General features: G+C 47.7%; 1 protein-coding gene across 1 annotated transcript; it reads left to right on the top strand.

Annotated features, from left to right (window-relative positions):
* The first annotated feature begins 18,576 nt into the window (after positions 1-18,576).
* Positions 18,577-23,278, top strand: LOC124650074 (putative leucine-rich repeat receptor-like protein kinase At2g19210). The gene is made up of 11 exons (XM_047189636.1): positions 18,577-18,682; positions 18,795-19,847; positions 20,226-20,367; positions 20,440-20,511; positions 20,605-20,676; positions 20,758-20,838; positions 20,927-21,090; positions 21,176-21,447; positions 21,533-21,659; positions 22,064-22,132; positions 22,587-23,278. The coding sequence occupies exons 1-11, from the start codon at positions 18,577-18,579 to the stop codon at positions 23,276-23,278; spliced, it is 2,850 nt and encodes a 949-aa protein (XP_047045592.1).
* Positions 23,279-72,089: the final 48,811 nt, after the last annotated feature.

The raw sequence follows: 72,089 nt of genomic DNA on the forward strand, positions 1-72,089 counted from the left end.
CGATTGGCGCCGCTGCGTCGCTTCGGCAGTCTGCGCCACGGTAATGGCGATGCCTCGGCTGCCGAGCGGCCGCAGCCCACCTCCGCCAACCACGTTAATGGCGTCGCCACGCGTCCCGCGGCCACCGCATGCCCCCGGCCTATATAAAGGGGGCGCACGTTCTTCTTCCTCATCCACTCCTCCAAAGAAACCCTAGCCGCACAAAGCTCCACCGTAGCACCGCCTAGGTGCTCCTGCGACGCAGCCAGGCCCGCGAGGAAGTCCATGGTGGGTCTTGGTGGCCGGCGAGGCGGTCGAGGCCGCGGCCCTGGGCGCCCCCGGGGACGGGGCAGGGGCCGCCGTGGTGGAGCAGCTACGGCCCCACGCTCGCCGTCGCCTGCGCCCTCTTCGTCTTCGTAGTTGGACCGCTGCTTCGAGTTCCTCCTCCGCATCGACGACGACCGGCTCGGCATCAAGCGGCTCCTGGACAAGTTCGCCGAGTTCGTCGATGGCGTCGAGCCGGCACATTTGCAGCTACGGGAGGCCAACTGCAACTTCTGCCGCTGGACCGTGGAGGTCCTGTTCGACGAGCAGGGCAAGATGTACCTGCACACCGGTTGGGGCAAGTTCGCCCGTGACCTTGCGCTCGAGCCCGGCTGCCAGCTCACCTTCCTCTACGAGGGAGACGGTGAGATGGTCGTCAAGGTGTTCGACGACACGGCCTGCCGCAGGCACTACCACACCGGCGAATCCGCGTCGGACACCGATAGTTAAAACGTAGAGTGTTCTTTCTTTGCAGCGAATCTGGCTACGGGCCAGACGAAGCCAGTAGTGGAAGGTTTCTGTCTGTTCTTCCTCGGTAGAACCAACAAGGGCACCGTCATGCCTCCCGCTGGATTTTCCAGTTTGGGTGACTGGGTGTGCCCTCGAATGTTCTTTCTTGGCAGCGAATATACGGAAATTAACACAATTGATTTCTATTTTTAAAATATTTATATTTGTGTCAACCATGGTTCAAACTATGTATAAGTTTGTGTAAACCATGTTCCAAACTATGTATTAGTTTGTGTAAAATAATCTTCCAATTTGTAATATTTGGAACTATGTTCAAATGGAAAAGAGAAAAACAAAAAAAATGCGTCGGGCCGCTGGAGCCAACCCCAGACGCAAACGGACGCGCGGACGAAAATGGTCATTTGACCGTCCGCTGCGCGACGCAAACGGACGCGCGCGGACAATAAAATGCGTCGCGCCGCTGGAGATGCCCTAAGAGCATCCCAGCCGTTTGACCCCGGCAGAAATCCGGATTTAACAAACGCCGGATTGGATCTAAAAAGGGCGTGGGGGCAACATTTTCCCAGCCGCACCCCCGGCTTTCGCCCATTAGCGGCGGTAGATTCAAAATATTGTCTTCCCGCTACACAAAAGAATCGCCAATGTCCGGCGATCGGATCAGCCACATTCCGGCGATCGAAACTAGACAACTACAAGCTCATCGGTGGTCCCGTCCTGAGCAACGGCGTCTGGCGCGGCATCGGGCGATGCATAGGCGTCTGGCGTGGCATCGTCAGGCGAAGCATCGGCATCTGCAGTTGTCGAAGCGGCGGGAGTAGACGTCGAAGCGGAGGACGAAGCCGACGGTGGCCGGAGGATGTCTTGGCGATGGGCGTCGTACCAAGCCCTCGTCTCCTCGTCCATGTTGGTGTCGTTGGCGCCGATCAGGAACGCCAGGTCGATGTTCCTCTTCTTCGCCGCCGCTGTTTCCTTGAGCAAGGCAATCCGGACGCCCTGGTTGGCGAGCATCGCCTTCCACCGTACGTCGTGCTTGTCGTCCCTCCCGGCGGCGTGCGCCCTCGCGTCGGCCCAGCTCTTGTCGAAGGATGGCCGACCTTCTTCAGCTCTTTCAGTTTCTTCTGACCTTGATCGGGGCGGCCCGCCGCCGCGGCAGGGGTAGGATCGTCGGGGTTGTACTTCTCGCCCTTGTTGTTGGCGAGATTCTTGCGCACCGCCTTCCACTTGTCGCACTTTGAGATGCGGGCGAACACGTTGAGGTACTTGAACATCTGGCCGCCGTTGTCGTCCGCGTACATGTCGAACGCCCGCCGAATCATCAAAAACAGGCGGGCGATTCAAGATTAAACCTCGGGCGATGTAGGGTTGACGGAGGAGTCCCGGCGAGTGAGTATATCCTTGCTTTAAAGTCCTCGCCGCTCACAGGTCGCTTGTCGAGCTCCTCCTGTACACTGTGCCACTTGCTGCACGCCGCCTGGACGATCCCCCAATGGGTGCCCATTGCCTTCTCGCCGCGTCCCATCACCGTCTTGTTGAAGTATGGATCGACGAGTTTGCGCTCGTCGAACGCCACCTTGACCCGCTGCCAGTACGTGTCGTAGCTCTGATTCGCGCCGATGATGCTGTTCGTAGACACCGTCATCCAAGCTTCGGCGAGGCACTCCTCTTCTTTGCCCGTCCATTTGATCCGCGGCTCGGCTGGCGGCGAGTTCTTCTTCCTTCTCTTCTTCTTTCCCTTGGACGGCGCCTCCGGGGCTTCGGGCGCTTCCTCATCTTCTTCGTCGACGAGCACCTCCTCATCTTCATCGACGTATTGGGTACCGTCGTTCTCATCAGCGTGGTGATCGCCCTGGTCGAGGTTGGGGTTGAAGCCGCCCCGCGACGAGACGACTTCCGCCATCCTTGCCTCCTCTTGTGTGAAGCTCGGGCTCGCCGCGGCGGCCATGGAGCCCGACGTGATCATCTCGTGCATCACAGGCTCATTTGGCGGCGGCATCCCGGGGTTGGAGAAGGGAAGCGGCCCACGCCTCAGGGCAGGCGAGATGCCCTCGTACATCGCACCGTCGTACGCCGTCGGCGACGGCGTAAACCCGGCCATGTCGGCAGCAGCGTAGGTGTCATGGTACATGGCCGTGGCCGACGACGCCGGCGAGAAGGAAGGAGATCCGACCAAACCTTGGGTAGGCCACGACCCGAGGAATTGGGCGATGTGCGGGCGGCCGAAGTTGATGGAGATCAGCCTCGCTTGTTCGTCCGCCGCCGCCGCCACCCTCTTTGCGTTGCACTTCTTCTCCCTCTCCGCCCGGGCGCGAGTTTCGTGTTGCCGCCGTTCCTGATCCGCCGCCCACTCCGCGTTAGACATGCCCGGCGGCCTCTGTCTTCCTCGCCTTCGATGCGCCATCGGCGGCAAGCTTCTTCAGCGGCATGGTGGTGGAAGGGAAGAGGAGGAGCTGCAACTATGGGGGGGAGAATGGCGGTAGCTCCGAATTTCGGCGGGGAAAATGCTTCTATGCGGCGCAATTTGGAGGGAAAACGAAATTAATGGAGGGAACTACCGGCTGTGTCGCCGACAACGCGGGCCCGCTCGACGTTTCCCGCAGTTTTGTTTCGTCCGGAGTCCCCGGCCGGGCCTCGGGAAACCGGGGATGACCTGGGCTCTCCGGACGGATGAAAGGCCTAATCCGGACGAAAACGAGGAACCGGGGACGCGGCTGGGCCGTTTTCGTCCATCCGGATGAAAAAAAGGCGTCCTGGAAGCCTCGTCGGGGAGACGGCTGGAGATGCTCTAAGTTGTTCGAAATCTTACCCCGGGTTTGCCGTAATAGACGGGATGCGGCTAGTTCTCGGTTAATCTAAAACTAATTTAATGGGTGATTGAGAAAAAAGATGCGCAACTACATACATAATGTAATTGCACACCCATGTGTAATTTTGAGACCCACAAACCTCGACACAGATCTTATGGTTCGGCGATTACCTAAAACTAACTTAATTCTCGATCAACTGGCAAGTACGCTTCGTCAACCGTCCACGCGACGGGCGATCAGGAGGCGCTCACGGTTACCAGCCGCCTCCCGTCGGCGCCGCCGGTCTACCCCAAATCTGTGGCCTCCGGGCCATGGAGGACGGGTGGATCTACCCCCCGTCGGCTGGAGGGTTCCGTTTTTCTAGTTTTAGAGGGTTGGTGGGGCGGCGCTCAGGTGGTGTCGGCCCTGTCTTCTCCAATAAAGTCTCATCGGTTCCAGCCTCATCTCGTCGGCGACGTCGAGAAGCCTGTGGGGGTGGTGTGTTTCTCGAAGACCTTTTTTGGTCGGTGTATCTTCGGATCGTCATGGAGCTTCATCGGTGATTATTCCTTCTTACTCGTCTCTGGGATGGATGTGGTCTTCTTGACCCATTCGACGACTTCCCGTTCGCATCCAACAACGTCAGGCCGACTCAGGGAGGAGCGACAGCGGCGACGCGCCATTGACATGGTCTGGAGGTTGAAGACAAATGGCATCTCAAGAATCTCGTTGTAATTTCTCTGTTTATTTAAAGTGTTTTGTACTCTTCGATGTTTCTCTTAATGCTAAGGTTTTTTCCGCAAAGAAAACCTAAAACTAACAATAAGGTAGTAATAGAAAATGGAGCCAAAATCGTACGGGTCGGCTCGACGCCGAAATAGGTCGGGGTGTCTTCTCTACAAGATTCCCACATGCCTTCACGCTAGGGGTGAAACGAACATGACTCGAATCGGATAGTGCCATGCACATACCTGTTTCCATATTTTCTAAACAAATGCGTATACGAATACACAAAGCGAGGGGATGTTGCTCGAATGTGGATCACGTACGTGTTTCCTTAGTTCGAAACGGAAATAGATTGCAAAATAATATACTCATATCTTATTGTGAATCAGCATATAATGATGTACTCCCTCCGTCTGGACATAGGAATCTAGAAAAGGTTAAGATATCCTTTTTTTCACCTCCTCGAAATAGGCTTTCGCCCCGCTATATTAATATAGCAACCACCGATACAACGAAACAGCTGGGGCCGCAGCACAACCAAGCCCAAACGACAAGAAAAAGAAACGAAAAAGAAACTAATGCCGACACCGGCAGATTGACGAAAACGATGATGACTCCGCAACCGCTGCGCCCTCCGAAGAAGTACCACCACTCCCCTAGCACGCCGAGACGCCGCATACCAAGCAGCACCTTCAACAAGGGAACGACGACGACGCCGCTGCTGCCCGGCCTCGGCCTAGGGTTTCCCCCGGTACGCGGAAGGGATTAGGGAGGGATACATCCGACGCCCTTTAGGAAGGAAGGCGGCACCCGCAGGCGTCGCCGCGTCGGAGTCGAACATGCCGACACGGATTTCTCCCGACCCCCAAACCCATCACCCTGAACGCTCCGACGTGCTCCACCAAACATGCCACCCACCAGCACACGCCACCACGGTCTTGTAGACGTCATCGCCGTCGCTCTGTGGTCACCGGAACAGGACCTAGAGGAAGAGACGACATGGGCAGGGACGGGGGTAGCGGCACCCCAGCCGGGTGGGAGGGAACTGCCTCCACCGCCTTCGCGGTCGCCGACCGGACATGGCAAAGGGGGCAAACCAGGCCCAAGCTGGCCCGGCCGGGCCCAAACAGGCCCGTAAAGCCCCACTGCCAAGCTGCAGCGAGGCCGGCCGAGCGCCGCCGCCACCCATCCACCGCCGCCGCACCATCTCCGCCGCCGGGGAAGCTCCGCCGGCGCGCCGAAACGCAGGAGACCCGCCCGGCCCGATCCGGGCCCCGAGCCGGGCCGGATCCGGGCCGAGCCGATCCCGTCCGCGCCGCCCGCCGTCGGCCGCTCCGCCTCCAGCCGGCTGCGCCGCCGTTCCTCCTCCCACCCGGCGCGCGGGTCTCACGCCGCCGCGCCGGACCGCCGTCGGCCCGAGGTGCACCGCGCCGCCAAGGGGCCCCCGCGCCCCGCCGCGCCGCGGGGAAGGTCAGCCCCGCCGCCGCCGGCACCGCGCGGGCAACGCCCGGCGGCCCAGGCCGGCGGCGACGGCCGGGGAAGAGGAAGGAGGAGGACTTGGGGTGGCGGCGGCTAGGGTTCGCCCGTCGCCCGCGGGGGGGCGAGCGAGCGAACGGTTCCACTCTGTTTCACTATGAGGTCAGATATCCTTTTTTCAGACGGTGTAATAAATAATAGTCTTATGTTCTTAATCATAGTAACAACTTACATTTGGCCACATTGGTAATATTTGTTTGGTGAATAATTGGCGATGCAGATATATCCATTTATATATTCACAATTATAATCAGAAATGTCAAATAATTCAGATTGGCCGCTGGTAGTTCAATAATCCGATCGAGACAGTCCCGACCGAACTAGCCGAGGTCGCAGGCAGACCAAAGGGCGTCACGGATTAGATGGGCAGCATCAGCACACCGGTGGTCAACACAACACTTGTGCATGTCTGCCCCTGCAATTGCAAGGTGGCGCATGTCAAGCCAGGGCATCAGTTCTAGACCTGCACCGTACGTAGGCCATGCCGGATCGAACCGCAGGGTGGGGGTCCACTGCAGGCTACTACTGTACTACAGCTCTGCGACCGCGATCGAGCCTCTGCTACTTGCTCCTCCGTAGGCCTGGCGGCCGTGTGATCGACGATCCATCGAGCGCGCAACGTGCCGGGAAATTAATGGGACGCATGCATGAACGTACCGTGAATCGCATGCATGAGCACCAGACGGTACGGGGCTAGCTACGACCCGAAATTAATGTGCTCTTTGCGAAACGGGCACGGTCGTGTAGGTGAACACGTTAATTTATTCTTCAGCGATGTACGTATGCTTTGTTTGCTGCCTCTGCCTCTGCCTCATGGTCCCCGGCGTGCTATGTAGGGTGAGTACGTCTGTGTGAAGTGAGATATGTACTCGATCTATCGATCGATGACGTCGGATCACGAGCTTAACTGCGACAGGAAGCATGTTGTGACGGTGAGACCAAGGCCAGGACCAGCTGGATCGGAGTTTCAGTCTCAGTTGCATAGAAAGGTCCGAATTCCTCCCCGTGATTGGTTATAATACTCCACAAAGAGAAGCCAAATCACATCAGCACGATGCTCACACTAAATTGTCGTAAAATATTTCGTTAGTTTATCTGGTGGACTAGCACACCAGAGTCGTTAAAAGTTTGGTAATCGCACACGTCATGGTACACGCCTGTTTCCTTGGTCGTGGAAGAGAGGGACTCGAGAATACAGAAGGCAACACGAAGCATGTGCACGAAATACTAATACTCAAGGAGTCGCTAATGAGAGAAATCATATACTCCGTCCATATCGGTTTAACAGGTACACACGTAGTTTAAGAAAATACTTTAACCATTAATTTGGTTAATAAAATATGAAAATTATGTCATACAAATTATATCATGGGAAACTTTATTTGAATATGAATCTAATGGTATAAATTTTATAGACATATAATTTATATTTTGTTGACAAAATCAATGGTCAAACTTTTTCTTAAACTACGTGCACGTCTGTTAAACCGATACGGAGAAAGTACTTATGTCGTAGTCACATCCCCTGAGCCACGTGTAGGTTGCATGGGGGTTGGTTAATCCACAGTCAGCGGTGCGCAAGGACCAAACTTTTTTGTTGCCATGCATCATCCCATCGGACCACGAGTACTTACAAGAGGCAAAAGATTAAAAAGAAACAACGCGTAAAAAGAAACAACGCGGAGGCACCATGGACTACCCTCCCCCTCCCCTCCGGCAATCCCTATACCCCGCCCAGTGCGGGAGCGATTCGCTCCCCATTGAAGCGGGGGATAGGGTGGGCCGGTCCATTAACGCCTAGTCTGTCTGGTTTTGTGGGGTTTCTTTGGGTTTTTTTGCTAGTTTTTGTTGGTTTTGCTAATTTCAAAATTTGTTTAGATTTGTTTTTTGTTCTGATCTAAAAATGTTTATATTATAAAATTGTCCAAATCCAAAATTTGTTCAAATTTGAAATTTGTTCAGATTTAAAATTTGTTTAAATTTTAATTTTGTTCGATTTTAATTTTTTTTTGCTTTAGAATTGTTCAGTTTTAAATTTTGTTCGATTCGAAAATTTTGTTCAAATCCATTCGTTCAAATTTAATTTTTTTTGAAATTTGAATTTTGTTCATTTTAAAAATTGTTTGGTTTTGAATTAGTTTAGTTTTCAATTTTGTTCAAATTTTGAAATCTAAACTAAACGGAATAAAAGGAAAAGTGGAACTCACGCGGAGGCACTAAAACGACCGGTTCACGCGCAAGCAAATCGCTTAAACGGGCTGAGCCCATATAAACGGATCGTTGAACAACGGGTATGCGGACAAATCATACGCTCCGCTTAAAACGGACAATAGGCGCTCCCCCTCCCCTCCCGGGAGGTGCTATATGCCGACCAGCTCGGTGCGGGAGGATGTGCCGCACACCCCGCGCCCCGTGCAGGAGCATTATTGGGCCAGGCCCAAAACAGGTAATCCCTTTTTCGTTTTTTCTTTTTTTCAGATGTATTATTTTTTTGCTCTTTTTTTAAGTTTTGTAAAGTTTGAAAATATCTTAACAACCTGAATATGAACGAATTTGAAAATATTAAAAAAATTAAAATTTAACATTTTTTGAAAGTGAACAATTTTTCAGATTTGAACATTTTTAAATTTGAACAAAAATGTATTTTTTTTCTATGAACAATTTCCGAATTTGAACATTTCTAAATTCGAACAAATTTTATATTTGAACAATTTTCGAATCTGAATTATTTTCATATTAGAACAATTTTCGAATTTGAACAAATTTCATATTTGAACGGTTTTCAAATTTGAGCGGTTTTCAAATTTGAACAGTTTTCAGATTTGAACGGTTTTCAAATTTGAACATTTTTGAATTTAAACATTTTCGCAATTTGAACGTTTTACGAATTTGAAAAAAAAGGAAAAGGAAAAATGAAACAAAAAACAGGGAAAAAACAAAAAAGAAAAGAGAAAAAATATACAGAAAACGGGAAAAAGAAGGAAAAAGAAAACGAAAAAGAGATTTTCAAATTCGTTCATATTCAGGTTGTTAAGATATTTTCAAACTTTACAAAACTTAAAAAAAGAGCAAAAAAATAATACATCTGAAAAAAAGAAAAAACGAAAAAGGGATTACCTGTTTTGGGCCTGGCCCAATAATGCTCCTGCACGGGGCGCGGGGTGTGCGGCACATCCTCCCGCACCGAGCTGGTCGGCATATAGCACCTCCCCTCCCCTCCCCCACGAGTACACCTCGGCATTTTTCTGGCCAGGCCAGGTTTTGGGACGGGCTAAAAAATCCCTCCTAAATTCCCTGGCCCGAGCACAACAAACCTGGCCCGAACTAATCCTAAATCAGGTTTTCGACAAACCCGAGGCCAGGCTGGCCCAAAGTTTGAGCTCCAAATTCTGGCCCAAACCCGGAGAGGTGCTGTGTGCCGACCTGGTCTGTACGGACCAGACAGCGCACACCTAGTGTGGGCCAACGCACTGTTCCCGTCACTGCTTTCTTTATTTGTTTTCGTGTTTTTTTACAAAAGATGAAATATTTTTAAATTTAAAAGTATATTAAAAAAATAAATTTCTGAAATTTCCAGAAAATATAAATATTTTAAAGTTTCGAACATTTTTAAGATTGTATATTTTTTCAAAATGTATTTTTTTTTTCAATATGAACATATTTTAAATTTGAACATTTTTCAAATAAAACAAATTTTACATTTAAACCCATTTCAAATTTGAACATTTTCAATTTTGAAAATTTTCTAAATTTGAACTGTTTTCAAATTTGAACAGAAATAAAAATAAACAAAAATATAAAATATAAATATAAAATATAAAAAGAAACAGAAAAGAAAACGAAAAACAAAAGAAAAGAAAAATTAAAGACAGAAATAAACGGCGAACTAGGCCGACCAGGCCGGCCCATACCGCGCGCGGCTGTGCGGCGCGCGTTAACGGTTGACCTGGTCGGTGTATAGGAATTGCCCAAATCCGGTCCAACATGTAAGCCTTGCCTGACTGCCCCCGGCTCCCAACGCGTCAGCGCTGGGTGACGCCATCCCCGTCGAATCGAGGAATGAATGAGGGTGGTTTCTCTGCAACTTCATCAGCAGCGATTTTTGATGATTGTAAAATTATTTCTACTAGTTTTAGAGAAATCACGTTGAGCATTGTAATAGGGAGGCCAATGAAGTGGCGCATGAGATAGCTAGGCATAGTTTTACTGAGCATTTGAATTGTTTTTGGATGATGATTCCCCTAGTTATTTATTTTCTAAGCTCATAAACGATGTAACTATATTTGAGAATCAATAAAGCATGCCGCATGGCTTTCCCTCAAAAAAAAAATGGAGATCTCCCCGTACTGCCCCGCCATACCGCCGGAGATCCACCGACCGTACGCAAATTGGTATTTCTTGAAAAGAGGGAAATAATGTACAGTAGTGTATTGTACACGAGATGCAGAGAGTGATGCCTACGGGTACCAGGCGGGCGAGCGGGGGAGCAGAGCAATAGTGGCATTAAAACAGGATCGGGTGTAGTACATGGTACGCCCGTACTTGGACCTCCCTCACAGGCTTACCTTTTGCACGCGTAGAGGGTAAGTAAATCTGAACAGTAGAGTAGTACACCATAGACAGTGCAGGACTGATCCAACAGTAGAGTTACTACGACGCCGCACGTACGAGTTGCACGCTTTCGGTGCGCAGCAGTGGCCGGCAGTTCGGCACCCAACTGCACGTAGATAGGCAAGAGAATTGACACCGGAAACGCACGCAGTAACGTTCCACGACCGGCTGGAAGTCAAGGAAAGCCTTGCCATCCACCCGGCCCTATCCAGCCACGGCAGGCAGACAAAACGGCGTCACCGATTCGATGGGCAAACCGGTGGTCAACACAACACTAGTTAGAGCATCTCTAACTGAACTTCTAAATGTTAGAGGAGAAAACGGTGCATAGTTTACCGATGAGATTTAAAAAAAAAAATTCGGCCGTGAGAATCAATCTTCTAAATCTAAACTTCTATATTTAAATCTTCTACTAGACACATTGCAATAAACGAAAAAACACTAAATTCAAAAAAAAAGACACTTATATTCAAGCCACCTAGTCGCCGAGGCCGTCGAGCCAAGCGTTGAAGCAGTCGTCACAAAGGTCGATGACACCATGCGTCGATGCGGAGGAAGACGCCACCACCATCGCGAGGAAGATGAGGCTGCCGTTAAAGAAGTTCCCGCTGCCTGTCGGTGCCACTAAAGAGGCGAAGCCGCGGGGCGCGGCGTACTCCTCGTAGCCCTGCGCCTCCGCTGCGACGCGGCCGGGATTTAGCCGACGAAGCTCGGCCATATACCTCTCGCCGGTGGCCTCAGCCTTGATTCGCTCCCGAGCCTCTCGGTCCTCCTGAGCGATGCGCGCGGCGCGGCCGTGGCTCGGAGGGTAGAAGAGCTCCGTCCGTGGTATTGGAGGCCACTACCGTAGACCCCGCCACGTCGGTAGTGCCCAACCGTTTCCGCGGCATCGGAGGCTTCGCGGGGGTCGATTCCTGCGGCGTCACATTGGCTGGAAACTCCGAAGGGGCTGCAAAAGCAAGCTCCGGTGACATTTTGGCTGGGGAAGGGGAGAATACCGGCGGCGGTGATGACTGGCGGCGGTTTTGGGCTAGACGGATTTTTTTTAGTCGAGTTCTCGGCCGACCATATTTAAGAGAGTGGAGAAGATTATAGGAGTCAATATCCTATATTTTCTCCTCTAACCCTTCAGTTAGAGCTGCTTTCAACTCATCCGACCCGGGAAGTGGTTTCGGTTAGAGATGCAAGGTGGCGTCTGGCATGGAGGCAGCTTCAGTAACTTGGTGTTATCAAGTCTCACGGTGACTTGCCTCCAACATCTACCATCAATTGTTCATCCAACGTATAAGAACGGTGGAGGCAAAATTTCCTTGACCTGCCCCCTTAAACACAGTCAAAAGTGGCCTCGTAACTAACTGTATGTACGAATAAGAGCATCTCCAACAGACGCTGCAAAAACCGCACGTGGCAAAAAAACCGCCAGTTTGGCGCGCGCGGGCGCCCGCGCGAAGCTCCAGCGGACACGGAAAAAAGACGCGCGCTAAAAACTTTACCGCGCGCTAAAAGCTCCGTCTCTGTCTCTCTCCCCACCTCTCTCGGCGACGAGCGGATCCGTCTCGATACGTTCGATACGGCGCATGAGGCGGCGCGGGCGTGCGACGGCGTCGCCTGGCGCTTCGGCCGCTCCCGCCGGATGATGAACTTTCATGACGTCTGGACGCGGGAGCAGGCGGAGCAGCTGGCGCCCCCGTCACCGGTCATCGCGCGCGAGCAGCAGCGCCGCCAACGCGAGCTGGAGCAACGCCTCCTCATCGCCGAGCGCAACGAGGCCCTCCGCCTCGAGTGGGCGCGCCAATTCCCTAAAGACGTCGTCGCCACGGAAGCTTTCATAGTGGGCGTTTGATTTATATTTCGAACGAAAACGATCCAACTAGCTGTTCAGGCCGCGCCGCGCGCTGCATAATGGCGCGCCTGGCGGAGGAGCACTTTTCCCGTCCGAGCACGCGCGCAAAATGGCGCTTCCGGCGGGGCAACTTTCACGCGAACGCTTGGTATCTGTTTACAGCACGGTGCAAACTACATATAGCGCGCCAATTTTTAGAGCGTCTGTTGGAGATGCTCTAATGTGAGGTTGCTCTGTTGTAAATATATTGCTAGCTTGCATGTTTAATCAAATTAGCAATATGTATGGAGCCTAATCAATCGTGGACTTGGCCATTTATTCAGAGAAAAGACGATATAAGTGAATCTTGGAACATCTCCATCTCGGCCTCCCCTAAATAGACAGACGTTAGCACCTGCTTCTTAATTTGGGGAGAGGTTTCACACACCGGAGACCCTTAATAACTTTAAATTGTGTAAAATTTGAAATTGCAACAGGAACTTTGGATTTGATTCAAATTTGTAAAAAGTTTGCAAAATATGTATTACTAGACGAAAAAATTCTAATGGGTGCGGTCAAAGGCACTGAAGTCGAGGACGCTAGCGCCATTGCCGCCGTTGTCATATTTTAAGTCAATTTGAACGTATGGGTTGTGAATAAGCCACATTTTAAGTTTTTGTCCGAAATTTTAAACTGAAAATTCAAACTTTCCAGCAAAATTCGAAAATACTCCATTAAATCATATACGTTTCAGTCTCCATTCTAGAAAAAAATTGAGCCTATTTAAACACACGGGTTTGTGAATAAGAAGCATTTTAAAGTTTATAGACACAAAAGTGTTGTGAAATTGGTAGTCACGGTGAGGATTCTGCCTCCGGTAGTTGTGGTCTGTCCGATCCGAATTTAATGGTCGATGTTGAAGGCAAGTCACCGGGAGACTTGGCGCGCCTGGCGTGCGGTATGGTCCGGCCCGGTCATGCATTTACAACTTCCCCTAAAGGGAAGCTATTATTAGGACAACTTAAAAGTACACGTCCGTTTGGGTTTTGAAGTACACAGATGGAAATACTAGTAGCACGCTACGCTAGGAAGTGCAATTAAAACATAAGGTAAAAGCCTCATATGCGGGGATGATATGCTTGCAACACGTGCCAACGCATGAGCTTCTACCGCTACACCTGGTAGGCTTTCGGGAAGGTCTGCATTTCCCTAGTCCTACGCTCTCATGTGCTCTCCCATGCTACATCCCATTATCCCATAGAATGTATAATAGACAAGCCACCTACAAGATTCATGCATTTATTAATATGAGCACCACAATATAAAAAGCCCCACGAGGTCGTGCGTCGTTGGGGAAAATCCCCCACGGCCGAGGGGGCATACGCGTGCCATGGAACTAGTTGGGGTAAACTAGAGGGCCTGTGGCGGAGGAGGAGGGGATGCAACGACGGAAAGGCGATACGTTGAGGGGAATGGGGATTTGTTACATCAAATCCCCTACTGCCTACCGTCCGGATGGATCATTATTCAGGTGAAATATTTGGATTGGACAAATAGATCGAGCAAGGTGAATAGGAGTTATCAAAAACTACTTCCAACATAAAATATAATACAACTCCAATGCTAAGTGTGATACTTCAACCAATTGAATAAATCAACGAAGACAGCGAAAAAAATTTATAAATTGATAGAGAAACGAAGGAGTTTGAGCTGCTGACATCGGCTCTACTTATCCACTAGGACGGGATATGCACTCATGTGTTAAGTGTATGGATAATACTGTTTGGAAGCATCTACAGGAAGATGGCTCTCGAAATACCGTGTATATGGGGCATCAAATGTGGCTTCATTTAGATGAGGAGTTGACAAGTCATTAAAATATGTTTGATGGTGAAGTGGGGACCCAAGTTAAGCCACCTACGTGGATCGTACATCAAATCTATACGATGTTGAACGATTGGGAATGGTGCCCTAAGCAGGGAAAGAAGCAGATTGCCTTGGAGTTAATGTGAAAAGTATGGAAACAAAGTCTAAATTTTTGAACTTGCGATATTAGTCGATACGCCTCATTTTCTTGATGTCATGAATATCATGAAGAAATGTGTGTGAGAGATTTTGCTTGCTACACTTTTTAACATGCCGGACAAGACTAAATATGGGACCGAGGCAAGAACAGACTTTGTATCAGGGAAGGGCTTCACGAAGGTCCTGAGAAGGAGATGACATCAGCAAAGGGAAAAAAAGTTACTAATGATGATTAGCTCCGCGTCTTACTTTACTCTTGGTTAGAAGGAGTTCGATCAAGTTTTCAAGTTCCTTGGAGGTATGAAAGTTACCTCCGGTTACCTGGTGATCGGAGGTAGATATCCATATTCGAAGAAACAAAGTTTCAACCGGATACAGTCTTATAACTATCACGTGATGATGTGACAATTACCTCCAGTTGCACTTAGAGGGATATACTGGGCGATCACGTATGTGACACACTTCTGGACCTCTTTATTTTTTTTATGTTTTCTTTGGAATGTTGATCAGCTTGAGGCGGCTCAGAAGGCAAAAGGAAGATATCATTATCATACTATATATGCTTGAAATCTACTTCCCGTCCACATTCTTTGATATTATGGTGCTGTTGGCCCAGATTGTCCATGAGACCAGCTTGCTAGGACTGCTATTCTTTCACAACATGATACTTTTCGAAAGGATGAATGACTTCATGAACAGATACGTTCGTAACAGGACCTATCCAGATGGAAGCACCATCCTTGTTTTCTGACCAAGGAGTGCATCACGTTGCAACCAAATTATGTAGACGTTAAAAAAAATATTAAGATGCCCGTTAATAAGCACCTTGGTAAGCTTGAAGGAGTAGGTCACTCGTTTTTGAAGTGGATTTAGATGTCAACATTGATACGCCAAACCCATGTAATGACTTGGATAGAGCGTTGTGTTACAACAATTAGAAGTGGTAGATTCTTGGTTAAAGAAGCACGAAAGGATACTAGAGAAAATGTACAAAAGACAAAGGATAGAAGAGAAGGAAAGTCTAAATTAGTAAAGAGCACAACACCAAGTGCTCCGTTTGTAGGAAATACTTGGCAAAGTTTGGTATTTTCGAGTATTTCTTATTTGTCGAGCGTTACACTCAGCAAATACTCGGGTGGTGCACGAGTGTAATGTTCGGCAAAAGTTTCACCATTTGTTTGCCTAGTTGTAAAAAAACACTAGAGAAACAACCAAGTACACCACTACATCATGTGTTCTGCTCTTGGTTGCCACCCAAACCACACTAGGTCACGACCTGCCCCGAATGATCGTTGCTGCATGGGAGGCCGAAGATGAGGCCGTCGCCTCAACGTACCACCACCATTGGGCGCCATGCTACCCAGCAGCCACGAGTGAATCGCACCGGGAGGTGAGGGTTAAGAAACTCCAAAACTACGCCAATTAGAGCATGTCTAATACACTTTTTAAAAAGGCCAAACCCGTATAATAACCGCCGGAATACGGGTTTCGGCTCTACCCGGCCGTCTAGCAGATCCCGTAAAAACGGCCCCCGCTCCGATTTTTGCTGTTTTGGATTACGGGGCGGGCTTTCGCCCCCTACTTGTGCGGGGTGGGAGCGGGAATAGAGGGCCAAACCAGTATCCCCCCTCCACTGCGCGCGAACGGTTTCAGCGAAACCCAACCGCCGCCGCCGCTCGATCTCCTCCGCCCCGCCCTTCCCGGCAACGTCGCGGCCGGATCCCGCTGCCATGGATCCTCCGCAAGGGCCGCCTTCTGCCGGCGGTGCATCTCCAACGGCCGCGGTGGTTGATGTCCCCGTCGTAGGTCCGCCCAACGCCGGCGACGTGTCGGCCATGATCTCCGCCACCATCCCTTCGAAGAGGAAGAGGATTCTGAAGCAATTCTTCGAAGCCCCTTCGGCGGCCGCAGCTCCGCCAGCCGCAGCCCCGCCGGCTGCCAAGAAAGGGGGCAAGATGAAGACGAAGGCGGCCGGGCCGAGGGGTGCTCCGCAGCCCAAGGTGAAGACAAAGCAGGTCAGCCGCATCAGCCTCATGCCTCCACCATCTTCCAAGGCCACGGCCCCTCCTCCCTCCGTTCCGTCCGATGTGATGCCCGCGACGCCGCCACCCACCATGGACGTAGACAAGGTGTTCGATGTTGAGTCCACAACATCGTACATGGACATGCTCAATGAATCCGCGGTGGATTTGGACGCCGGCATCGATGCGTTCGATGGGGAGTGCAACGTCGAAGAGATAGATGAGGAGGAGGAGGATGAGGGTGACGAGGAGGAGGTGGTTGAGGTTGATCCGGCTGCCGCCGGTTCTTCGTCAACGTTGAGGCCAGGCACCTCCAACTACACCGAGATCGAAGACGCCACCTTGGTCCGTGCTTGGAGCAAGGTGAGGATGGATGCATGCACCAGAGTGGACCAAGGCGGCAAGCGCTATTGGCAGCGCATTGAGGATCTCTACCACCAGCTAAAGCCTCGAACCAAGAGCATGGCCAACAGATCCTACCGCTCCCTTGAAGGCCGATGGAACATCATCAAACCTGCTTATTCTCGTTGGAGTGCTGCCATGGATCAAGTTGCCGACAACCCCACTAGTGGATGCGTGCCGAAGGACTATGTAAGTTTCCCTTGTTTGTTGCTATCCATATGTGTTGATCATGTGCAGACATCGCATAATATTGTTGTGCAGCCCAAGTTTGCTCAAGCCCGGTACAAGGACATGGCCGGCTCCAAGAACAAGGAATTTCAATTTCAACATTGCTTTTCCATTCTTCAACATCTTGCTAAGTGGAAGTTGAGGGACAATGAACCAAAGTGCAAGAAGGAGGCACTGCTCACCATGGATGATGAAGCAGAGGACATGAGTGCGAGAAACGCCGGCAAGCCCGAGGGCAACAAGAAAGCCAAGGAGAGGGTGAAGGTGGAAGGCGAAGCAGCTAGCTTCCGGGAGAAGTTGGATCAACTCATGAAGTCCAAGGAGGCATTGACGATGAAGACATTGGAGACCAAGCTCCTCATCACCGAGAAGAAGAAGGAGGTGAAGCTTGCCAAGGTGGAAGCAAGGCGGGAAGATGCCAAGCGGAAGGCCGAGCTGGACTTGAGGATGCTCGCACTCAAAGAAGCCAAGACCATGAAGGAGCTCTTGGCCGAGGAGAGGGATATCATGATGATGCGCACCGACGGCATGGACGAGGATCAGCTGGCGTGGTGGAAGGAGACCAAGGCGGACATCATGGCGAGGAAGAAGGCTGCGCGTGAAGCTCGTGATGCAAGTGCTCCAGGTGAGTCTCCGGTGAGTGGTGGCGCCTCTGGCGATGAACTCGTTGATGGTTGATCACATTTGGAAACTTCCGTGGCTTGAACATTGCCTATGATCGCGTTGTGATGTTAAAAACTATGAATTATGCATCACATATTTTGGATGTGCTATGTTTGATCTGAAATTATTGTGCAAATTGTTGTCTAAAACCCTGTTTTGAGGGGTCGAAAACTCGGACGAGCTAGCAGAACCCGTATCCCCACCCCTGTTTTACGGGGTGGAACAGGGGTGGGGATACGGGTTCTGCTAACTCGTCTGAGTTTTCGGCCGGCGAAAAGTGAATACTGGGCCTGTACTCGCGTTTTAAGGGGCGAAAATATACGGAGCCTGTTCCGTCATCATCACCTGCTCTGATGGGGCTTAGTTTTTCACCCGGAGATCCTGAGACCACTTGCATGAAAACTGCACAACCAGGCAATCAAGAAGGAGGTTCATGTGCTCTCTCAAGTATGCCCCGCTGTGGTGGTGACGGGCGGAGTTTTTTCCCTACAGTAATCAAGAACGCCAAACAAAACAGAGTACTTTGCATAATCACCTACACTCATGTGCCTCTAGCTTTGCTCTCCCCATCTTCGTCAAGAAAATTGCTTGACCGCAGAGAAAACGTCAGAAGTACAACCGGTGCACGACGGCGCGGAATCTGCCAGGAAAATGAGAGCCCAGCAAGGACATTGACCAGCTCGAAGAGAAGTAAACTCTTCTCGCCCATGTTACCTTCTATAGTATGACAAGAAGGTGGCCAGCGAATTGAAGGGCACACCGGTCAGCGCCGCTAACTTACTGCGCTACGCAAGTTGTGTGTACCGGAATGCTAGGTAGACGTGCTGAAATGCTAAATCATGGTGATGCTGATGTGAATGACAGCCTGAAGAGTTGGGTTTCATCCTTATTAATTAGATCAGAGTATCAGACTTGCCAGGCATGTACGTGGGTGACATGGATGAAGCGCCCAGTCGATCCTATATAAGCCGCTTGCATGTGTGTGATGGAGCTATCAACGGCGCGAGCAATGGCGGCCGGTCCATGGCTGTTGCTCCTCTGCGTCGCCACCGGCGTCGTGCTCCACGCTCACGCTCAGCCTGACAGCAAAGGTATGCATTCTTCAGTATTACGTTCTGGACCAGATGCACTGTCCATGCATGGTTTGCGTTGCTTCATCATGCCTCTAAATCGATCGATCGTTGGCGTCCTGCGACACTGCAGGATTCATAAGCATAGACTGCGGCCTCTCGGGGGATTCGGGGCACGTGGATGATACCACCAAGCTCTCCTACGCCCCGGACGCCGGCTTCACCGACGCTGGCACCAACCACAACGTCTCGGCCGAGTATGTGACCCCGACCATGGGCAAGACCTGGTACAACGTGCGCAGCTTCGCCGCTGGCAAGCGTAACTGCTACACGCTCCGGTCCCTCGTCTCCGGGCTCAAGTACCTCATCCGGGCCACGTTCAAGTACGGCAACTACGATGGCCTCAACCTCCACCCGGTGTTCGACCTCTACATCGGCGTCAACTACTGGCAGACCGTGAACATCTCCAGTCCGGATGCGGTGATGTTGGTGGAGGCAATCGTGGTGGTGCCGGACGATTTCGTGCAGGTGTGCCTGGTGAACACCGACGCCGGGACGCCCTTCATCTCTAGCCTTGTGCTGAGGCCGCTGAAGCGGACGCTCTACCCGCAGGTGACTGAGGTGCAGGGGTTGACCCTGCTGGACAGACTCAACTTCGGCCCGACCAACGATAGTTTCGTTGTCAGGTATCCCGATGACCCACACGACCGGATATGGTTCACTATGGTCGACACGGCGACCTGGGCCAGTATATGGACGCCGCAGAAGGTGCATACCGTAGACGACGACCTATTCGAGGCGCCGTCGGCGGTGTTGCGGACGGGGATCATGCCGCGGAATGTCTCTCAGAACATAGAGCTCACATGGTCCTCCGATCCCACCCCGATGGACCCTTCACCGGGGTACCTCATCGTCCTGCACTTGGCCGAGCTGCAGGTCCTCCGCAGCAACGCCCTGCGGGAGGTGAGAGTCACCATCAACGACAAGCCGTGGTTTACGTCGGACTTCACCTTCTCGCCGGTTTACCTCTATGACATCCCCTTCTACAACCGTCAACCCTTCCAGTACAGCCACTACAACCTCTCCGTCGAGGCCACAAGTAACTCCACGCTGCCGCCCGTCCTTAACGCTGCCGAGATCTTCACCGTGGTTCCCACCACCAACCTTGGCACGGATCCCGAGGATGGTACGTCATGCAAAAACACATTACTAACTTCCTTACCAAAAAAAAAACAGATCACTAATCCATGTGTTTCTCAATGCTTAATGCTACTATAAGTTTTGGTCAAAGTCAAACTTTATAAATCTTGACACATATACACTCAGATATATCAATGTTTATTATAGCATCAAATGCATAATATAGTTCATGGCGTTTCCAATGATATTATAGATATTGATATTTTTTTCTATATTCTTCACTTTGATTAAAACGTAAATACATTGTACCACTAAGAAATAGAATGAGTATACTACTCCCTGTAAAGAGGTGATAAGGTAGAAGCGGTGATGATTTCCTTGTGGAGTGGTGATAATTAATTGCATCATGAACGATTAACTGTAGTATATGCAATCACGGCAATCAAGGCGAAGTATCAAGTGAGCAAGAACTGGATGGGTGATCCTTGCGCTCCAAAGGCCATGGCGTGGGATAGGTTGACCTGCAGCTACGGCGCCATTGGCAGCCGTCCAAGGATCACAAGCGTGTAAGTACTTCAATGTACGGATGATGTGTTCTGTGTAGTGAAGCTGAACTACTTGAAATTTTCTCTCTGCAGAAGCCTGTCTTCCAGTGGTCTCAGTGGTGAGATATCGTCTTCTTTCACTAACCTCAAGGCAGTCCAGTACTTGTAAGTTCCGAGTTTTCGGTCTAGTTTTGCCTAGTTCGTAGCTTGTTGGCCACAAAAATGTTAAGAAAAGTGATATTGTTTCATATCTTGCAGGGACCTGTCAAACAATAACTTGATAGGCTCGATTCCAGATACCCTTTCAGAGTTTCCTGTACTGAAAGTTCTGTATGTCCGGAAACTTTTGACATTTTTTTTCCAATTTGCATGAACTTAAATCTTAACAATGCCATTATTTTGTTTCCTTAGGGATTTGTCAGGCAACCAGCTCAATGGTTCAATCCCCTCTGGACTCCTCAAAAGAATTCAAGATGGTTCACTTGATCTAAGGTACTTTTCCCCGTTCTACTTCCCATTTTATCTAACATGTTGCTTGAAGAATCTCATTGATTAGCCTCTCCATTTGATATTTTGTCAGATATGTCAACAATCCAAACCTTTGCACCGATGGCAATTCGTGCCAACTGCATGCCAAAAAGAAAAGCAACATAGCACTCTATGTAGCTGTCCCTGCAGTATTGCTTGTGGTGATAGTATCAGTGACAGTTCTACTCATTTGCTTGGTAAAACGAAACAAACAAGGTAAGGCTTCCACTTGGGCACACCAATGGTCTTATATTTTCCCACACGCGAGCACTACTAATTTTTGCTATTGCCACCTACGAAGGATCAATGGACAACTCGATAACGCCAGAGAAATATAAGATCCCGAGCAACCCAACGACAAATGATGTGGACAGCCAGAGTTCGCTGCGACATCTTGAGAGCCGTCGGTTCACGTACAAGGAGCTTGAGATGATAACGACCAACTTTCAGCAAGTGCTAGGCAAAGGAGGGTTTGGGTATGTCTATAACGGCTTCCTAGAGAACGGTATCCAGGTTGCGGTGAAGCTGCGGTCACATTCTTCGAATCAAGGAGTCAAGGAGTTTCTCGCAGAGGTAATATTTTTTATAGTAGTGATGTTTACGGGCTCAACAGACCTCGGAGTGAAATTTGATAGGTTATATACAAACCTTTGTCCAGGCTCAAATTTTGACACGGATTCATCACATGAATCTTGTCACCATGATTGGTTACTGCAAGGATGGGGAGTACATGGCACTTGTCTATGAGTATATGTCTGAAGGAACCTTGCAAGAGCATATAGACGGTATTTACTCTACTCCTCCCTATGTTTCTCAATATATTGTATATTAGTTTTTGTCAAATGAAACTTTATAAAGTTTGACCAAGTTATAGAAATAGTAATTACCTTCAAAATACTAAGTGCAAACCATACAAAGCTATATTTCATGGCTGATCTAATAGTATCGATTTGATATTGTAGATGTTGATGTTGTTTCTTATATACTTGATCAAGCTCTGCGATGTTAGACTTTGACCTAAACTAATATGCAATGTATTAGGGAGTAAGTTGTTTAGAAGTACAACTTACATAAATCATGTGTCCCAGTAGAGAAAACACTAGGTTTTGACTTCGGTACGTAAGAGTGAATTTATATTAACTGATTTTTTTGATACAGTTGTTCATTTCACAATATCAATTATTTTCAGGAAGCAATCGCAGTGGAGCATGTCTTCCCTGGACACACCGGCTGAGAATCGCCCTTGAATCTGCCCAAGGTATATATATATATATATATCTTATAAAGTAATATTCCACTAACATGTATTAATGATATTCTATCTCTACATGTAAGCGATCCACATCATCTATTATTGGAGCCATTCACTCCATGTTATTTATCTAATATTTATTAATGATACATTATTTATACATGCAAGATATCCACATCATCAATTGTTTGCAAGATATCCACATCATCAATTGTTTACCTATCTAATATTCCATATCATCAATTTTGAGCTGATAAAAACAAAACTATTTCAAATCAATTAAATCTAGCCTTTACCCATTTATTTACACAACATAGTTCTTAAAGAGATTTCTGCTACAAAGTGCGGGATATCTTTCTAGTTCACTTGAATGCATAGTCGACTGTTGTGCCGCAGCTGCTGTTATTGAACGACATATGTTTTGACAAATCTGAGCACCAACCGATCTGCTACTTTGTAGGACTAGAGTACCTACACAAGGGTTGCAATCCACCCCTCATCCATCGGGATGTGAAGGCCACCAACATATTGTTGAACGCGACGTTGGAGGCTAGGATTGCTGATTTTGGCCTGTCCAAGGCTTTCAATAGCAATGACACCCACGTGTCTACAAACACGCTCGTCGGCACACCAGGATACGTCGATCCCGAGTACCAAATGACCATGCAACCAACTGTCAAAAGCGATGTGTACAGCTTCGGAGTTGTGCTGCTAGAGTTGGTCACTGGAAAGCCGGCCATTCTTCGGGAGCCAGTGCCCGTCAACATCATCCAGTGGGTACGACAACGGCTGGCACAAGGAAACATTGAGGCCATAGTGGATACCCGCATGCATGGTTGCTATGATGTCAATACCGTGTGGAAGGTTGCAGACATCGCCCTCAAGTGCACTGCACAATCCTCAGCCCAGCGTCCCAACATGACCGATGTGGTGGGACAATTGCGAGAATGCATTGAGCTAGAGAATGGACACTCTCGAGATGATGCAAACAATGGATTCTACACCGGTAGCAGCGGCAATGACCCAAACATGAGTTATGATTCTTACACCACTGATCAGTCCACCAATGTGAGCCCGAACAACGCTTCATTTGAGATGGAGAAACGTCTTATGAGGGTACCAACAATGCCCACCGGTCCCGCTGCACGTTGAGCACTCTATGTTTCATTGGCTATTTTGACAAACTGCAACAGTCAATTCTACAGTTTTATCCATGAAGTGGTATCTACAGTATTTGTAAGCATGTTGATTTTAGTGGGCGCACATGTGTAGATGTTCATATATCTAAACTGTGATATTTAAATTTCAGAATGAAGCCTTTTGGGTCGATGCATGCTAATTGTTCAAAAGACAACTTCCAATTGGTTGTTTCTACATAAGTAGGCGTTAGCTTTCAATTTCAAGCTTATGACCTTAGAGCACTTTAATAGTGATGTACAATTAAATGACAAATGATGTATAATAGGCTTGACGATGTAAAAAACTAATGTTTACAATACATTGGCATAAATATACCTCCCCAACATATGATGTTGCTGTATCCGGTGATGTAATATTTTGCCTAGGTGACGTAAAACAAAATAGATCACTCCACCACCTTAAAAAAAATCCACGGTCTAAAGTTTCTATATATATTCACGGTTTCAAACTTTTTAACCCATGAACATTTCTCCAAGATAAAAAGGAAAATAGGAATTAGAAGAAAAAAGTAGATTTCGTGAACATCTTTTCAAGTTTGCAATATTTTAAATAGGTGAACATATTTTTACATTTGCGAATATTTTTTCAAATTCATGAACATTTTTCAGATAAGTGGACTTCCAAATTCGTGAACCTTTTGTTTCAAATTTTGTTATTTGCTGCCGTTTTATTTTATGTTGGTTGTTGGTTCATTTGTAATCCTGAGCAAGAGGTTTATGGGTTTAGTAATTCAAAGTTGGACTTCGGACTCATTTGAAGCCTTCCTCTAAAAAAATGTTTTTTATGATGCATTTTAAGGATGGTACAAGAATCGTTAAATCTTACATTTTATTGATAAGGAAAATACATTAATATGGCAAATATACCAATTACACCTAGCATCTGCACCAACAAGATGTTTAAAGACATCATGAATGCACACAACCAAAAAAAAGAAGAAAAAGAAAATAAAGACCCTATTGTGGTGATGAACCACTCACAACAGTAGCACCCAAAACCACCGCCTAAGACAAAACCAAGACTTCAAACGAGATTCCCCAAAAGCAAAGCCTCGAGGAAGGAAACAATGCACACAACTTATCATCGCCCGATCGAAGATCTTGGGTTTTCAGCTTGGTGAAAATCCGAGTTTCCAAAACAATGCCTTCAACAAGGCTATTGCCAGGTACAACCAACGAATCCCCTAGAAATCATGGCTCGATACTCAAAAAGCACCACCAGACAACATGTGCTGCCATCCCGCTTGTCTTCAGCACAACCAGTACCCTCCCCGCCATTACCAACCTTCGATCGCAGCCACCACAACTTTCCCCACCTCTATCAGTTTCATGGGAATCTATATTAAGATATGTCTCAAGGCACCGACAAGAGGCAAAGTTTTCCGCCTTGCCCAAACGAAGCCATTCTGGCTGAAGATAAGGGTGCGCATGACCGCATCGATTTTGCTCTAGATATCCAGTAACTGATGGGATTCGTAGCATAGAAAACAAAAAATTTCCTACCACAAGAACGAAAACACAAGCCAAGATCTAATCTAGTAGACGGTAGCAACGAGGAGATGAAGAGACTAACCCTCGAAGATCGCAAAGCTTAACGAGATTAGATCTCGGGGTGGATGTAGTCGATCACTTGCCGCTTGCAAAAGCGCGTAGAAGATCTTGACGGTGCCACAATCGGGCAGCACCTCTGTACTCGGTCACATGTACGGTGTTGATGAAGACGACGTCCTCCTCCCCGTTCCAGCGGGTAGCGAAAGTAGTAGATCCTCCTCGGAATCCCGGCAGCACGACGGCGTGGAGACGGTGGTGGTGGAGATCTCCGGCAGGGCTTCGCCTATGCGCTGCGGGAGAGATGTGTGGCGGAGGGGCGCTAGGGTTTGGGGAGAGGGAGGGTCTAGGGCGCCGGCCACTTGGGGGCTACGGCCTAGGAGGGCTTGGTGTGGCCGGCCCTTCCCCTTGGCTCCTCATTATATAGGTGGAAATCCCCAAGAATTGTAGTCTAAGTCTTCGAATAAGACCCCAACAACAAAACCTCCCAAAAGTGGGAAACCTACTCAAGGGGGGAGTCCTACTCAAGGTGGGACTCCCACCTTTCCTTGAGGTGGGGTGGCCGGCCACCTTAGGTGGAGCCCACCTGGGACTCCTCCCCTTAGGGTTGGCCGGCCTAGCTTGTGGAGTCCCTCCGGGACTCCGCCTTCCATAGTGATTTCTTCCGGACTTTTCTAGAACCTTCTAGAACCTTCCATAAATGCACTGAATCATTTTCAAACTTGTAAAATGACTTCCTATATATGAATCTTATTCTCCGGACCATTTCGGAACTCCTCGTGATGTCCTGGATCCCATCCGAGACTCCGAACAAAACTTCGAACTCCATTCCATATTCCATATCAACTCAAACGACATCAAACCTTAAGTGTGTCACCCTACGGTTCGCGAACTATGCAGACATGGTTGAGACTTCTCTCCGACCAATAACCAATAGCGGGATCTGGAGATCCATAATGGCTCCCACATATTCAACGATGACTTAGTGATCGAATGAACCATTTACATACGATACCGATTCCCTTTGTCACGCGATATTTTACTTGTCCGAGGTTTGATCATCGGTATCTCTATACCTTGTTCAACCTCGTCTCATGACAAGTACTCTTTACTCGTATCGTGGTATGTGGTCTCTTATGAACCATTCATATGTTTGCAAACTAATTAGACGACATTCCACCGAGAGGGCCCAGAGTATATCTATCCGTCATCGGGATGGACAAATCCCACTGTTGATCCATATGCCTCAACTCATACTTTCCGGATACCTAATCCCACCTTTATAACCACCCATTTACGCAGATGGCGTTTGATGTAATCAAAGTACCCTTCCGGCATAAGTGATTTACATGATCTCATGGTCGAAAGGACTAGGTAACTATGTATCGAAAGCTTATAGCAAATGAACTTAATGACGTGATCTTATGCTACGCTTAATTGGGTGTGTCCATTACATCATTCACATAATGACATAACCTTGTTATTAATAACATCCAATGTTCATGATCACGAAACTATGATCATCTATTAATCAACAAGCTAGTTATACAAGAGGCTTACTAGGGACTCCTTGTTGTTTACATAACACACATGTATCAATGTTTCGGTTAATACAATTATAGCATGGTATATAAACATTTATCATAAACACAAAGATATATAATAACCAATTTATTATTGCCTCTTGGGCATATCTCCAACAGCTCTCCCACTTGCACTAGAGTCAATAATCTAGATTACATTGTAAGGTACCTAACACCCATGGCATTCTCGGGTGTTGATCATGCTTTGCCCTAGTGAGAGCTTTAGTCAACGGATCCGCTACATTCAGATCGCTGTGTACTTTGCAAATCTTTACTTCTCCATCTTCGATGTACTCGCGAATCGAATGAAAGCGCAGCTTGATATGCTTCAGCTTCTTGTGTGACCTTGGTTCTTGTGCATTGGCGATGGCACCCATGTTGTCACAATAAATGACTAGTGGGTCCAATGCACTAGGAACCACACCAAGCTCAACAATGAACCTCTTCATCCATTCCGCTTCTGATGAAGCCTCCGAAGCCGCTATGTATTCCGATTCTGTTGAAGACTTCGCCACCGTGCACTGCTTGGAGCTGCACCAGCTTCCTGCAGCACCATTCAATATAAACACGTACCCAGACTGAGACTTAGAGTCATCAGGATCAGTGTTCCAACTTGCATCGGTGTAACTGGTTACAACGAGCTCTTGGTCACCTCCATAACAAAGAAACATATCCTTAGTTCTTTTCAAGTACTTCAGGATATTCTTGACCGCTGTCAAGTGTTCCATTCCTGGATCACTTTGATATCTGCTAGTCAAACTAATAGCATGTGTTATATCCGGTCTAGTACACAGCATGGCATACATGATAGAGCCTACTACCGAGGCATAGGGGATCTGATTCATCCTCTCTCTATCTTCTGCCGTAGCCGGACCTTGAGTTTTACTCAAGACCTTACCTGGCAACATCGGTAAGAATCCTTTCTTACTTTCATCCATTCTGAACTTCTTTAGAATCTTGTCCAGTGCTTGTGACGATAAAGCACACGTCCGTTGGGAACCCCAAGAGGAAGGTGTGATGCGTACAGCAGCAAGTTTTACCTCAGTAAGAAACCAAGGTTATCGAACCAGTAGGAGATGAAGGCGACGTGAAGGTTGTTGGTGAAGGAGTGTAGTGCGGCGCAACACCAGGGATTCCGGCACCAACGTGGAACCTGCACAACACAATCACAGTACTTTGCCGCACTACACTCCTTCACCAACAACCTTCACGTGGCCTTCATCTCCTACTGGTTCGATAACCTTGGTTTCTTACTGAGGGAAAACTTGCTGCTGTACGCATCACACCTTCCTCTTGGGGTTCCCAACGGACGTGTGCTTCACGCGTTATCAAGCTCTTTTTCTGGCGCCGTTGCCGGGGAGATCAAGACACGCTGCAAGGGGAGTCTCTCACATCCAATCTCTTTACTTTGTTTATTGTCTTGCTTTACTTTCAGTTTTGTTCGTTCTCTTATATTAAAAACACAAAAAAAATTAGTTGCTTTACTTTATTTTATTTGTCTTGTTTGCTATCTCTATATCAAAAACACACAAAAATTAGTTACTTGTTTTATTTTACTTTACTTAGTTTGCTTTACTTGTTTTTGTTACTGTTAAAATGAATACTCCTGAGAACACTAAGTTGTGTGACTTCACTAGCACCAATAATAATGATTTTATATGCACTCCTATTGCTCCACCTGCTACACTACAGCATAATTCTATGAAATTAAACCCGCTTTACTAAATCTTGTTATGAGAGAGCAATTTTCTGGTGTTAGTTCTGATGATGCTGCTGCCCATCTTAATAATTTTGTTGAACTTTTTGAAATGCAAAAGTATAAGGATGTAGATGGAGACATTATAAAACTGAAATTGTTTCCTTTCTCCTTAAGAGGAAGAGCTAAAGATTGGTTGCTATCTTTGCCTAAGAATAGTATTGATTCATGGACTAAATGTAAAGATGCTTTCATTGGTAGATATTATCCTCCTTCTAAAATTATATCTTTGAGAAGTAGCATAATGAATTTTAAGCAATTGGATAATGAACATGTTGCCCAAGCATGGGAAAGAATGAAATCTTTGGTAAAGAATTGCCCAACCCATGGACTAACTACTTGGATGATCATCCAAACCTTTTATGCAGGACTGAATTTTTCTTCACGGAACCTATTGGATTCAGCTGCTGGAGGTACTTTTATGTCCATCACCTTGGGCGCCGCAATAAAGCTTCTTGATGATATGATGATAAATTACTCTGAATGGCACACGGAAAGGACTCCACAAGGTAAGAAGGTAAATTCTGTTGAAGAAACCTATTCCTTGAGTGATAAGATTGATGTGATTATGTCTATGCTTGTGAATGGTAGATCTAATGTTGATCCTAATAATGTTCCTTTAGCTTCATTGGTTGCTCAAGAAGAGAATGTTGATGTGAATTTCATTGAGAATAATAATTTCAACAACAATGCTTATAGGAATAATTCTGGTAACAACTATAGGCCATATCCTTCTAATAATGGTAATGGTTATGGTAATTCTTATGGTAATTCTTACAACAATAATAGAAGTGTACCCTATTGTCTTGAAGTCATGCTTAAATAATTTATTAGTACACAAACTGCTTTTAACAAATCTGTTGAAGAAAAGCTTGGTAAAATTGATATTCTTACTTCTAAGGTTGATAGTCTTGCCGCTGATGTTGATCTTTTAAAATTAAAAGCTATGCCTAATGAAACTAAAGATATTAAGTCATTTGCTACAGCAAACGCCATACAAGTTCGAATTAATGAAAATATTAGATTGATGGCTGAATTGCATGCTAGGTGGGAAAGAGAAGAAAAAGAAAAACTTGCTAAAGATAATGTAGCTAAATTTTGGACTATTACCACTACTAGTAATGTTGATGCTTCACATGTTGCTAAACCTCCTACTATCAATGGTAAAATAATTGGTGTTGGCAATGTTTCTACTCCTAATGCAAAGCGCGTAAAACTGCCTGAAACTGCTAAAACTACTGAAACTGTTTGTGATAAAACCGCTGAATTTTTTCAAAATATTGGGGACAATGATCCCATTGCTGTAGATCATAATGGTTTAGATTTTGATGATTGTCATATCTCTGAAGTTATTAAGTTCTTACAAAAACTTGCTAGAAGTCCTAATGCTAGTGCTATAAATTTAGCATTTACAAAACATATTACAAATGCTCTCATTAAAGCTTGGGAAGAGAAATTAAAACTTGAATCTTCTATTTCTAGGAAGTTGGAAGATGGTTGGGAGCCCATCATTAAGATGAAAGTCAATGATTTTGATTGTAATGCTTTATGTGATCTTGGTGCAAGTATTTCTGTTATGCCTAAGAAAATTTATGATATGCTTGACTTGCCACCATTGAAAAATTGTTATTTGGATGTTAATCTTGCTGATCATTCTATAAAGAAACCTTTGGGGAGGATTGATAATGTTCGCATTACGGTTAACAATAACCTTGTCCCCGTTGATTTTGTTGTCTTGGATATTGAATGCAATGCATCTTGTCCCATTATTTTGGGAAGACCTTTTCTTCGAACTGTTGGTGCTATTATTGATATGAAGGAAGGAAATATTAAGTATCAATTTCCTCTCAAGAAAGGTATGGAACACTTCCCTAGAAAGAGAATGAAGTTACCTTTTGATTCTATTATTAGAACAAATTATGATGTTGATGCTTCATCTCTCGATAATACTTGATTCACACTTTCTGCGCCTAGCTGAAAGGCGTTAAAGAAAAATACTATTTGGGAGATAACCCATGTATGTTTTTACTACTGTTTTGTTGAGTCTTGGAAGTTGTTACTACTGTAGCAACTTCTCCTTATCATGTTATTGTGCCAAGTAAAGTCTCTAGTAGTAAAGTTGATACTAGAATTGGATTGCTGCGCAGAAATAGATTTCTACCTGTTACGAATTTGCGTAGATCTCTCTGTAGAGGAATCAAAAAAATCTGCCAATTTACGTGTGTGATCCTCAGATATGTACGCAACTTTCATTAGTTTTGAGCTTTTTCATCTGAGCCTGTTAAGTGCCTCAGAAAAATTCGTCTTTACGGACTGTTCTGTTTTGACAGATTCTGCCTTTTATTTCGCATTGCCACTTTTGCTATGTTGAAAGGATTTCTTTGTTCCATTAACTTTCAGTAGCTTTGGGCAATGTACAGAAGTGTTAAGAATGATTATGTCACCTCTGAATATGTGAATTTTTGATTATGCACTAACCCTCTAATGAGTTTGTTTTGAGTTTGGTGTGGAGGAAGTTTTCAAGGATCAAGAGAGGAGGATGATATAATATGATCAAGAAGAGTGAAAAGTCTAAGCTTGGGGATGCCCCCGTGGTTCATCCCTGCATATTTCAAGAAGACTCAAGCATCTAAGCTTGGGGATGCCCAAGGCATCCCCTTCTTCATCGATAACTTATCAGGTCACCTCTAGTGAATCTATATTTTTATTCCATCACATCTTATGTGCTTTACTTGGAGCGTCTGTTTGCTTTTATTTTTGTTTTTGTTTTTGTTTGAATAAACTCGGATCCTAGAATTCTTTGTATGGGAGAAAGACATGCTCCGCTCGTTCATATGAACACTGGTGTTCTTAGCTTTACTTTTAATGTTCATGGCGAAGGTTGAAACTGCTTCGTTCATTGTTATTTGGTTGGAAACAGAAAATGCTTCATGTGGTAATTCGTATATTGTCTTGAATAATTTGATACTTGGCAATTGTTGTGCTCAAATAGATCGTGTTTAAGCTCTTGCATCATGTACTTTGCACCTATTAATGAAGAACTACCATAGAGCTTGTTGAAATTTGGTTTGCATGATTGGTCTCTCTAAAGTCTAGATATTTTCTGGTGAAGTGTTTGAACAACAAGGAAGACAGTGTAAAGTCTTATAATGCTTGCAATATGTTCTTATGTAAGTTTTGTTGTACCGGTTCATACTTGTGTTTGCTTCAAACAACCTTGCTAGCCAAAGCCTTGTACTGAGAGGGAATACTTCTCGTGCATCCAAAACCTTGAGCCAAAACCTATGCCATTTGTGTCCACCATACCTACCTACTATGTGGTATTTCTCTGCCATTCTGATACGTCTCAAACGTATCTATAATTTCTTATGTTCCATGCTAGTTTTATGACAATACCTACATGTTTTGTTCACACTTTATATCGTTTTGATGCATTTTCCGGAACTAACCTATTAACGAGATGCCGAAGTGCCAGTTCCTGTTTTCTGCTGTTTTTGGTTTCAGAAATCCTAGTAAGGAAATATTCTAGGAATTGGATGAAATCAACGCCCAGTACCTTATAATTCCACGAAGCTTCCAGAACACCAGAGAGGGGCCAGAGGGGAGGCCCAGGGCCTCCACACAACATGGCGGCGCGGCCAGAGGGGGGGGGGCGCCCCCCTACTGTGTGGGTCCCCCGTGGCCCTTCCGACTCCGCCTCTTCGCCTATAAGAAGCCCCCTGACCTAAATCTTCGATACGGAAAATCCACGATACGAGAAAAGTTCCAGAGCCGCCGCCATCGTGAAGCCAAGATTCGGGGGACAGGAGTCTCTGTTCCGGCACGCCGCCGGGATGGGGAAGTGCCCCCGGAAGGCATCTCCATCGACACCACCGCCATCTTCATCGCTGCTGCTGTCTCCCCTGATGAGGAGGGAGTAGTTCTCCACCGGGGCTGAGGGCTCTACCGGTAGCTATGTGGTTAATCTCTCTCTCTGTACCCCAATACAATGATCTCATGAATTGCTTTGCATGATTGAGATCCATATGATGAGCTTTGTATCACTATTAGTCTATGTGCTACTCTTGTGATGTTATTGAAGTAGTCTATTCCTCCTTCATGGTGTAATGGTGACAGTGTGTGCATCGTGTAGTTCTTGGCGTAGATTATGATCATAATCTTTTGTAGGTTATGGAGTTAATTATTACTATGATAGTATTGATGTGATCTATTCCCCCTTCATAGTGTAAAGGTGACAGTGTGTATGCTATGTTAGTACTCGGTTTAAATTGCAAAGATCTATTATGCTATAAAGGTTACTTAAATATGAATTTCGAATGTTGTGGAGCGTGTTAACTCCGGCATTGAGGTGCTCTTGTAGCCCTACACAATGAATGGTGTTCATTATCAAACAAGAGTATATGTAGCACAAAGGAAGAGAACTTATTTATTATGTGATCAATGTTGAGAGTGTCCACTAGTGAAAGTATGATCCCTAGGCCTTGTTTCCACCACAGAGAATTGCTTCCCACGCCAGCAAGCTATTTTCTGGCACCGCTTGTTCATTGTTTTACTCGCATCTTTACTTCCCGCAATATTACCACCATCTATACCACCTGTGTTTTACTATCTCTTCGCCGAACTAGTGCACCTATACATCCGACAAGTGTATTAGGTGTGTTGGGGACACAAGAGACTTCTTGTATTGTGATTGCAGGGTTGCTTGAGAGGACTATCTTTGACCTCTTCCTCCCTGAGTTCGATAAACCTTGGGTGATCCACTTAAGGGAAACTTGCTGCTATTCTACAAACCTCTGCTCTTGGAGGCCCAACACTGTCTACAGGAAAAGAAGCGTGAGTAGACATCACATTCCAAAGTAAATTACTTGAGTGCTACCTTTAAAATTTCATTCCTTGTCTTTGCAATATATAGCTCATGGGAAAAGAGCCTTAAAAACTATTGTGGTATTGAATATGTCGCTTATGTATCTTATTTCTTATAAGTTGCTTGTTGAGCGGTAACCATGTTTCTGGGAACGCCATCAACTATTACACATTTGTTGAATATCATGTGAGTTGCTATGCATGTTCGTCTTGTCTGAAGTAAGGGTGATTTATCATGATCAAATGGTTTGAGTATGCATATTGTTAGAGAAGAACATTGGGCCGCTAACTAAAGCCATGAATCATGGAGGAAATTTTCAGTTTGGACACAAATCCTCAATCTCTTATGAGAATATAATCTATCGTTGAATGCTTATGCATTAAAGAGGAGTCCATTATCTGTTTTCTATGTTGTCCCAGTATGGATGTCCTAAGTTGAGATCTATCAAAAACAAGAAATCAAATGCGATTTATCTCCTTGGACCTTTGTACAGGCGGCATAGAGGTACCCCTTTGTGACACTTGGTTGAAACATATGTTATGCAATGATAATCCATGTAAATCCAAGCTAATTAGGACAAGGTGCGGGCACTATTGGTAATCTATGCATGAGGCTTGCAACTTATAAGATGTCTTATGCATAACACATATGAATTATTACTACCGTTGACAAAATTGTTTCTATGATTTCAAAATAAAAGCTCTAACACAAAAATAATAATCCATGCTTCCCTCCGCGAAGGGTCATTCTTTTACTTTATGTTGAGTCAGTTTACCTACTTCTTTCTATCTTAGAAGCAAACACTTGTATCAACTGTGTACATTGATTCTTACATACTTGCTTATTTGCATTCATCATATTACTTTGTGTTGACAATTATCCATGAGATATACATGTTGAAGTTGAAAGCAACCGCTGAAACTTATATCTTCCTTTGTGTTGCTTCAAAACTTTCTACTAAGAATCTATTGCTTGATGAGTTAACTCCTATGCAAGAGTTATTGATGCTTGTCTTGAAAGTACTATTCATGAAAAGTCTTCGCTATATGATTCAGTTGTTTAGTCATTGTCTTTACCATTGCTTCGAATCACTTCATTCATTTTATATGCTTTACAATAGTATTGATCAAGATTATGATAGCAGCATGTCACTTCAGAAATTATCCTTGTTATCGTTTACCTACTCGAGGGCGAGTAGGAACTAAGCTTGGGGATACTTGATACGTCTCAAACGTATGCATAATTTCTTATGTTCCATGCTAGTTTTATGACAATAGTCACATGTTTTATACACAGTTTACATCATTTATATGCATTTTCCGGCACTAACCTATTAACGAGATGCCGAAGAGCCAGTTGTTGTTTTCTGCTGTTTTTGGTTTCAGAAATCCTACAAAGGAAATATTCTCGGAATTGGACGAAATCAACGCCCAGGGTCTTATTTTTTCACGGAGCTTCCAGAAGACCGAAGAGCATACGAAGTGGGGCCACGAGGTGGCGACACCATAAGGCGGCGCGGCCAAGGAGGGGCCAGCGCCGCCCTATGGGGTGGGCCCCTCGGGCACCCTCCTGCGCTGCCCTTCCGCCTACTTAAACCCTCCGTCGCGAAAACCCTATTACCGAGAGCCACGATACGGAAATAGTTCCAGAGACGCCGCCGCCAATCCCATCTCGGGGGATTCAGGAGATCGCCTCCGGCACCCTGCCGGAGAGGAGAATCATCACCGGAGGGCTCTACATCACCATGCCCGCCTCCGGATTGATGCGTGAGTAGTTCATCCTTGGACTATGGGTCCATAGCAGTAGCTAGATGGTTGTCTTATCCTCTTGTGCTATCATGTTTAGATCTTGTGAGCTGCCTATCATGATCAAGATCATCTATTTGTAATGCTACATGTTGTGTTTGTTGGGATCCGATGAATATTGAATACTATGTCAAGTTGATTATCAATCTATCATATATATGTTGTTTATGTTCTTGCATGCTCTTCGTTGCTAGTAGAGGCTCTGGCCAAGTTGATACTTGTGACTCCAAGAGGGAGTATTTATGCTCAATAGTGGGTTCATGCCTCCATTGAATCTGGGACAGTGAAAGAAAGTTCTAAGGTTGTGGATGTCTCGTTGCCACTAGGGATAAAACATCAATGCTTTGTCTAAGGATATTTGTGTTGATTACATTACGCACCATACTTAATGCAATTGTCTCGTTGTTTGCAACTTAATACCTGGAAGGGGTGCGGATGCTAACCTGAAGGTGGACTTTTTAGGCATAGATGCATGCTGGATGGCGGTCTATGTACTTTGTCGTAATGCCCTGATTAAATCTCATAGTAATCATCATGATATGTATGTGAATCTCTATTTGTCAATTGCCCAACTGTAATTTGTTCACCCAACATGCTATTTATCTTATTGGAGAGACACCACTAGTGAACTGTGGACCCCGGTCCATTCTTTTACATCTGAAATACAATCTACTGCAATCTCTGTTCTCTGTTGTTTTCTACAAGCAAACATCATTCTCCACACCATACCTTTAATCCTTTGTTTTCAGCAAGCCGGTGAGATTGACAACCTCACTGTTAAGTTGGGGCAAAGTACTGTGATTGTGTTGTGCAGGTTCCACGTTGGCGCCGGAATCCCCGGTGTTGCGCCGCACTACACTCCTTCACCAACAACCTTCACGTGGCCTTCATCTCCTACTGGTTCGATAACCTTGGTTTCTTACTGAGGGAAAACTTGCTGCTGTACGCATCACACCTTCCTCTTGGGGTTCCCAACGGACGTGTGCTTCACGCGTTATCACATGCCAAACTCATAACTCAGATATTCGCCTCCGCGATCAGAACGCAGAAACTTGATCTTCTTGTTACGTTGATTTTCTACTTCACTTTGGAATTCCTTAAACTTCTGAAAAGTTTCGGATTTATGTTTCATGAAATAGATATACCCATATCTACTCGGATCATCCGTGAAGGTTAGAACATAACGATAACCACCGCGCGAGGCTACACTCATTGGTCCGCATACATCGGTATGTATGATTTCCAATAAGTCCGTAGCTCGCTCCATAATACCGGAGAATGGAGTCTTAGTCATTTTTCCCATTAGACATGCTTCGCATCTGTCAAGTGACTCAAAGTCAAGTGACTCAAGTAGTCCATCGGAATGGAGTTTCTTCATGCGTTTCACTCCAATATGACCAAGACGACAGTGGCACATATAAGTAGAATTATCATTCAATTTAATTCGCTTAGCATCAATGTTATGAACATGTGTATCACTACTATCGAGGCTTAATAGAAATAAACCATTCTTCTCAGGCGCATGACCATAAAAGATATTATTCATAAAAATAGAACAACCATTATTCTCAGACTTGAATGAATAACCGTCTTGCATTAAACAAGATCCAGATATAATGTTCATGCTCAACGCAGGCACTAAATAACAATTATTGAGGTTTAAAACTAATCCCGAAGGTAGATGTAGAGGGAGCGTGCCGACAACGATCACATCGACCTTGGATCCATTTCCAACGCGCATCGTCACTTCATCCCTCGATAGGCTTCGTTTATTCCGTAGTTCCTGTTTCGAGTTACAAATGTGAGCAACCAAACCAATATCAAATACCCAGGCACTAGTACGAGAACCAGTAAGATAAACATCTATTACATGTATATCAGATATACCTTTCTTCTTCTTGACAAGGCCGCTCTTCAGATCAGCCAAGTACTTGGGGCAATTATGCTTCCAGTGCCCCTTCCCATTGCAGTAATAGCACTCAGTATCAGGTTTAGGGCCACCCTTAGGCTTCTCAGGAGGAGCGACAGCTTTCTTGCCGCCCTTCTTGACATTGCCCTTCTTAGGTTTAACTTGCTTCTTGAAACTGGTGGTCTTGTTGACCATCAACACTTGGTGCTCTTTCTGTATCTCAATCTCAGCAGATTTTAACATGGAGAAGAGTTCAGGTAACTCCTTGTTCATGTTCTGCATATTGTAGTTCATCGCGAAGTTCTTGTAACTTGATGGCAGTGATTGGAGAACACGATGAATACCCAGCTGGTTGGGGATGATAATCCCCAAGTCACTGAGCTTCTTCGCGTGTCCGGACATAGCGAACACGTGCTCACTAACGGAGCTGCCCTCTTCCATCATACATCCAAAGAACTGTTTCGAGGCCTCATAGCTCTCCACAGCCGCATGAGTTTCAAAGATAACTTTGAGCTCATTGATCATATCACAAGGGTCATGGTGCTCAAAACGCTTTTGGAGCTCTGCCTCTAGGCTGCACAGAATGGCACACTGAATTTGAGAGTAGCGAGTCACCCGAATCTCGTAAACATTTTTTCTCATCCTCGGATACTACAGGGGGTGGTGGGGAACCTAGTGTTGCATCAAGCACATATTGCAGATTTCCGCCATTGAGGAAGATCCTCACATGACGGAACCAGTCGGTGAAGTTGCTACCATTGCTTTTAAGCTTTTCTTTCTCTAGGAACTGGTTAAAATTGATTGATGGGGACGCCATGATCTACAACATATATTTGCAATAGTTTAGACTAAGTTTATGATAAATTGAGTTCAAATTTTAATTCAACAATTAAAAACTAGGTGAACTCCCACTCAAAACAATATCCCTCGCATTGCTTTAGTGATCACACGAACCAAATCCACCACACCAAGTCCGATCATCACGAGACAAGATGTAACTTCAATGGCGAACACTCAAAGTGTTCATCATATCAATCATATGACTCATGCTCTACCTTTCGGTATCCCGTGTTCCGAGACCATGTCTGTACATGCTAGGCTTGTCAAGGCAACCTTAGTATCCGCGTGTGCAAATCTGGCTTGCACCCGTTGTATGCACATGTAGAATCTATCACACCCGATCATCACGTGATGCTTCGAAACGACAAGTCTTAGCAACGGTGCTACTAAGGATGAACACTTTATTATCTTGATATTTAGTGAGAGGGATCATCTTATAATGCTACCGTCGCGATCTAAGCAAAATAAGATGCATAAAAGGATTAACATCGCATGCAATTCATATGTGATATGATATGGCCCCTTTGTCTTTGCGCCTTTGATCTTCATCTCCAAAGCACGGACATGATCTCCATCATCAACGGGCATGATCTCCATCATCGTCGGCGTAGCGTCAAGGTCCATGGCGCTGTCTTCATGATTGTTCTCCCATGTAGCAACTATTACAACTTCTTTGAAATACTACTCAACATGAAATTTAAAGACAACCATAAGGCTCCTGCCGGTTGCCACAATACAATAATGATCATCTCATACATATTCATCATCACATTATGGCCATATCACATCACCAAACACTGCAAAAACAAGTTAGACGGTTCTAATTTGGTTTGCATATTTTACGTGGTTTAGGGTTTTCGCATAAGATCCAATCTACCTACGAACATGAACCACAACGGTGATACTAGTGTTGTCAATAGAAAGAGTAAATTGGATCTTCACTATAGTAGGAGAGACGAGACACCCGCAAAGCCACTTATGCAATACAAGTTGCATGTCGAGTGTGGAGCAAATCTCATGAACGCGGTCATGTAAAGTTAGCCCGAGCCGCTTCATCCCACTATGCCACAAAGATGCAAAGTACTCGAACTAAAGACATCAAAGCATCAACGCCCACAAAACAATTGTGTTCTACTCGTGCAACAAATCTATGCATAGACACGGCTCTGATACCACTGATGGGATACGTAGCATAGAAAACAAAAAAATTCCTACCGCAAGAACGAAAACACAAGCCAAGATCTAATCTAGTAGACGGTAGCAACGAGGAGATGAAGAGACTAACCCTCGAAGATCGCAAAGCTTAACGAGATTAGATCTCGGGGTGGATGTAGTCGATCACTTGCCGCTTGAAAAGCGCGTAGAAGATCTTGACGGTGCCACAATCGGGCAGCACCTCCGTACTCGGTCACACGTACGGTGTTGATGAAGACGACGTCCTCCTCCCCGTTCCAGCGGGCAGCGGAAGTAGTAGATCCTCCTCGGAATCCCAGCAGCACGACGGCGTGGTGACGGTGGTGGTGGAGATCTCCGGCAGGGCTTCGCCTATGCACTGCGGGAGAGATATGTGGAGGAGGGGCGCTAGGGTTTGGGGAGAGGGAGGGTCTAGGGCGCCGGCCACTTGGGGGCTGCGGCCTAGGAGGGCTTGGTGTGGCCGGCCCCTCCCCTTGGCTCATCATTATATAGGTGGAAATCCCCAAGAGTTGTAGTCTAAGTCTTCGAATAAGACCCCAACAACAAAACCTCCCAAAAGTGGGAAACCTACTCAAGGGGGGAGTCCTACTCAAGGTGGGACTCCCACCTTTCCATGAGGTGGGGTGGCCGGCCACCTTAGGTGTAGCCCACCTGGGACTCCTCCCCTTAGGGTTGGCCGGCCTAGCTTGTGGAGTCCCTCCGGGACTCCGCCTTCCATAGTGATTTCTTCCGGACTTTTCTAGAACCTTCCATAAATGCACCGGATCATTTTCAAACTTGTAAAATGACTTCCTATATATGAATCTTATTCTCCGGACCATTCCGGAACTCCTCGTGATGTCCTGGATCCCATCCGAGACTCCAAAAAAAACTTCGAACTCCATTCCATATTCCATATCTACTCAAACGACATCAAACCTTAAGTGTGTCACCCTACGGTTCGCGAACTATGCAGACATGGTTGAGACTTCTCTCCGACCAATAACCAATATCGGGATCTGGAGATCCATAATGGCTCCCACATATTCAACGATGACTTAGTGATCGAATGAACCATTTACATACGATACCGATTCCCTTTGTCACGCGATATTTTACTTGTCCGAGGTTTGATCATCGGTATCTCTATACCTTGTTCAACCTCGTCTCATGACAAGTACTCTTTACTCGTATCGTGGTATGTGGTCTCTTATGAACCATTCATATGTTTGCAAACTAATTAGACGACATTCCACCGAGAGGGCCCAAAGTATATCTATCCGTCATCGGGATGGACAAATCCCACTGTTGATCCATATGCCTCAACTCATACTTTCCGGATACCTAATCCCACCTTTATAACCACCCATTTACGCAGTGGCGTTTGATGTAATCAAAGTACCCTTCCGGCATAAGTGATTTACATGATCTCATGGTCGAAAGGACTAGGTAACTATGTATCGAAAGCTTATAGCAAATGAACTTAATGACGTGATCTTATGCTACGCTTAATTGGGTGTGTCCATTACATCATTCACATAATGACATAACCTTGTTATTAATAACATCCAATGTTCATGATCACGAAACTATGATCATCTATCAACAAGCTAGTTATACAAGAGGCTTACTAGGGACTCCTTGTTGTTTACATAACACACATGTATCAATGTTTTGGTTAATACAATTATAGCATGGTATATAAACATTTATCATAAACACAAAGATATATAATAACCAATTTATTATTGCCTCTTGGGCATATCTCCAACAGTAACGTCATATGTCAAACTGCAAAAATCTCCAAAAAGAAGATCGAAACTCGTCTGCAGCCTGATCGAGGAGGCTGACATGAAGCCGATCGACGCCTTGGAGCTAGAAGAACAACAGGGCTAGACCACCTTCACTACTAGTAAAAGTCTTATAGGCCCCGAGTTACCACCGGCGCGCTAAAAAAGAGATACGTTGGTGGTATTTACTCTGCTGCACCCAAATATTGGAGCGTTGGTGATACGAGGATACCACCGGTGGGGACAAAACTTGGTGCGCCGGGAATCAACCTCGCGCAGGTTTGGGCATGGACAAAATAGGGCCAACACTTACCACCGATGTAGTATAGTAGTGCGTCGGTGATAAGTGTCGGCCAGATTTTGTCCCATCCCCCCTCCCCGGACTGCCTTTTCAGTTTTGAAAAAAATAAAAGAAAATGATAAAATTTTAAAAAAAATAGTTCAAAATGACCATGTATTATGTATTCTAGTTGTTAGAGAAATTAACCAAAATGAATTTCTATATAGTATGCAAAATGTCGTCATCTTTCGGTAAAATGGATTTTCTGGTTGCATACGACCTCCCATGAAAAAGTGTTTTGTATGCAAATGTATCTACAAAAAAAAATTACATCCAATTTCAACGCCTAGCGCCGTTTACCGATTTTTTACAATCCTCAAAATCAAAAAAGAAAACAGCATTTCTCGAGATCTTAGATTTTGATGCAAAAAATAAAAATAAAAACTTACCACCGACGCACGGGCATAATAGCGTGCTAGCGATATTGAAAACAACCCAAATTCCTTGTCGTTGCCTAATCGACGATACCTCGGAGGAGGGATCCTCACGAGGGGGAGAAGAAGTAGGGGCCATAGGGCGGAGTGCACACGGGACGGTGGTACGCGAGTTACCCAGCTTCGGAACACCTGCACGATGACGGGGCCTACCTGCTACTTGTCCGGAATTATCCGGGCGCTTGCGCGTTGTTACAATGGTTGTGGTTGTGCCTCTAGGGCTCCCAGGATCCGGCTTATAAAGGCGCACGGATCTAGGGTTTACACGGAGAGTCCTAGCCGGATTACAGATTGCCTAGTCTACGTTACATTATCTTGCCGTGTACGTCAAGGATCCGCCTTCCATATACGTCGTACTGGATCCGGGTCCCTCATGGGCCTCCACGGATCCGGGTTCCTCCAAAGATCGGTGCGGATCCGGCTATCTGATCCTGGGCCGGACTTCATCCTTCATGATCAACAGCAACTGGGCCGCCCGATGGGCCACATGCCACCATCACCGTCTATGGGCCACCCGGGCTTGCCGGATCTAGGCACTGTCGATGGTACACCCATGAAGTATACCCACAACAGTAGCCCCCAGAGTTCTCCGAGTTTCTCCTGCAGCTTCCGCCATGCTTGCACCTTATGATCTCCGGCATTGATGGTAACGCGGAGAAAGTTGAAGAACTCCAATCCTCATATCTTCTTTTTTCCAACCATAAGTCGGAAGATCTCCCATTCTGCGGGACTTCATCCATCGACAGCCTTAAAACATGTCTCCGGGTTACTCCCCTGCTTGCGAATGTGAATTGCTTATCTTCACGCTTTTACCCGGAGTCTTAACAGACTCAAACGGTTCCGTCAATTCTGGCGCCATATTCGCGCGATTTGAGCGGTAATTTATCCTTAGCCATTTTTACTGTTTAGGGTTTTGACACGTGTCGCGCATCCAACGGTGCGACGCTTGCGTTCCGACCACAGGATGCGGAGCACGAATCTCGTCCCGTCAGCCTATAAATATCCACCGTCGACGCCCCGAACCTCCATTCACCCCCTTTTCACCTCTCTGTGAAGCGCCGCCCCGAGCTTCGTCTCCGCCGTGCCGGAATCCCGCCGGAACTTCGCCGGAGTTGCTTCATCGCCGCACAGTGTTCGTCCTGTTCTTAACTTCAGCGAGCCACCGCGCCGAAACCCCGTCGCCGGCGACTCCGGCCACCGCGGACTCCATTACGGTAAGTTTCTCGAGCTCTGCCTTCGCGCCGTAGTTGGTGGTGATGACCGTTAGGTTGACGACGTTGGATCCGACTAAGGAATGTTTCCGCCTATGTCTTTTCTTCAGATGTCTTCTTCGACTCCGCCTCCAACCTCTGAACCAATCCTGGCCATTCCACTCTCTTCTGCCCCTCCACCCTTTGCCCCGATCAGGCTGGATCCTTCAAAGGATTCCGGCAAAGAGACTGAAGGGACTTCCGCTAACCCGGAGAAAACCTCCGGGGTGGATCAGACGGAGCACAAGGCCGAGGAGGTTGTCAAAAAGTCAAAGGCTCGCCAGCGTGACTCTGAAGCCAGGGGAAAATGGTGGCCCTGTACCACTACCGAGATGGAGCTGAAGAACCTCGAGGTGGAAGGCTTCCTGCAACCCGGAAGGCCGGAGGTCGGTTCCAAACGCTTTAGCCCCAGCTCCGGAAGATAACGAGATGGTGCTGACGAAAGCAGTGGTGGAGCGGGGCTTTTCATTTCCGCCTTCGGATTTCTTCCTGGAGATCCTGAAGGTCTACGGGCTCCAGCCCCATAACATTTCTCCAAACAGCATGCTCGCGATCAGCAACCACGTCACCCTATGCGAGGGCCATCTCCGGGTACCTCCCGAGCTCTCCCTGTTCCAATATTACTTTTCCGTCAAGAAGGAGAAAGTCCGGCAATCCACCGAGCTAGCTACATGCGGATCCATCACCTTCATGATCCGGCCAGGCCGCGTCTACCCCCACACCGACCGCCACGAATCCGCGCGGTACTGGTCTGGGGGCTTCTTCTATCTGAAGGACGTCTCCGACCCAGCAAGCACAAGAAATTTGCCGCCGTTCAAGAACTGCCCCGCCACCGAGCTTCCGGCATGGTCACACTGTCCCCATCTCTCCGACTCGCCCCAGCTCACACGCGCAGTTAGGCGGATCTGCAAGCTGACGGAAGAGGGGATGACAGGGAAGGACTTGACCCTTTCCTGGTTCACCAAGCGGATCCAGCCGCTCCAACACAGGGACCAGCTTATGTTCCAGTACACAGGGCGCGACGACCCAATGCGCGCCACCAAGGACAATCTTTTCGCCGACGCCATCGACAAGAGGATCCGGATCCTTATCAAGATTCCGCGTGAACTTCGCGTTCACGTGTGTAACAAAGACATCCACATGAATGGTTCCGGAACCGCGGTGCGTCGTCTTTGACATTAGTCCATCGTGTCTATCCTCATTCAAACTTTTTGCTTAAGCGTTTCAACTCTATGTTTTAGCTCGAAGTCCTTGAAGAAAATGAACTCGGAACTCTCCTCCGGGTTCCTTCCACCGGCAACACGGATCCGGAAGCTGCATCAGAGGCGGAAGCTCGCGATGCTCCACGCCCCGCTAAGAGGAAAAGAGCTGCTCCCTCCAGCCCCTCAGCCAAACGTGCCCGCGACGTACTTAGCATCGCGGCTACTCGCAAGGCGGAGGTGGAGAAAAAGCGCCTCAAGCTCATTGATACCAGCAACCGAGCCCAATCAGACATCCATCAGTTCTTCGAGCCTTCGGGTAAGTGCTAAGTTTTCAAAGGATAATTCTTCCGTTGTCGTGAATCAATCATATATACCTGATTGTAATGCTCTTTTTGTTTCACAACAGAAGTTCCGAGAACCAGCCCCCCAAGGCCCCTAAAGCCCCCAAGAAGAAAAGCAAGCCATCTCCGGCTACCATACCAGTCACACCAGAAGTCGGAGTTCCACCCAAGGCTACCTCAACAGCCCAGCCGGATCCTAAGGACGTCATCAACGTTGACGACATCCCTGAAGATCCGGCCGCTGAAACTGCGCAAGGTGATTTCGGCAAGGGTGCCTCCTCATCTGCTCCTCCGCCTGAGCAACCCACCGGTACTTCCGCCGAGCCAACGGCCGAGCAGTACGAGCAGAAAGTGCAGCTGATCCGTGCCACTGGCGCGTCCAAAACTCCGTCACTGCAAAAGCTCCCCCTTTCTCAACGTCACGCGGAAATTTCAGCCATGATGGAGAAAGTATGGGGACATGCGGATACAGAGATGAAAGAACTCTCCGACCTTGAAAGCGAACTCAAGGTCTTTTTTGCTAAGCATAAGGAGGTGCGCCAGGTAACACTAGCCCCCAAGCATTGGTTTAGATATTTTTCCGTGTAACATGTGTTAGCCGATGCTTCTCTCAACATTAGCCTTAGACGGAAAATTTAAAATTTTCTCAAATCAGAACTTTTAAGTTGTTCGCCAGCCCCCAGAATTTTGAATTCCGCCTAAATCCTTGCTGCTTTTGTAGAGCACGCGGAAGCTGCACGAAGATCTGCGCGTTCATGTGCTGGAGCAGATGACGGAAATAGAAGGGCTGCGACAGAATGCTGAAAGTAGTCGTCAAGCTGTGCTCCGCCTGGAAGCCCGACTGAAGGGTAAAATCTCCGAGTTGCTTGAACTTATACTGCGTTGAGTAAATCATAGTGTATAACTTGTGTGTTGTCCCATGCTTTTAGAAGAAACTGACAAGCGCCCCACCATCGATGCCTTATCTGCCAAGATCCAAGTTTTGGAGGCGGAGAATGAATCTCTAAAGAACTTCTTGAAAGAAACCTCCGAGAAGGAAACGAAAGAAAAGAAGGAGCTCTCCGAGAAACATGCCCGCGAGATGGCGGAACTGGCTGACAAACTCAAGAAGAGCCATCAAAGGGTGACCACCCTAGCGGCCAAGAACAAGAGCCAGGAGGCAGAGGCGGAGGCTATTGACAAGCTGATCTTCCGTAAGGATCTTTTTTGTTATTTATCTTGATTCCGGCTTCCTCAAAATTTTCTCTGTCTGGGGGAGAAACTGATCCTTTTGCTTTGCAGCAAGCCTAGGCTTTGAATGGACCAAATAGTCAACCCTTCCCAGAACTGAGGCATATGATGAAGCGCGGACCTCCATCGTTAATCTCGTCGAAGCATGCCGCGGAATCGCCAAGTCCCTTAGCCTGAAGAAAGCCAAGACAACGGTGATTGACCGTATGACGAAGCTCATGCAGAACGTGCCGGAACTTATCAAAGATTGGCAAGAATCTTCTTCTCGCGGAGTCGCTGCCCTCGTGCTAGCCACCTGCAAGGCGCACTTTCCGACCATGAAGTTTGCAGATGTCGCACGCGGAGTCCACAAGGATACCGTCATGAGACAACACCTCTCGGAGGCCATGGGGTTTGATCGCCTTTTTGCTGGTCGAGTTAACCACTCGTTCTGGTACAACAAGTATGATCTTCCCAAAGGCTTTTCCGATCCGGAGGAAGAGGAAGAAGCTGCCGAGGAGGGCGATGAGGAAGGCTCCGGGTCAGCGCTGACCATGACGAGGAAGATTCCGACCTCGATGACGGCGGCTCAGATGGGGGTTCGGACGATGGCTCCGCGTACGTGGCTTCTGACGAAGAACAATCCTCCGAGAACCTGTGAAACAATGAGAAACAATGCATCACTTTTGACCCCGGAGTGGGTTTGTAATAACTTAAATTCTTAAGTTAGATAGGGACGAAAACATGTTATGTGCGGGCAGAAAAAACTTATCCTGCTATCCGTTTTAATATTATTTGCATGTTTCGTTTTGTCGGAAAGCAAGCGCTGGTTTTATAATTTCCGGCTTGCCCACTTGACCTTCCACGAGCCGGAAAACCCGTGCCGGAAACGCTCGCCAGCGGCGACGAAGCCCAATGGCAATCCGTCAATAACCGCGGAAACAAGCCCCCAGCCCAAGTGCCGGAAGTCGCTACCGAGGAATCCATGGGTTTGCAACGAGAAAAAATTTCCGCCAGAAAACTTAAGCTTACGTCCTAAAGGACGATTTTGAAAATCACAACTTTCATACACGCCTAGGCGGAAAGATCCAACTCTGCGGTTTTAGTCGGAAAAAACATACACGATCCAGAAATGAAAAATTAAAGGAGGTAAAAGACTCTAAGAGTGAACCAAAAGCTTTATTTCATTGATCATGTATCATAGATATTACAAGGTATGTAATGCGTAAAGCGCTAAGTGTGGAAAGGACGTAGGCTGTGCTATGTTCCGGGGACGATCTGTTTCATCATATATGTCACCCGGATCTTCTCGTTTTCGTTTCCGATGCCGGTTGGCAGGTCTATCCTTTAGTTCCCGGAAATCAACGAGATAGTATGATCCGTTGTGAAGCACTTTGTTGATGACGAAGGGTCCTTCCCATAGAGATTGCAACTTGTGATCTTTCATCTGGCGAAGGCGGAGGACCAAGTCTCCGACCATGAACGAGCGGTTCCGAACTCGACGACTATGATAGCGTCGGAGCTTCTGCTGGTAAATGGCGGAGCGTTGATCGGCTAAATTCCGAGCTTGTTCGACCAGGTCCACAGATAGCTGTCGAGCCTCGTCAGCAGTTTCTTCATTGTAGGCGGAAACTCGCGGTGAATCGTGGATGATGTCAGTGGGGAGCACAGCTTCGGATCCGTATACCAGGAAGAAAGGAGTAAATCCTGTTGACCTGTTAGGGGTAGTTCGTAAACTCCACAAAACAGAGTCTAACTCATCAGCCCAAGCTCCGGCTGCGCGGCGCATCGGTTCTTCAAGGCGAGGCTTGATTCTGGCTAGTATAAGGCCATTTGCTCGTTCGACCTGACCGTTAGATTGTGGATGGGCCACAGATGCAAGGTCAAGCCGGATCCCAACTTCATCGCAGTAATCCTTGAGTTCTCCCTGCGCAAAGTTTGTGCCATTATCTGTGATTATGCTGTGCGGGATGCCGAATCTCGTCACGAGGCTGCAAACAAATTTTAGTGCCGTAGCACCGTCGGCTTTTCTCACTGGCTTTGCCTCGATCCACTTACTGAACTTATCAATAGCGACCAGGAGGTATTCATGACCACCAGGAGATGATTTCTTTAACTTACCAACCATATCGAGCCCCCAGACCGCGAACGGCCAGGTGATAGGGATGGTCCTCAGCTCTTGGGCTGGAGCATTTGGTTGAGTAGCGTTGTACTGACAACCTCGGCAAATTTTTACCAGCTTCTCAGCATCTTATTTAGCTGTTAACCAATAAAATCCTAACCGAAAAGCCTTTGCAACGAGGGACCTGGGGGCGGCATGATGCCCGCAATCCCCTGCATGGATCTCTCTGAGGATTTCAATGCCATCTTGACTAGAGACGCATTTGAGAAATACCCCGTTTGCACTTCGTTTGTAGAGCTGTCCGTCAACAATTGTGTAGGATCTTGCTCGTCGATGATCTGACGTGCGTGGACCTCGTCCTCCGGCAACTTTTGATCAATGAGATAGTCCAGAAACGGCTGAGTCCAGGCCGGAATGATTGCCATCACTTCCTTAGCCGGAGAAACTGCCAGATCAGGATTTTCCGGGTTTGCACCCTTCACTGAGGGTACTCGTAGATGCTCAAGGAAGATTCCAGGCGGAATTGGTTTCCTGCCGGATCCGAGCTTGGACAGCATGTCTGCTGCTGTGTTATCGTCTCTCCTGACGTACTTGACTTCGTATCCGAGGAAGCACTTGGCGATCTCGTCCACTTCGTCTCTGTACGCCGCCATGACAGAGTTTCTGGCGTTCCAGGTTCCGGCTACTTGTTGTGCCACCAGGTCGGAATCTCCGCAACATATGATGTGCTTGATCCCAATTTCCTTAGCAATGCGCAGACCATGTAGTAGAGCCTCGTATTCCGCCATATTGTTGGTAGCTTCGAAGTGAATCTGCGAACGTCTTGCGGTTCTTCTCCGGTAGGTGACTTCGGGGTAACTCCAGCCCCCGAGCCTTGATGTTGCTTGGATCCGTCAAAGTGCATGACCCGGGCTTCGGGTTCTGGCACGGTGTGCCCTCCGGTGCTTCGAGTCCAATCTGCGATGAAATCCGCTAGAACTTGAGACTTGATTGCGGTTCGGGCTTCGTAGTTGATGTCAAAGGCGGATAATTCGATGCCCCATTTTGCTACGCGTCCTGTTGCGTCGGAGTTGTTGATGATTGTTGCCGGGGAGCCTTGCTCACCACCTGTCATTGGGTGCTCCCGGAAGTAGTGTCTCAGCTTCCGGCTGCCTAGGAAAACTCCGTATGCTAGCTTCGAAAGTGAGGGTATCTTTGCTTGGATTCCGTCAGGACTTCGCTAATGTAATAGACAGGCCTTTGGACTCCGTGCTCAAATCCTTCTTCCTTTCGCACCACCACGATTACGAGGCTGATAACTTTGTTGGTAGCCGCCATGTAGAGGAGCATAGGCTCTGACTCAGTTGGAGCTGCCAGTATTGGTGGGGAGGAGAGTATGTTCTTCAACCCCTGAAGTGCTTCGTCGGCTGCCTCATCCCAGACAAATTTGTCTGTTTTCTTCAGCAGCTTGTATAGAGGTAGGGCTTTCTCGCCAAGACGGCTAACAAATCTGCGATTGCCGCAACGCAACCAGTTAATCGTTGCACATCTTTGAGACAAGTTGGCCTTTTGATGTTCAGGATAGCCTTGATTTTTTCCGGGTTAACTTCGATGCCCCTGTGAGAAACAATGAAGCCAAGGAGTTTTCCTGCTGGTACGCCAAAGACGCACTTTAGCGGATTTAACATCATCTTGTACCGTCGGAGATTATCAAAGGTTTCCTTAAGGTCGCTCAGCAGGTCGGATCCCTTTCGGGTCATGACCGCGATGTCGTCGGCACGTAGGCGTGCACGTTCGACCAATTTGGTCCTTCAAGCACCGCATGCATCGTACGTTGGTAAGTGGCACCTGCGTTTTTCAAGCCAAAAGGCATGGTAACATAGCAGTATGTGCCAAAGGGTGTGATGAAAGAGGTCGCCTTTTGGTCGGACTCCTTCATCAGGATCTGATGATACCCGGAATATGCGTCAAGAAAACACAGAAGTTCCGCCCCTGCCGTCGAATCAATGACTTGGTCAATGCGCGGCAAAGGGAACGGATCTTTCGGACAATGCTTATTCACGCCGGAGTAATCGATGCACATTCTTAGTATTTCAGAATTCTTTTTGGGTACAAGGACGGGGTTTGCGACCCAATCAGTATGGATAACTTCTACCACAAAACCTGCCTCTAGTAACTTTGCTAATTCCATTCCTATGGCGCGGCGCTTCTTGTCTCCAAAGCGTCGCATAGCTTGCTTCACCGGTTTTGCACCTGGATTTATGTTGAGGTAGTGCTCGGCGAGTTCCCTTGGTACTCCGGACATGTCAGAAGGTTGCCATGCGAAGATATCCATGTTAGCTGCGAGGAACTCGACGAGCGCGCTTTCCTATTTGGGGTCCATGTTGGCTCCGACTGAAACCTGCTTGGAGTTGTCACCTTCAACGAGGTCATGCTTCTTGGTTTCTATCGCGGCCTTGAACGAGGTCTTCTGTTCGGAGATCTGCTTCTTGGTGGTTTGCATCTCAGTCGGATCCACCGCGGCTCTGTAGCCTTGCAGCTCCTCTCCAGATATGACGGATTCTGCAAAGGCGGCCTCGCCTTCCTCGTAGTCCCTAGCTTTCTTGTAGTCTCCGGACACGGTGATCCAACCGTTAGGACCCGGAATCTTGAGCTTGTTGTAGATGTAGCATGCCCTGGCGTGGAACTTGTGGTAGGTGGGCCTGCCGAAGATCACGTGGTAGGAGCTTTTGAAGGGCACCACTTCAAACGTGATCATCTCTTCGCGGTAGTTGTTCACATTGCCGAAGGCCACGGGAAGTTTGATGCTGCCCAGAGAATTTGCCTTCTTACCCGGAACCACACCATGAAATTCGGTGGTGCTGTGTTTGAGCTGTTCCTTGGTGAGGTTCATCTTCTCCGGGGTCTCCGGGTACATGATGTTCGAGGCTAGCTCCTCCGTCCATAAGACACTTGGAGAAGTCATACCCGTCTATGCGGGGACTCACAACCGAGAGCGTAGCACTCTTTGGGGATGACGGCCGGGTGATCCGACCTGTCAAAGGTACGGGCTTTCTCCGACCACTTGACATACTGCGGCACGGCCGAGGCCGTGGCGTTCAAGATCCGGAGCGCCGATTTTTTCGCGCGGACAGTGGGGGTTCCGAGGAAGGTGTGGTAAGTTCCGACACTCTTCTTGCCAAAGGGGTTGGACTTGTTGGCTGCGGTACCCTCCTTGGGTTCCGACGAAGCGTCATCCTCGTCCATGGCCTCAGAACTGTCCTCCTCTTTGTCCTTGTTCTTGCCCTTGCCTCCTTTGCCGCGCGGGCGGTGCTTCCGGGCTCGCTTGTATCCTGCCTCCGGGTCGTTCTTCAGATCGTTGACCCACTTGCAGTTGCGATTGGTATGGGTGGATTTGCCCGTAGCCGGATCCAGATGGGCCAAGCACGGCATATCCCTGTATTCCTCGTACGTTTGGGGGCGCGGGATCCGGCTGCGGTGACCTCGTCGGCGCGGCTGCTCGGCCCTGCACTGCTCCGCCTCCACGTCCGCGGCCTCTTCCGCCTCCTGAACCTCCGCGTTGGAACGTCATGGCTACCATGTCTGATCCCCCGCCCTTCTGGTCTTCAGGGGGGTTCTTCCGCTTGTTGCTATTGCTGACGCCGTTATCACGGTTTTTCTTCTGTTGGTGCAGGGGTATGGCTGTAGCTGCGAGATCTCCGCCTGCGTCGTCATCGGCGGCAGTATGATCGGCCGGCGATGTTTATCATCTCATCAAGAGTGAGCTTGTTCGCGTTCACCGAGCGGGTAAGCTTGTGGCGCAGCAGCCCCCACGCTGCAAACCACCAATGAAGGCGTGCATTGTCTGTGCGGTTATCTACGTTCTCGCACTCGTTTCTGGTTGCCAACCATCGGGTAAGAAAACTTCTGGATGTCTCACCCTTCTTCTGGATGCAAGCTTGAAGATCGCTGGTGGTGGCCGGTCTCTTGTAGGTACCCCTGAAGTGGTTCTCGAAAGCCTTCTTCAGGTCCAACCAGCAAAAGATAGTGTTTTCCTCAAGGTCACTGAGCCAAACACGAGCTGGACCAATAAGGTACAAGCTGGAGCATGCGGCGAGGCTATATTCGGGGTTCCTCCGGCGAAGGTTCTTGCATTGTAGTAATCCTCAATCCGGGTATCCGGCCTCTCGCTGCCATCATAATGCTTCAGGTTTCCTGGTAGCTTAAGGTTCAAGCTTCTTGGCTTTGGTTCCTCTCGGATCATCCGGCCAAAGCACCTTGGACCAATGTAGTCGGATCCGTACTCGTTGAGGCGATCCCGGGCATCAGGGGGGCACCGCCGGGCGATTTCGAGCGGGAACGGGATCTCCGGCCTCTGCCTCCGCCTCCACCTCCGCCTCCACTGGGTGGTGGCGAGGGAGATCTGCGAGGGGGCCTGCAAGATGATCTTCCGCCTTCGGACTCGCGGCGTGGCTCCCTCGGCCGGCTCGGCTGCGGTGGCTCCTTTTCTCTTGGTGGTGGTCGCCTCCGTCGTTCCGGCTCTGCGTGGCTCGGTGCGCGCTCTTCGTTCCGGCTCCTCCTTGGTTCCGGCTCGCGTCCTTGGCCTGCGCGAGGCTCGGGCTCGCGTTCTTGATTCCGGCTTCGCGTGGTTCCGGCGTACGCTCCTCGCTCCTGTCTCTAGGAGGCGGCATGTTGTCGCGGATGTTGATTCCACCTGGCCCATGGGGCCTGGTGTTTCCGGCGGGGCTGCGACGTCGAGGAGGTAGCGGAGGACGCGAAGCTCGGGGTGGTGGTGATGGAACACGGTACTTGTCTCTGCCAGTATACATCGGATCCTTTCCCTTTAACGGATTTTTCGGAGTTGAATCCGAGGACACCGGGATTGGATTCGGATGTTCTCTGACTTGCCTCCTGCGCTCCGTGGATCCGGTGCGCGATTCGCCATCACGGTGCTGACCTGCTGTGGCGTCCTTCTGCGCGGTAGATATGCAGTGTTCCGGATTGGATGCTAACCTGCGCGAAGTGTCTGCCTTGCTCTGTTGCTGCATTGCTGAGGCAACGAGTTTCCGGACGTAGTTGATGTCAATCTCCTCGTCCTTCTTTTTCAGGATCTCCGCAGCCTTCTTCATGTTATCCTTTGGGGTTGCGGCGGTCGTTGTTCGTGGGTGTTGCAAAGGTAATCCTGCGGGGAGGGATGGCTTCTCGAGCGATCCTATCAGCCTCCGCCTGCTGAGCAGCTAACCTTTTCTCCCACTCCTTTCGGAGTCCCTTGGCTGTCGCCATCATTTCGTCGACTTCGCGATCCTTTTTTAGGGAGTAGTCCACGAAATTTGCAGCTAAGGTTCTTTCTTCCAGCATTGCGGCAGCGGTCTTGGCAAACTTCTGAGCTGTCGCTAGCATCTCCTGTCTTTTGGCTTCTAAGGCCTCCGGATCTGCAGCTTCCTCGGGAGTTATTGGCTTGTTGAGGATATCAGACTTTGCAACTAAATCCATGCGCGCTTGCTCGACCATCTCTTCTGGTGACAGGACATCCTTTCGTGGTCGTGCCGGTCCTAAGGGAGGCCTCACGTTGGATGGTCCTGGGCTGGAGTTGGAGGCTTCGTCTTCCGTTTCCTGGCTGATCCGGCGGTGCTACGGTTGCTAGAACCTGCATCGGCTGGGCGGATTCTACTTCAGCTTGCTCACCGCCTCCGAGTTCCTCGAGCTTGCGGTTGAATTCCTCTGTATTCATGGATGAAGCGCCGTCATCTTCTTCCCCGATCGCGAGCTCCTTCGTCAAGCGATTGTATTCTTCTGTGCCTATTGAGGAGGCATCGTCGGAATTTGCGCTCAGGTTACCGATGATTGATTCCTCAGGTTTTCCGGCTTCCTCTTGTCCCGGAGCGTCGCTGTCTCCGACTGCTTCTGGCAGATCCGGAGCTACGTTGTTTCCGGGTGCCTCAACCTGCAAAGGATCGGCCTCGTCCTGGTGGAGGGCGTCTCCGCGGTATGGGCCAAGAAGTGCACGAAGTGACACTTTTGCTTCTCTAACACACGGGAGACCCGGGCAGATCTGCATTGGTCTTCCACCGTTTTCTCTGCTCGAGGGCGGATTGGGTGGGTTTTGAATTTTCTCGATCTAAGGCGGAACCTTCCTTAGGAAGCTCCTGTGACTCGAGATCGGATCTTCGCGACGGCGTCCGGCTCGGCGGCGGACGCGTCGGCGTTACTACCGGTGCGTTTCCGTCGGAATCGACGGTCTCGCCGATGAAGATGTGGATGCCGCCGATTGGGACGATGGAGAGCTTGACGGGGTTTGACCTAGCCGGAATCCAGAGTCGTCCGGACGGACGATCGGAAAATTCCCTGCGTAAAGTACGCGCCCCACAGCGATCGAGTCGTCGTAGCTTCCCATGGCGGAGCCCTCCGGTTCCGGCCTCCCGGACGCCTCAGGCCCCACGGTGGGCGCCAAGCGTCGTTGCCTAATCGACGATACCTCGGAGGAGGGATCCTCACGAGGGAGAAGAAGTAGGGGCCATAGGGCGGAGTGCACACGGGACGGTGGTACGCGAGTTACCCGGCTTCGGAACACCCGCACGATGACGGGGCCTACAGCTGCTTGTGCCGGAATTATCCGGGCGCTTGCGCGTTGTTACAATGGTTGTGGTTGTGCCTCTAGGGCTCCCGAGGATCCGGCTTATAAAGGCGCACGGATCTAGGGTTTACACGGAGAGTCCTAGCCGGATTACAGATTGCCTAGTCTACGTTACATTATCTTGCCGTGTACGTCAAGGATCCGCCTTCCATATACGTCGTACTGGATCCGGGTCCCTCATGGGCCTCCACGGATCCGGGTTCCTCCAAAGATCGGTGCGGATCCGGCTATCTGATCCTGGGCTGGACTTCATCCTTCATGATCAACAGCAACTGGGCCGCCCGATGGGCCACATGCCACCATCACCGTCTATGGGCCACCCGGGCTTGCCGGATCTAGGCACTGTCGATGGTACACCCATGAAGTATACCCACAACATTCCTCTTCTTCTTTCTCACTTTCTCTCCTCCCCATATTTCCCTCCTCCTCATTTTCACATTCTTCTTCCTCCTCCTCCTCCTCCTTTTCACCTTCTTCTTCTTCCTCCTCCTCCTCCTCCTCCTCCTCCTCATCCTCTATCCCTCGTCCTCCTTTTCACCTTCTTATTCCTCCTTCTCCTATTTCCATCCTCCTCCTCTTTCCTTATTTCCTCCTCCTCCCCTTTCCTTTCCTCTAATGACACTCCAGCGAGCACCTCCTCAAGCTGGCGACCTTCCTTCGGGAGCATGTCCTCAAGCCCGCGACCTTCGTCCGACACCCCTCAAATGAGATCCTCCTCAAGCCAGTGACCCTTCGGTGGTTACCTCCTCGACCTCCCTCCGGCGACCCTCCGGTGAGACGGCCACGACTACTGCTGGAACCACATCCGGTGAGACGGTGATACGTCTCCAACGTATCGATAATTTCTTATGTTCCATGCTACTTTATTGATGATACCTACATGTTTTATGCACATTTTATGTCATATTCGTGCATTTTCTGGAACTAACCTATTAACAAGATGCCGAAGTGCCAGTTCCTGTTTTCTGCTATTTTTGGTTTCAGAAATCCTAGTAACGAAATATTCTCGGAATCGGACGAAATCAACTCCCAGGTTCCTATTTTGCCCGGAAGCATCCAGAACACACGAGAACCGCCAGAGAGGGGGCACAGGCCCACCAAACCACAGGCCGGCGCGGCCAGGGGGGGCCCGCGCCACCCTATGGTGTGGGCACCCCTTCGACCCTCCTGCGCCGCCCTTTCGCCTATTTAAAGGCCCTGACCTAAAAACCCCGATAGAGGAAGCCACGGTACGCGAAACCTTCCAGAGCCGCCGCCATCGCGAAGCCAAGATCTGGGGGACAGGAGTCTCTGTTCCGGCACCCTGCCGGAGCGGGGAAGTGCCCCCGGAAGGCTTCTCCATCGACACCGCTGCCATCTCCACCGCCATCTTCATCACCGCTGCTGCTCCCATGAAGAGGGAGTAGTTCTCCATTGAGGCTCGGGGCTGTACCGGTAGCTATGTGGTTAATCTCTCTCCTATGTACTTCAATACAATGATCTCATGAGCTGCCTTACATGATTGAGATTCATATGAGTTTTGTATCACTATTCATCTATGTGCTACTCTAGTGATGTTATTAAAGTACTCTATTCCTCCTCCACGTGTGTAAAGGTGACGAGTGTGTGCACCGTGTGAGTACTTGGCGTAGGCTATGATTGTGATCTCTTGTAGATTATGAAGTTAACTATTGCTATGATGGTATTGATGTGATCTATTCCTCCTAGCTGGCGTGAAGGTGACGAGTGTGCATGCTATGTTAGTACTTGGTTTAGTAGTGTCGATCTTTCTTGCACTCTAAGGTTATTTAAATATGAACATCTAATTGTGGAGCTTGTTAACTCCGGCATTGAGGGTTCGTGTAATCCTACGCAATGTGTTCATCATCCAACAAGAGAGTGTAGAGTATGCATTTATCTATTCTGTTATGTGATCAAAGTTGAGAGTGTCCACTAGTGAAAGTGTAATCCCTAGGCCTTGTTCCTAAATACTGCTATCATTGCTTATTCTTTGTTTTACTGCGTTACTACTGCTGCGTTACTACTGCATGTTTACTTCCTGCAATATTACTACCATCAACTGCACGCCAGCAAGCACTTTTCTGGCGCCATACTACTGCTCATATTCATTCATACCACTTGTATTTCACTATCTCTTCGCCGAACTAGTACACCTATTAGGTGTGTTGGGGACACAAGAGACTTCTTGCTTTGTGGTTGCGGGGTTGCATGAGAGGGATATCTTTGACCTCTTCCTCCCTGAGTTCGATAAACCTTGGGTAATCCACTTAAGGGAAACTTGTTGCTGTTCTACAAACCTCTGCTCTTGGAGGCCCAACACTGTCTACAAGAATAGAAGCACCCGTAGACATCAGACGGCCAAAGTGAAAAATGTTGAGATCAAGATCTAGATTTAGCCTTTTGTATTTTGAAAAACTTACCACCGGCGCACAAGACTGGTGCGCCGGTGATAAGTCGTTGATGACATTGGGACTCCATGTGCAGAGTGTTGTGTCAGCGGAGTATTTTCCCCACAAGGGTGACTCGAGGGTTATATCAAACTCCCGGGGAATTGTGAAAGAGGTATCTCACTTCCTCTTCTTCTAGCAATCCTGCAAAGTAAAATAAAGCCTTGTGTCACCAACTCCACGGTGTGGTTGTCAAGTACAAGGTTTCGTATTAGCAATAGAAATAAAAGTAGTAACATAAGTAAAGTAAACTAAACAAGTAAAGTAAAAAAACTAAGTAAAAAAGGGTAAATGAATGATTGTTTTTGGGTATTGTGCGTAATTAAGAAAACTAAATATTTTTGTATTTCGGATTAAAATAGTTCTGCAAATAGAAAGTAAGATAAACAATGGAAATGTGTTTATTATGATTAAAATTGGACCAGGGTTCATGGGTTCACTTGTCTACTATGTCTTTAAAGTTGTAGTGGATAATTACAATTCATGAATGGGATAATAATAATAGAAACACGTCCTAACAAAGAGATGATGCAATGCATCTCTCTTATATTCCACAAGGATAGTAAACTCTATGCAATCTTGTATTAAGAATTAACAGATATAGCCATAAGTACTTTGATATGATGTTTGGATATCAAATATTTTACTTTGAACAAACAAGATCACCACTTTTGTCACGTGACGAACATAGCACATGCATTCACTTTATCTCCAGTGAGGTAGCAAAAGAAAAGGAAAATTCATAATAAATCATGAATTTGTTGTCACTATCCAATCACTAAAATCATGCTATTCCATCTAACACACACATAACCCCACACACGTTCTTGCATACAAGCTGGATCAGAACCAATACGTAAGAACGTGGTACATAATATCCATCTATCAATACATCTCACACAAAATAGAGTCAAATCTCATAACACAATATCATAGAATAAATATCCACCACATAGGAATTGCATATATGACCATACTCATGTTGGGTAGCTCATACGTTACTAAGAACTATTAAGAACAAGAGAGAAATAGATCAAGCTGCTGCCACAAACCTGTAGTCCAGAGGTGGACTAATCCCCCTTGATCATGACCCCCAAGGGCTCTCGGGAGGAGAGGGCTGCAAAAACACAGAAACGCAAAAACGGAGGTGCAACAACGAAGATTGGAGGGGAAAACTCCGTCGGAGCTACCACCAGAGGGATTTTATATATATATATATATATATATATATATATATATATATATATATATATGGTTTTTAGGATAAAAGAAGTCGGTTCGCGAACGAATCAAGCGAATCGGAGGATCGACGACGTAAAGAGGTGGAGTGGCGCGCCCACCCTTGATTGGAGCGCCACCAGCCCTCTTTTGGGCCTGCAGGCCCTCCAAGTCAGGGCTAAGTGCTCCTGGTGCTTCTCTTGATGAAAAAAATTCCCCGAAATCCTAGCTCAATTTGACTCGGTATAGGTCTCTGAAAGTGAAAAAATACACAAAACAGGTTTTCCTGTTCTGCAGAGTTATAACCCAAATAAAGGGGATCATTGGTAAATCCTCATAAATCAATATAAACATGGAAATAATATCATATATGTGGTAATATGTGTTAATAAAGTACAAAGTTCATGTATGCATTTTACATATGCATCAACATCCCCAAACTTAACCTATGCTCATCCTCGAGCATAAAGGTGATTAAACTAACATGAACTTTGAAGTTTATTATATTGCTTCTATGTGAGATCATGCAAAGTCTTACAAGGTTCATCAATAAAGAATAATTATAAGAAATATGAACTATAAAGTGAAAACTCTTATATTCTACAAAGCATGCATAATAGTAAATTAAATAGCATTGTAAGCAAATGAATGATAAGTATTATGAATCATAAATCATGCTTGGATAAACCTATAGAAATTATTTGGAAGACTCATTGTCCTCTCTTTTGATTCTTTTGACTCTCTTGACTCTTGAACACAAGAAATTAAGTATGGAATATATGTGCTAGTCATCCAACAAAATAAAAGATAAAGATAGCATAAAACAAGATTTTGAGATATGAAATTCATGTCAACAATACTCATAAGGATGGGGTTCCATGCATCTCTTAGTTATAGAGATACCCATGATTCATGTGTTTGACCTCTTATAAGTAGGTATGCCTCACGCCCCCACACTTAGATAACCACACCACGTATTACTCAACTTGAGATTATCACATACATTTCACATATTGTTTTAACCAAGAATAACACAAAGGGGTACCTCCATGTTGCCTATACAAAGGACCAAAGGAGACTTAGGGTGTGTTTGGTAGACTGGATGAACTCAGATTTTCCCACCTCATCCCAGCTTTCTCCAGTTTTTGTTGTTTGTTAGGTCGGCTCGGGCCAACTGGGCACTGCCCACCTCATACCAAAAAGGCCTCTCAACCCTGCCCAGTTGTGAAGCTCAAATCGAGCTTCTCAACTCGACCGAGCTGAGTCCATCCCGCAAAACGCCTCGCACGACCAGCGACCGGCCCCCGTGCATTGCAGCTGCCTACCCCGCCCGTGCAAGTCTCGTATTTCCCCCCGTAGCTCATCTCTCCAGCGTCCCCATCTCTTTGTCGTGCGACGCGCGACGGTCACGACCTTCGCCTCTCCCTCGCCACCGACAACCCAATTGAGCATGCATCCGCCTTGTCTGCCCTCCCCAGCCTTCCTCGCATGTCCGGTGGGCGCCCTGGCGCGCCTCCCGGGTCGGCAGCCGCCATGCCGTGACTCCTCTGCCGGCGGACGCCATGGAGCGATTTCTCTCTCGACGAGAGCAGTGGAGCGCCTCCTCTACCAGCGGGAGCCATCTATTCCGGCAGGCACCCTCCCAACCCCCAGCGCCGGCACCTAGCACCATCGGCGAGGTTCTACCGCACGGCCAGACCTCCATGGGTGTGGAAGAGACTAGTCAAGGATCCGATTGCATTTTGCATGTTCGGTTTAAGGGTTTTGATGTAATAAAGTTGGACCTCTATGCAATTTCACACTATAGGAATAGACACAACCTACCAAACACAATATGTGTTCATCATGTCTTAAATCCTACAATCTACCAAACAGACAACAAAATTTAGGCTCAACTATTATAAGGTGAGCAGTGCCCACATGAGAAAGACATTCTAAGGTGAACCGGCCTACCAAACACAACATTATAATCTCGACTTATGTAGGCTATTCTTACTGGGACAACAAGGACAACATTCTTGTGAGCATCCTCTCTAAAATCTCTCTCTTACTTTTTTTCTCTATCTTTTTTCTGTCTTTCTTTTTCCACACTTTTTTTTTCTTTTCTCTCTTCCTATTGAAGATGATCGTGCTGAAATTTCCACCATGATTAGGCATGGCTTTGGTTAGTGCCCCAATGCAGTTCTCTAACATATATGCATACTCTAGTCTTTATTTGATAATCCCCTATATTTCATCCGAGATGGCCACCAGTTACTAGGGTCATGATGATCAACTTAAGGGTAAGTGCAATGTTGAAAGGTAGTTCCCATATCAGCATTGTTCCAACCTAGCTCATTACTCATATTTAGTCAAACCCATAACATTTATAGTGATGTTTTCCTTCCATACCTTATTTTCCTATGAGCTTTAAATTGGGAAATTCAATTCGGCTCCCGGGTGCGTATGCTCCCTCTACCAAAAAAGTATATTTTGAAATGTCAAAAAATTTGGATAAAAAATTCTACATGTACATCTTCATTATGTATGTGCATTCGTCAAGTTTCACGAAAAAACAATATTTTTTGTTGTCTATGTAAAAAGGAGAAACTTTATCATGTGAAAAGCATTATTTTTAGCACTAAATTTTATCTTTTTTACACACGTCACATGATAAGTCGATTTTTTATGAAACGACTTTGTGAGCGCGTAGCACATGAACATGTATGTACCAATTTTTTGTTTTAATTTTTTTGAAATTTAAAATATGTGTAAGATGCATTTTGAAATATAGGGAGCATATGCACCCATATTCCAAAACACCACTCCCCTTTAAATTACACAAAAAAGAAATATTTTGAAATGATTGGAGACATAACACACATATTATACTTGGAATATACATCTCTGCCTCCAGGTCCCGGTGTGGTACGTACGTACAGTACGGGTCAAGAGCGGAGGGTGAAGCATGGCGCAAAATAAAGGTAGGACCAAGTGCTGGTAATGCCACAAAATCACATGAAATTCTTGCAAACATGCCTTGAAATATGATCAGTTTGGCTGGCTGTTGTTATTAATTCACTAGTAGAAAACACGGCTTTCGTTTGGATCTGCCCGAAGCATTAGTCCTGGTTGCGTTACGAACGCGGACTAATGTGAGCATTAGTCCCGGTTCGAACGACTAGGACGCCGAAAAGTTGTAGTCCCGGTTCGTAACGGGACCTTAGTCCCGGTTGAAGACACCAATCAGAACTAAAGGAGTTGCAGACTAAAGGTTTTCTTGGTTTTTTTTTTTTGGCTCCAGCCCCTCCCCGTGGATCGCTTTTTTTTAGCTTTGTAAAATACAAAAAGAAAATGATAGAAAATTCAACTAAAAATCCTTTTAGATGTAAGTACCTTAGGTGATCTAATAATTATGAAAAATATAAAAAAAATGAATTTTGACTTATTTTGCATAAAAACTGTATTTTTTTAGTAAAATGGCAATATCTTTTGCATACGAACTCGAAAAATGTTTAATATATGAAAATGTATCTACGTGAAAAGTTACATCCAAATTCACCTAGGTTGACCCGGTTAGCTGATTTTTAGATTCTCAAACTGCCATAGGGAAAAATGAAATTTTTAGGTTTTAGGTTTTGCAAAACAATTAAAACAATTTATTGTTATTTATTTATTCTAGATTATTATTACATCATTAATTTTATTTATTAAAAGAATTATTTGGGATTCAAACAATAAAGAAGTGTGATTTCATGACCATTAGGTTAATAGGATTGATATGATACTAATAACAATAACATGCGCGCAAAGTACTTGGAAGCAGGACGGAAAGAACTTAGAAGTTAAGCGTGCTAGTGCTGGAGCAGTTTGAGGATGGATGACCGATCGGGAAGTTTGACCACGAGTAAGTAATTTGACTAGAGATTAAATATAGTTAGAAACTAAACTAGTCAAATAACTGAAATATTAGAAATTCTGAAAAATAGAAAAAAGAGAGAGTGCAAAAATTGGATTAAAAAAATAGACATCATGGCCTTTAGTCCTGTTTGGTGTTACAAACCGGGACTAAAGGTTCTCCGCCCTGGCTCGTGCCCGCATCCCATGTGGAGGGCCTTTACTCCCTATTCTGGGCTAGTAACGCAATCGGGACTAAAGAGGAGTGGGGGGCCTTTAGTCTCGATTCCTTACTCCCGGTTGCAAAACTAGGACTAAAGGCCCTTACCAACCGGGACTGAAGCCTCTTTTTGTACTAGTGATTGTAACTCGGTTGTTCAATTACAACCAACACCAATGGTTCATGTTTAGGTTCAGGAGCAGAAGAACATTCGGCGGTTATGAATGTTCTCTGTGGAATGCTTCGCACGACAGAGCAACGTGGAGTGCTTGTGGATCTCTCCGTCATGTGTCTACGACACCAGTGTACCTATACATCACTGGTAGAAAACATATTCTTCAACATTTTCAGCAAATTTTCAAATCCTGAGTCAGCTACACCTTCCCGTGCCTTCCATTTCAGCAAATCCAGTGTGCAGCCCAGCTTTTTCAGACCATTATCGCATCTTGGGTACATCGACTTTTTGTGATCCTCTAACATGCGATCCAAATTTTCCCTCTCCTTTTCAGTTTCGCAGCGTCTCCGTGCATCAGCAATGGTCCGACCAAGATCATCAGCGGGATCATCACGTGCCTCTTCTTCACCTCCCCCTTCACCTTCCCCACCTTCAGCATCCTCCATGAAAGTATCACCGAAATGATCAGGATAGTTGTCATCGATGATATCATCCCCTTCTTCATCTTCTTCCATTCTAACCCCTCTTTCTCCATGCTTGGTCCAATAATTATAGCTTGGCATGAAACCGTGCGAACAAGGTGCAGGTGAACTTCTCTTGAGGAAGAGTAACCCTTCTGATTCTTACAGGCAACACATGGACAGATAACAAAACCCCCCTGCTTGTTCGCATTAGCCACTACGAGGAAATCTTTCAAACCCGTAATGAACTCGCCGGAGAGTCGGTTACTGTACATCCATTGCCGATTCATCTGCATTATTATTATATAAAGTATATAATTAACCATCATGCATTTGTTAAACTAACTGGCTAGCTAGAAATAATAGAAATTAAACAATGAACTACACACATGCATATTTTATCAATGACACATAAAAGGTTCAAGTTGCTAACCGCGATCGAGAAGGAAAAATAAATGAGAAAGCTCAAGTGTGGCTCGGACACTTCATATCATGTTTCTTTCTCTCTCTCGGGCATTTCATCGAACACCTTGTGTGCATAAGATGAACCAAAAGCAAACCCACCACTCACTTGTGAAGATTGTGAAGAGAAGTGGCACCAAATGGCTAAGTGAGTGTGCTGAACGGTATATATAGGGGTGGGCCTTTAGTCCCGGTTGGCCTGGCCAACCGCGTCTAAAGTCCTTCGGGCACCTTTAGTCGCGGTTGGCCAGACCAACCGGGACTAAAGCCCCTCCCGTCCCCCAGCTGTCGATCGAGCTCGCTGGGCCCAGACCTTTGGTCGCGGGTCGCCTCCTGAACCGCGACTAAAAACCTCTTTAGTCGCGGTTCGAATATTTTGGGGACTAATGGGGGTGGATGGAAGCCTCTTTTTCTACTAGTGCATAGACGATATTGTTGTCTTCGCCAAGCCCATCGTTTCGGAGGTCACGACGGTTAGGGAGAATCCTGGAGTGCTTTGGGTTCGCGTACGCCGTATGGGATCGTGGTCAATTACTACAAAAGCTCGTTCACGGCTTCACGCCCATTCGTTGCAACGACCAGCTGGTCCATGATATGGAATCCTCCCAGGGACGGAGCCAGCTTCCCACCTTCAGGGGGGCAAATTGGTGTTGTAAAGTGGATGAGGGGGGCAGAGTTACCTAAATCAGCAAGAAATTAGAGCTCTAGTGAGTGGTGCTCTTCATAAAATCCAAACCATGGGGGTGGCTAAGCCCCCCCCTCGCCCCCCTTCTCTCCGTCCCTGAATCCTCCCTTCACAACCCCGTTTCCTAGCTACCTTGCAAGTATCTGGGGCTCCGGCGTTCCCTGTCAAATCTCTGGAAGCATGTGCATCCCATCCTTGACCGCCTCACCAGTAATCTCTCCTTCTAGAAGGCTAGTCTTCTCTCCAAGCATGGTGGGGTGATCTTCGTGCAGGTTATCAGGGCATCTCCAACGGGGCGATCCATCCCGCGCCCGCGCGTCCGGATGGGTCTAACCGGACAAAAACGCGGCCCAGCGCGCGGATCCATCTCTAAAACGGATGGCCGCGGCGTCCGGGACGACCCAAAACCGGCCCAAATCTGGGGCGAGTTTGCGTGGCCGCGGACGCCGATGGCTGGCCACTCGCGTCCGCTCCTTGTTCGCCCCTGGCCCGCGTGTCAGAGACATAAATAATTTTTTCATTAAAAAGTACCCGTTACATATTTTTTAGTCTACTACTTCTATCCTAATACGTACGGGGCCGACGGCCTCGCCGGCGACTCCTCGCCGTCGGGGCCGTGGATTTCACTCGACGCTGGCGGCCTGTACGCGTGAGGATTCCACTCCAGCTTACGAGCTGGGTGGCGCGGCGGAGGCCTTAATCCTCCTCCTTTGCGCCCGCGCGCCTCGGGCGCGCTCGGGCTCCGCCTGCTGCATCGGCACCATCCGCTTCCCGCATAGCTCCTCGATGGCGGCGTTCATGTTCGCCAGCGCGAGGTCCTCCTCGTCGACGGGCTCCTCCTCCGCGGCGGCCGCCCCCTCCTCCGCGGCCTCGTACCAGCCGTCCGCGGTCTCGTGCCAGCTGTCCGTGGCCGCCTCCACCATCTCCGCGTCCCCTTCCTTCTTCGCCACCGCCTGGGCAGCGACGCGGAGCGCCTCGTCGTCGGCGACCCACCACGAGTCCGCGCGCTCCTCCTCCTCCGTCCGCAGGAACCTGGCCCGGGCGGCGAGGGAGAGCTTGGCCCACGTGGCCTGCAGGGTGCGCGGCATGGCGATGGAGAGGGCGCCGGAGAAGGTGGAGGGGGAGAGGACGGTGGAGCGGGTGTGATGCGGTTTGTGAGACCGCCGCCGTCTTTTATAGCCGGCGGCCTGGCGGGAAAGTTGGGCGCGAGCGCGCGCCAATGGCCTTTTCGCGCGCAGGAACCTTGGTGCACGCGGGAACTTTTCCGCGCGTTCCACCGCCCACCATTGCTGTCCCGTCGAGGCCTGCCATGGCGCATCGCCGCGCAAGGAAGACGAATCACGTGGCGTATTTTTGGGTCGCCGCGTTGGGCACAAAGTGCGACCCAAACGGAAACGCGGAAGCGGGCCGTTGTCCGCGTGTCCGCTCGGCCACCCAAACGGCCCAAAACGGACGGCCCAGCGCATCCGTTTGGGTCGCTTCGTTGGAGATGCCCTGATGACTTCATCGCTCATCTACCACCCGCTCGCCTTGGACCTGGACCCGTGGGTGTTCAGGTACGTGGACACGTGTAATAACCCAGAACATAGGAACAACGAAGGGTAGATTTAGAAATGGGATGTGCATTTCATCGCAAAACGGGGGAAATTTTCGCGCCTTATTGCAACTAAACCTAAGAGGGATCGAGGTTCTCTCTCATTTTGCACTTAGGTTTAGGCAATGTGAGTTAGGGAAATCTCGACATGATCTCTTTTGTATCTTGTTGATTTGGGGAATTAATTTCATTTGACAAGTGTTAATACATTTAACAATAAGCATTGAACAATATAAAAGGAATGCATAATTTAAACACAACTTATGAATTCAAACAACTTTGAATTTCAAAGTGAATCATAAATACAATGTTTATTCCAGAAAATAAATATTACATAAATCAAAAGCTCATAAACAAAAACTTGGGCTTTATTGATATCACAACACAAATTACATTGTCTTTACAAAATTCTTGATACAAGAATTGATGAATAATAAACAGAAATAAAAATGAAGATTACAATATTATTCCTAAACTAAAATCTAGACTATATGACTTGAAGTATTTCTTCATGGCCATGTCCATCTTCAAAAACCTGCAAAGTAAAACACCAACACTAGCCGAATGTTAGTGTTAGTCAAATAATTCAGTTTGGACAGAACCAAGTGTCATGCACACTTGTGCTGGTCCAAAACCATGGACAAGCACAAGATAAGGGCAGCAGACGGACCAAACCCGAGCACACACCAGGGGCTCAAGTTTCAGCATATGAGAGCACACAGCTCAAGTGTGTCGAGCAAGTAATGACAAGGCCATGCATCAGCTTAGTCACCAAAGCAAGCCAGGCTTGTGTGTCAATGCAAGGATAGAAGCAGGGTTCATATAAAAGGGGCACAAACCCTAGAAATCATAACCAGTCGACCAGATAAAGATTCACCAGGTAGGGGTGAAGCAAGAACAAGCTCGCTTCATCCAGCTTCTTGAGCAAGAACAGAACCAACACATACACACCCACTCAACCACCAGAAATCATGGTGACCCGAGAAGATCATCCAAGACCCGGAGGTGAAGGGCCGTGACACAAACCCAAGTCCGCATCAACAAAACATTTCTTTCTAGGAGCCGGAACAAGGTATACCTAGTTCCCGGAAAAGATCCCATGGATCTAATACATCATATGCATGAAATAAGCATGGGATGAGCAGATGCTCATATGGGTAGATCATCACCTGGTTTTCACCAAGGATTACTGCCACCAAAAGCCACTAAAATAGAAAGCATCTAGGTACAGATCTTATACACAGAAACTAGCACATATGCACAGATGCACACACTAGCCAGATTTGATGCATAGATAGCACCAGTAGATGGCAAGGATTAGCAGCTAAGACTACACAATAAATCCTAAGCATACAACCATCAGAAACCCTAGATTTCTTCACAGGCAAGCATATTGGCATTCATAGTTACTATGATCCCCAAATATACAAGCAAAGATGAGTAGCCAACAAGATCCAACCAACCATGTGAGCAACCAGTCAGTAGCAAGGCTACTGAGGTCACATCACACTTAGCACCAATTAAGAGAAAGCCAAATACAAAGCATCACAATCCAGAAATGGATTCAGACTCTAAGTGCTTGTAAAAGAATCATGAACAGCAAATTCAGACACAAACAAGTAATTAAATCATCACTGCATAAGCAGTTCATCATAATCTAATTAATACAAGCATGAATTTATCACAGATCCATGCTAAGTACTGACAGTAGCACACTGTTGAGCAACACAAGTTAATCTATAGCCACTAGAGCAAGTCTAGGTAGCTAAGATAAGAAACGAAGACAAGTAAGCAACAACACGAGTGATGCTTGAGCATCGAGCATCACCGGATAATTGAATCATTTAGCCACAAGTATTATCCAAGTAAGCCATCATCGACAATCAATTGATCAAATGGATCAATTATAGCAAGCCAAGTTACACGGAGAGGTTAGCCAACAAGCAAAGAATGATCCAATGGATCATTGGCTTGCAGGGGTAGCATCGAAGCATATCACAGGCACCTCTGGCACACACACAAGTGTCACAGATGCAACACAAGTACACCTAGGCAAGCAAGCATGATAGACCAGTAAGCATAAGCAAGTCATAACCAAGCATAGCATGGCATAGTTAGCTCTTGAGCAAGCACAGTAGAGCATGGCAAGTGTAGAGCATGCTAGGAGCAGCAGAGAAGCAAGAACAACATGAATAGCAAGTAAAGCAACATGTGCCAGTACCAGTAAATGGTAATTGGACCATGAACTTGCAATTAATCAAAGCACAGACAAATTGCATAGGAATAGCATGGCTCGTGTGATCACGGGATCACCGCAGAGCAAAGCAGAGCATGAGGAGGAAGAAGAACAAGAACAAGGGGAGGCGCACGTAAGAGAAGGAAGAGATGCAACACTTACTTGCGCCCGGAAGCAGAGGCTAGGGCATGGCGAGGCAAAGTGCTCGCGCGGCCCTAACGAGCCGCAATTCCGAGGTAGGCGCCGACGTTACGCCGGCGAATCCGGACACGAACCGAACACCACCGTAGCAAGCACTCGAGGCGACGGCACGAGTACTGCAAGCAGCACCCGCGCCAGGTCAACTCCAGGCACGTACCCATCGTCGGCGAGGACGAGATCTTGCCGGAGTTCGTCGAGGCGATTCTCCACGAGATCCAGATCGGAGGCGATTCGCCAGGAGAAGAAGAGAAGGGGAAAACTAGGCGGACAGATCGATAGATCTGCACGCGGCGGTTCAGGTTTGGTAGGTAGCTACGGCGGAGGAGCACGGCGATGGCCGGAGCGAGGCGGCGGCCACGGCGGCGACGCCATCGCCAGGGCGTCGCGAGAGAGAAGCTAGGGTTAGGAACGAAAAGTGAGAGAGGGCCGAGTGAGTGAGAGCGGTGGGCCGTTCGGCTCCACCGAGCCGCTATGGGGCACGCCTTAGTGGGCTGTCCCATGGGTCTAGGTTATTGGGCTGGGCCCAATATGAGTCCAGGGGGTATTTTAGTCTTTTCACAATTTAGAAAAAGGCCATAATTTCACCAATTTTTAGTAAATAAAATACAACTCTAAAAATCCATTAAAAAATTGGATTAGTGAATGAAAAATAAATCTTAACCAGAATAAAATATGAAATAAAATTTAAGAAACAAATTCAAAATTATGGATTTAAAGAATTTAAAATAATTACTTGGAATTTCAAACTATTATTTCCTTGTATTTAAAAATCAAGGAAACTCTCAAATAAGTTCAAATACTTATTTTCAAACATTTCAAAATGAAATTCTATTATTCCAAGTCATTTCTATTTTGAAAAAGGTATTTTTCAAAGAAAAATACTCTATTCTTCTTTATTCCAAAAATATAGAGACAACTCTATTATTTCAAATTATTTTAGAATGAATAATGAATCACCAAGATAAAGTAGATTTACTTTGAATCATTTTACTTTCCGAGAATTAAAGTGGTATACACATTAAAGCAATTGCAAATTATCGCCAAAGGCATAAAGCTTAACTCAACCCTAAATTGTAATAACTCATTGGGGTAAAGGAATTCAACATAAAATAATACATCCATGCATGCATCATTTGGATTTTATAACATTGTCCTTACCGGACAATGATGCTTCTTTACGTAACCCGAGGTCCAGGTTCCATCCAACGCATTGAACTGCACTATCTCGCAGTCCACATGCAAGTTCACCCTTGCTCATGTAAATTTGAGTATTTTCTATTAATTTAATGCAAAACTATATGACTTATCATTCCTGCATTGAAAATGAAATGTTACTTTTCCAATTATGAATATGACTATGTGGCTGGCAATGGAACCATGGTAAGTGTTGATTGGTGGAGGTTCCATTGCAAGGGTACTATTCATCTAGGACTAAGTACCAATGCCGTCCCAGTGATTCTAGCGCCGTACATATCGCGTTGACCATAAGATCTATAATGGCTCTGGGGAAGCCAGCTGTATCTTTTCCCTCCTGCACGCCAACGGACTTGATAGAGCATGGCGGGGTGCTGGAGGCACTGCCGTAGGTTGGGATAGCCTTTAAAATCCACATCCGGACGTTTGGATGAGAGGCTCTACCGTCTATGAAGGATTGTCCGACGTACACCGTGGGTAAAGCCGTATGATCGGGAGATGTCTACCGGGGGTGTACGGATGGACAAAAGGGTGGGTTTGCGGTGGTCGCGGAGAAGGCGGTGTGGGCTTGGATCTTTATACCCGGCCTCACACCAAGGAAGTGTGAACGGGGGCAAGTCTCTGCGGTTGGCAAAAAGGGTGAGATCTCTTATGGGAAAAGTAACGCACCTCGCAGAGTGTATTAAATTGTGGCCGTCACTCCTCGTTCCGGAAGGGAACTGCGAACGCGGCAGGAAAGGAACTCCATGAAGTTCTAGTCAACCTGTGAAGACTGACGGGCATAGTTTTCATAATAAAATAAACCTTTTGAAGAAATGATTTCGAAACATGCATTGACCTAAGATTTTCTGATCGAGGGTCGTAGCTAGTGCATCAAACACCTTTTACTCTTTTGAACTTGCTGAGTACCCCTGTACTCACTTTCTTTCGACACCCTTGCTAGACCGTGATACGGAAGTGGAGGCCATTACCGATGGAGCACCGAAGGAAGCTACGAGCTGGTCTACGAGGAACCCGATCTTACCGGGAGGAGTTGAAGGAGTAGACTATGGGATAGTCTACGGACCCGATGACATGGAGGTGGAGGAGTAGTGATATACCTTAGTAGTATAGAGCCGAGCAGCGTAGTGGCATACTTAAATAAGTTGCTGAGCTCTTTTCTTATCTATGTTGGTTTGTAATAGTACCTAATGTTGTTGGGTGTTCTCATCGGACCTGTGAGAATACCAACTTGTTAAGACCATGATTGTAATATTTTATCGAGTGTTATGACCTGCAATGTTTCTGTTGTACCACTCTGAGGGATGTGATATTTGTGAAGAAGTCCCTTCATGAAGATCATATCAACGACTTGTATACTACAACATGCAGTGGTATGCTGGGTCACCGCAACACGCTACGACGAGGCTTCCTCTGGGTCGGCTCAGAGGGTGCACGTGGAGGTAGCTGTCTCGTGGCATGTAACCTCATCTATCAGCCTAATGCCCTTGGTGGACTAGGTTTTCAGGGCATCTCCAGCGTTGGCCCGCGGACGCGATGTGGCCTAGGGCGACCGTTTGCGTCTGGGGTACCTCCAGCGGTGCAGACGCATTTTTTAACCGGGGATAGCGTCAAGCTCGCTAATGGCGTTTTACGTCCCGTCGAGGACTGCCGCCGGCGATTAATTGTTCCCGCGCGACGACTATCGTTTCCGCGCGTGCCCAATACATTGGCAAGTTTCGCCGGCGTTTCGCGCGCGCGAAACGCCCTGCGCGCCAACACCGTTTCCCGCCCCGCCGTGGCTATATATGGTTGACACCGGCGGGGGCGACGGGAACACCTCAAGCTAAACCCTACCATCCATCCACGGCCGACCACATTAGTTGGGAGCACGTTGTTCACATGTGCCGCCAGCTCCACCCGGAGGAGGAGGAGGAGGAGGTAGCCGCCGCCGGCGTTGAGGTCCAGCAGCTGGACCTGGAGGCGGCGGCGGCAGAGGCGGAGGTTGCGGAGGCGGAGGCGGAAGAGCGCGCGGAAGGGCGCCTCGCGGCGACCAGGGCGGAGATCGCCAACGCCATGGCCGAGCTCGCCGACGCCAGGGCCGAGCTCGCGGAGGCGCGGGCGGCCATCGCGACCCCTCCGACGGACGCCGTCATCCACGACATTGCGGACGGCGACCCCCCCCCCCCCGTGCCGAGCCGCTTCGAGTGCGCCAGCGACTAGCGGGTTCTGCTCGCGTCCTTCGAGTCCCTGACTGGGGACGCCCACTGCCGTCAGGCTTGGATGGCGGAGGAGGAAGCCCACAGCTATGCGATGGCCATGGCTCGGGGGTTAATGTGCTCCGACCTGGACTCGCTCCAGCGTAGGGGCCCTTCTCCCGCGCGGGTCGAGCAGGAGAACCGGGAGTTGGAGGTCGCCATCGCCGCCAGGGACGAAGCGGTGGCGGTGGCGGCTAGGGACAGGGCCCGCTTCATCGCCGACGTGGCGGCGATCCAGGCGGCGGCCCAGGCGAACGAGGACGCGGCGGCATCGGCGGTCCAGGCGGCGGCGGAGGAGGAGGCTCATGCGGCGGCAGAGGCAGTGGCTACCCAGGTGGCGTTGGCCCAGGCGGAGGCCCTGTGGGACAGCTCCCTGGCCGAGGCCCTTGAACGCCGCAGGCGGCAGGACGAGATGTCCGTTCGCCGGCGTGCGCGGCGCGCGGAGTGCGCGAAGTGCTCCCGCTTCGATGACGGCGCCGGCCCTTCCGGCGGCCAGTAGTAGGCCGCGCGACTGCGAGTAACCGAGGCCGGTGTAGGCCGCGCGACGACGAGTAGGTACGGCCTTTGTAATTTTAGGTTAACTCGACTAATCAATAGTAATGAAAAAATCTTTTGCTTACCTACTCACTGTCGACCGGGCCCGGATGCACCCAACACGGACAGTTTCCGTGTCCGCGGAGCGTCCGCGGAGACGCAAACCTGACGCATATTTGGGCCAGGTTTGCGTCTCCGCGGACGGCCCGATCACTTTGCGTCGCCCCGCTGGAAATGGTGCCTGACGCATTTCCGGTGACGGCGGATGAAAACGGTCGCTCAGCAACCGTTTGCGTCGCGTCGCTGGAGATGCCCTCACAACCTAAAACTCCTTTACACTGCCCTGCGCGCAAAATGGATCTGGGCGCAGAAGGTGGAGGGAAATCGTCTGTGGAGTAGCCTCGACATGTCGATATCTTCCCTCGCCCGTCCATATTTGACTCCTCCACCAATGACTCCGTTGGGT

Source organism: Lolium rigidum, chromosome 4, assembly GCF_022539505.1.
Source record: "Lolium rigidum isolate FL_2022 chromosome 4, APGP_CSIRO_Lrig_0.1, whole genome shotgun sequence".
NCBI lineage: Eukaryota > Viridiplantae > Streptophyta > Magnoliopsida > Poales > Poaceae > Lolium > Lolium rigidum.

What these genes read in the sequence shown, in the direction of transcription:
- LOC124650074 (XM_047189636.1), top strand. Translation starts at nt 18,577, where the DNA reads ATGGAGCTATCAACGGCGCGAGCAATGGCGGCCGGTCCATGGCTGTTG. An exon ending in CGTCCAAGGATCACAAGCGT is followed by an intron (nt 20,368 to 20,439) that starts GTAAGTACTTCA and finishes TTCTCTCTGCAG; the next exon opens with AAGCCTGTCTTCCAGTGGTC. An exon ending in TTTCCTGTACTGAAAGTTCT is followed by an intron (nt 20,677 to 20,757) that starts GTATGTCCGGAA and finishes TTGTTTCCTTAG; the next exon opens with GGATTTGTCAGGCAACCAGC.